The following is a 72,089-nucleotide window of genomic DNA, read 5'->3' as shown; positions in this document are numbered from 1 at the left end:
CACTACCATACTTCATGCTCAACATTGTATTAAACATATAACATGATCACATTCTTCATGCTCAATATCAACTAGATACGATTCACAATTCACCCTTTATATTTTTACCATGTTTCAACACTTAACATGCCAACATATTCCATGCTCAAAGTTTAACATCAACAAATCCTCGATACATCTTTCAACAACCATCACATTCCACTTCTTTCATAATTTCATCCAACCATGCACAAGATTCCAACTATAGGTATCAAACACACATGACTCAACATACAACAATTTCCCCCCATGTGACCGGCTTGAGATCGTAAGGGCCTTAATGCGACTTCGGGACGTCTCCCAAGTCTTTGCGGCAGCTCCAAACAACTCTCCCCGGGTTCATTTTATTTAGACTCCCTAAGTTCATTGGGTTCATTTGTTTTAGGTGCCGGAATCGTCGGCTCTGATACCACTTTGTAACACCCCCTCATACCAAGGTACCTTACCAAGGACTACCCTAGCATGAAAGGTCATACTTACCATCTCGGTTTCCCGAGGTTAGTATATCAAAGTTACAATTTCCAAACAACATTTATATAAAGTATAAAGAGTTAGCGAATACATTATCTCAAACCAACTCAAACTAAAAGGGTAAGAACTTCAATACAACTGAGATCATTGCAGGCTAAACTCGTAATGGCGGAAACTAGACTCGAAGTGATGTCTCCCCATGTCTGTCCCATAACTAAACATCTGCATTACCTGTCATATCTGCTCACCATCCCCGAATGGATCACCGCAGTTTTACAAAACAACAACACGGGGTCGATTACGCATAATTCAAATAAGACAAACAAATAGCGTAACCGGCCGATCATCCTCCATCCCCGGTCTCCCGATTTCACACATTAACCGACTACACACCGAAGTGTGTAGCCCCGCCAGATTACCCATCGCAACAGTAATCCTCGCCGCCATGGGTGACCGCACCCACCCCACCTAGTCCACTCATCATAGAGCGACTAACAATCCCCGTCCCTTAATGTGCACATCCCCTCCCGTGACGGGTTCCACGGAGGGCGAACTAGGGTGTGAAGCCACTCCCGCAAGTGACTCCACCACAATCACACATACCACAAAGAACACACAAATTGTCACAATACCACCATCGTCACAACACAACCACATCACCACCGTCACCACAACACCAACAATCCGATGATCAGCAGACAACAATCATACACAATACAACAAATATCTCAAATCAATTACACAAGAACTGAGTAGGGAAACCCTACCTTTTCGCAATCCGCTACGCTGTAATCAATCATACAAATGCACAACTAGTAACACATCATCACCTACAACAACGATAATCAACAATCAACAACATATGATGACCAGAACCCTAGACTCCCAAATTAACCAAATTAGGGTTTGTTAACTTATACGAATGACAATAGATGAACAAGGATAAGACACTTACTACGGCGATTGACACGGAATGAGATGCTAGAACCCACAATCGACGACCATTGACTTGGAATTGATGAAGATGATTAGAGGAGAATGAACGTAGTTTATGTTTTTGGGGAGAAATGACTTTTGTAAATCGATTTAACGATATAACCTCTAATCATTTAAATCAAACCCGCGGAAATAATGCCCGTCAGGCCGGATACTCGGTCGAGTATAGGGTATACTCGGCCGAGTATCCTCTACTCGGTCGAGTATTACCCATACTCGGCCGAGTATTCCTGGGCAGAAGCCAAACAGAATACCCAACACACTTTACTCGACCGAGTAGGCCATACTCGGTCGAGTACCAGCCTATAAAATAACTCTCTTTCATATCATACTCTACCCTCATTCCCAAACTGAAACTGGTAAGAAACATCAACAAACCAAAACAACAGTCTTTATGTTCAACCAAAACTCACAAGGAACAAAGAAAGAAACAAAACAACAATCTATGTTTAACTGGTATGCACTTTCGAAAACTCGTATCATAGTCATCTCACCTACTCCACCACAACCGGTGACGGCATCGCAACACCGCCACCAACAGCCGCACCGCAGTGCGAAAATACCCGCATCACAACAGTAAGTACCATGCCCGGATCACCACCCGAGGCACCACAACCACACCGATGGACATCACAACATACACAATCCCATAAACACTGACTCAATATAACATCTCGGACAAGAAAAACTTACTCAAGACTGCTTTACCAGATCACAACACCATATATCATACGGAATAAATAGACAAGAATCTCATGCATACCATCCATACTTTTTCATGGAATAAACATATATCATGAATACACATGCAAGTATAACCAGTCTTGTCAGACCACCCAAACTATCACTTTTGATCATCATTCCATTAAGTTAACGTATCCAACATATATTACAGAACATTCAGATAACAACATTATAACTATCACACCATACCGCTTCTCGTGAGGTCACAACCTCACACAAACATTTATATACATCTTAGACCCATAATCACATCCAACTAGTCAATCCTGATTACGTAAGTTACCACTTGACAATGAATATCTCTTATCCGGACTTAACTCAGGTGCCCTTCCTAACATATCTTCTCTTACACACAATTATCACCCCTCCGGCAAATGTAGCCATAACATCGCACCCAACTTCCAAATAACACCTCGTATATCCACATCTTATACTTCCTCACAACCAAACATACTAACCACCTCCACAAAATCAACCTCATTAGAACAACTAACTTCTCTAAAGTAACATCATTCTCAGCCACTAGTGACACTACTATGACACCAACATCCTTCATGTGACTACTCTCTTACTACCACTTCTTAATATAACAATTTGTTTCCTCTCTTTGGTTATCATCCCAAATACGAACATCCAATCCATCAACAAAACATACTTCAACATTATTCCCAATTCTATCCTTTATCATATCGCTACCTAACTTTCCACCAAAATCTCAGATCTTGCAACACTCCACAAGCTTCTTATTCCCTTAATACCTCGAAACTCACGGCTAACACGTCGTCCTGCTCTCCTATATAACCATTAACTCACACCCTCTAGTGGGGATATCGTACATTTCATAATTTCCTACCTTCATGCTCCTTAACTCCGGTCAACGTTCTCTCAACTTACTTCCATCCCTCTTTCCCTCCTTTTACTCAATAATGCCAATTAATAAGTCATCTCCTTTCTCTTTCTACCTAACTCTTTAGTCATTTGTTTATTTTCCATAGCTCCACAACTCTAATTCCATTAATTCATATCAATATCTTATCATTCTTCTTATCATTTATCATCTCTCATCTTGCTTCACACTCACCCTTGTCACCATCAAGTCCACGCACTAACAGTTACTCTTCAATTAGTCGTATCTCCCTTTCGCATCTCTAGAAACCAAAATTCACTTCATACCGTTTGTCCAAAGAATTACACACTAGGCTCACCCCTTGATATTCCAACTTCCCAAACTTAGCCACTATCTACAAATCCACATCGCGACATAACTTCCTTTAAGTTCACTATATACCTCTTCTTTCCTATCTTCTTACAACAACCTTCCATTACATATATCCTTAAGCAACTCTATCCTAGCTGTCTTCCTCCATAAATCCTTACACATCCAAATATGCCACTATTCGTATCCCTTATCTCAATCTTTCATTCTCATGCTTCTTTACACTTACATCACCCTTGCCCATATACACTTACTTTTATACTACTCAACACACGACTATATCACTCGTCATATCGCACAAAACATGCTCTTTACCTCGATTAGCTCATCATTCTTCCCTTTTCTTTTTCCACCATCCTTCACAACCACATTAACACATGTCTTTCATACCCAACACATGTCCCTCATAAGCAGTCATTCTCCATGTCATAACTTCCGGTAACTTACGTATCAAGACCGTCTCACATATAAAAGAATGCGTTAAGACTCAAAACATACATGATGTGTATATACCCTACGACTCAAAACAATGTAAAAACATAGCCACCGGCTCAAAGTGGCCGCCCAATGAGGTACTCGGTCGAGTACATAACATACTAGGTCGAGTACAAGGTACTCGGTCGAGTAACTATATTACTCGGTCGAGTTTTCGACTCCAGAAGCAAACTCAATTGTCGCAGAAGGATTACTCGGTCAAGTATTGGGAATACTCGGCCGAGTAGACCTTACTCGGTCGAGTATGAGACTACTCGGTCGAGTTCACGACTCCAGACGCTAAACAGTATTATCACAGAGAGATTACTCGGCCGAATATGGAATACTCGGCCGAATATGGAATACTCGGTCGAGTATAAAAGATACTCGGCCGAGTAGGGACTACTCGGTCGAGTATCGGCGCAGTTCTCAGCACCGTCCAGTTTTCGTAAAACAGTCATATCTTACTCGTTACTTGGTCATTTTGGGCGTGTGACCTATCGTTAGAATTGTAAGAGGACAAGCTATCACCTCAACTTGGAATTACAGCAATATCATTTCTAGAACTCGACTTATGTCAGTTTTAAGACAACCTTTCCGTAATCGTTCTTTATACAAATCAAGTTTTCTAAGCCAAAACAACTTGAACATACATAAGGCAACTATAACAATTCAATACCTCTAAAAACCAGTACATAGTTGAACATTTATCATACTCACATTAAAATTAAACACGACATTTACATATATAGACGCATGACCTTAATCACATGCTTCTACCAACAATTAAGCATTAAAATCATCATGTTCATATACACATGTACCACTACCATACTTCATGCTCAACATTGTATTAAACAGATAACATGATCGCATTCTTCATACTCAATATCAATCAGATACAAATTCACAATTCACCTTTCATATTTTACCATGTTCCAACACTTAACATGCCAACATATTCCTTCTCAAAGTTTAACATGAACAATCCTCGATGCATCTTTCAACAACTATCACATTCCACTTCTTTCATCATTTCATCCAACCATGCAAAAGGTTCAAACTATAGATATCAAACTCACAACCATACATATCAATCTGTGCATATGAACATGATGATAGTGTTTTATTTGTTGATATAAGCATGTGATTAAGGGCATGCGTCTATATACCTAAATGTCGTGTTTAATTTTAATGTGAGTATGATAAAAGTGCCTCTATATACTGGTTTCTTGAAGTATTAAGTTGTTATTGTTGCCTTATGCATGTTCAAGTTGTTTTGGCTTAGAAAACTTGATTTGTATGAAGATCGATTACGGAAGGGTTGTCTTAAAACTGTCATAAGTCGAGTTCTAGAAATTATATGGCTGTAATTCCAAGTTGAGGTGATGGCTTGTCCTCTTACGATTCTAACGATAGGTCACACGCCCAAAATGACCAAGTAACGAGGGAGATATGACTATTTTACGAAAACTGGTTGGTGCTGAGAACTGCGCCGATACTCGACCGAGTAGCCCCTACTCGGCCGAGTATCCTTTATACTCGACCGAGTACTCCATATTCGGCCGAGTAATCTCTCTGTGATAATACTGTTTAGCGTCTGGAGTCGTGAACTCGGCCGAGTAGTCTCATACTCGACCGAGTAAGGTCTACTCGACTGAGTATTCCCAATACTCGACCGAGTAATCCTTCTGTGACAGTTGAGTTTGCTTCTGGAGTCGCAAACTCGACCGAGTAATATAGTTACTCGACCGAGTACCCTATACTCGACCTAGTATGCCTTGTACTCGATCGAGTACTTCAATGGGCGGTCATTTTGAGTCGGTAGTTATGTTCTTACGGTTGTTTTGAGTCGTAAGGTATGTATACATGTATGTTTAGGGTCTTAAAGTATTCTTTTATATGCGACGGTCATGATACGTAAGTTACCAAATGTTATGATAGGGAGAATGCCGGCTTATGAGGGACATGTGTTGGGTAAGGAAGACATGTGTTAAAGTGGTTGTGAAGGATAGTGGAAAAAGAAAAGGGAAGAATGATGAGCTAATCGAGGTAAAGAGCATGTTTTGTGAGATATGATGAGTGATATAGTCGTGTGTTGAGTAGTATAAAAGTAAGTGTATATGGGCAAGGGTGATGTAAGTTTAAAGAAACGTGAGAATGAAAGATTGAGATGAGGGATACGAATAGTGATATTTCGGGATGTGTAAGGACTTATAGAGGGAGACGGTTAGCATTGTGTTGCTTAAGGATATATGTAATGAAAGGTTGCTTTAGAGGGATGGAGAAGAGGGGTATATAGTGAACTTAGATAGAGTTATGTCGCGACGTGGATTTGTAGATAGTGACCAAGTTTGGGAATTTGGAATATCAAGAGGTGAGCCTAGTGTGTAATTCTTTGGACAATTAACGGTATGAGGCGTATTTCGGTTTCTAGAGATACGAAAGGGAGATACGACTAATTGAAGAGTAACCGTTAGTGTGTGGACTTGTTGGTGACAAAGGTGAGTGAGAAGCAAGATGAGAGATCATAAATGATAAGAAGAATGATAAGATATTGATATGAATTAATGGAATTAGAGTTGTGGAGCTATGGAAAATAAACAAATGACTAAAGAGTTAGATAGAAAAAGAAAGGAGATGACTTATTATTTGGCATTATTGAGTAAAAGGAGGGAAAGAGGGATGGAAGTAAGTTGAGAGAACGTTGACCGGAGTTAAGGAGCATGAAGGTAGGAAATTATGAAATGTACGATATCCCCACTAGAGGGTGTAAGTTAATGGTTATATAGGAGAGCAGGACGACGTGTTAGCCGTGAGTTTCGAGGTATTAAGGGAATAAGAAGCTTGTGGAGTGTTGCAAGATCTGAGATTTTGGTGGAGAGTTAGGTAGCGATATGATAAAGGATAGACTTGGGAATAATGTTGAGGTATATTTTGTTGATGGGTTGGATGTTCGTTATTTGGGATGATAACCAAAGAGAGAAAACGGATTGTGATATTAAGAAGTGATAGTAAGAGAGTAGTCACATGAAGGATGTTGGTGTCATAGTATTGTCACTAGTGGTTGAGAATGATGTTACTTTAGGGAAGCTAGTTGTTCTAATGAGGTTGATTTTGTAGAGACCAGATTGATATGTATGGTTGTGAGAGAGTATAAGATGTGGTTATATGAGGCGGTTGTTAGTAGTTGAGTATTAATAGTATGGTTACATTTGGCAGGGGGTGATGGTTATGCGAATGGGAGAATATGTTATGAGGGGTGTACGACTTAAGCTCGGGCGAGAGGTAAATTTTATGCAGGTGGTAACTTACGTGATCAGGATTGACTAGTTGGATGTGATTATGGGTCTAAGATGTATATAAATGTTTGTGTGAGGTTGTGACCTCACGAGAAGCGGTATGGTGTGATAGTTATAATGTTGTTATCTGAATGTTCTATAATATATGTTGGATACGGTAACTTAATGGAATGATGATCAAAAGTGATAGTTTGGGTGGTTTGACATGACTGGTTATACTTGCATGTGTATTGATGATACATGTTTATTCCGTGAAATGGTAAGGATGATGTTCATGAGATTCTTGTCAGTTTATTCCGTATATTATGTTGTGTTATAATCTAGTAAAACGGTTTTGAATGAGTTTTCTTGTTCGAAATGTCATACTGAGTCAGTGTTTATGGGAATTATATATGATTGTGATGTTTATCGATGTGGTTGTTGTGCCTCGGGTGGTGATCCGGGCACGGTACTTCGTGTTGTGATGCGGGCATTTTTTTTTTGCGCTGCGGTGCGGCTGTTGGTGGCGGTGTTGCGATGCCGTCACCGGTTGTGGTGGAGTATACGGGGTAGTTACGATTTGAGTTTCGAAAGTACAGATCAGTTATGCACAGATTGTTGTTTTGTTGCTGTTGTTTCTTGTGAGTTTCGGTTAGACATGTAGACTGTTGTTTTGTGGGTTGATGTTTCTTACCAGTTTCAGTTTGGGAATGAGGGTGGAGTATGATATGAAAGAGAGTTGTATAGGTTTTCGTTGTTATCATGGTATAGTGATACTCTGTTGATGGGACACAGTTGTGATAGGTTGTTACAGTAATTTTGATCTTGTTCTAGATGAGGCTTTGGTAGACATGTTAATGGCAAGCGATTCGTGGAACATGTGTGGTAATGATCTGATATATGCAGGTGGTTCACAATCCTTTGTTGAGACAGTGAGTGTAGGGTGTTGGATAATTAGTGTCGTGTTAAGTTATGTATGAGTCTTGCAGTAATGAAAGAAAGAAACTTAAGGATCTAGCGTGAGTGTACGTAACAAGTGTGGATCGTGAGTTATGCTTTTGGCGATAAGAGTTTTATAGAGTTTATATAGAGAGGTATGTCGTGTTGCGGTAATGTGGAAGAGTTAGAGTGTTTGTCATGATCAGAATTGTGTGGTATTGGTTAGATGGAGTGCATAATGAGTTGAGGTATGAGAATTGTTTAAGTAAGAGAGCCTTGGATATAGGAATAGTAAGTGTTTAGATTATAGGCGGGTATCTTTCACATGTGGTGGTGATGAAGATAATGAGAGGTATAGATAAGGATCTAGTATTAGTGAGTTACGAGGACGTAACATGTGTCTTAAGAGGAGTAGGATGCGGCAAAGAGCGTTTGAGGGTTGTGCATATCGTAATATTATTATAAGTAGAGTGTTGGTGTAGCATAAAGGTCGGATATTTGTTTTGATTAAAGGTCATGACCGTGCTTGTAGTAGTTCGGTGTTTAGCAATGAGAGAATATTTCAACAGTGTTGACAGTTGTATGATAATGATTATGAGTCCGATAGTTTTGACAGTTGGAAGATGATGTTTATGTGTTTGAGTAAACTTCGAGGACGAAGTTCGTTTTAAGGGTGGTAGAATGTAACATTCCGTTTTGATGGTTGATCTTCTTTTGTGGATTGTCTTGGTATTGAGTTGCTAGTGAGGGTATAGACAGAGTTGGCAACATTATTTTATGGTTATTCGATAATATTATGGAGTCTATATCGAGAGGATAGGTTATCTAGTAAGCGCGGTTGGCGGAGTTAGTGTTAGGTGTTCATGTTTTATAGGTTGGGTTGGAACTTCGGGGACGAAGTTCTTTTTAAGGGGGGAAGATTGTAACACTACGGATTTTATAGGCTGGTACTCGACCGAGTATGGCCTACTCGGTCGAGTAAAGTGTGTTAGGTATTCTGTTTGGCTTCTGCCCAGGAATACTCGGCCGAGTATGGGTAATACTCGACCGAGTAGAGGATACTCGGCCGAGTATACCCTATACTCGACCGAGTATCCGGCCTGACGGGTATTATTTCCGCGGGTTTGATTTAAATGATTAGAGGTTATATCGTTCGTCAGTTACAAAAGTCATTTCTCCCCAAAAACATAAACTACGTTCATTCTCCTCTAATCATCTTCATCAATTCCAAGTCAATGGTCGTCGATTGTGGGTTCTAGCATCTCATTCCGTGTCAATCGCCGTAGTAAGTGTCTTATCCTTGTTCATCTATTGTCATTCGTATAAGTTAACAAACCCTAATTTGGTTAATTTGGGAGTCTAGGGTTCTGGTCATCATATGTTGTTGATTGTTGATTATCGTTGTTGTAGGTGATGATGTGTTACTAGTTGTGCATTTGTATGATTGATTACAGCGTAGCGGATTGCGAAAAGGTAGGGTTTCCCTACTCAGTTCTTGTGTAATTGATTTGAGATATTTGTTGTATTGTGTATGATTGTTGTCTGCTGATCATCGGATTGTTGGTGTTGTGGTGACGGTGGTGATGTGGTTGTGTTGTGACGGTGGTGGTATTGTGACAAACTGTTCTTTGTGGTATGTGTGATTGTGGTGGAGTCACTTGCGGGAGTGGCTTCACACCCTAGTTCGCCCTCCGTGGAACCCGTCACGTGAGGGGATGTGCACATTAAGGGACAGGGATTGTTAGTCGCTCTATGATGAGCTGGACTAGGTGGGGTGGGCTGCGGTCACCCACTGGCGGCGAGGATTACCTGTTGCGATGGGTAATCTGGCAGGGCTACACTTCGGTGTGTAGTCGGTTAATGTGTGAAATCGGGAGACCGGGGATGGAGGATGATCGGCCGGTTACGCTATTTGTTTGTCTTATTTGAATTATGCGTAAATCGACCCCGTGTTGTTGTTTTGTAAAACCTGCGGTGATCCATTCGGGGATGGTGAGCAGATATGACAGGTAATGCAGATGTTTAGTTATGGGACAGACATGGGGAGACATCACTTCGAGTCTAGTTTCCGCCATTACGAGTTTAGCCTGCAATGATCTCAGTTGTATTGAAGTTCTTACCCTTTTAGTTTGAGTTGGTTTGAGATAATGTATTCGCTAACTCTTTATACTTTATATAAATGTTGTTTGGAAATTGTAACTTTGATATACTAACCTCGGGAAACCGAGATGGTAACAGCCTTTCATGCTAGGGTAGTCCTTGGTAAGGTACCTTGGTATGAGGGGGTGTTACACCTAACATGAGTAATTTATCTAATTGAGTTCATTAAATTAGTTGATAAGGAGGGGTTTTTGGGTTTAAATAAAGGATTTGAATTGATGTGTCCATTTGGGTGTAATTGTCGGTTTTGATCCTTGTCCACCAATGGGAGTTGGTTAGGTTAGGATTGATTACTTCACCCTTTTTGGTCGTGTGCCAACTTGGGTTGAGCCCGGGAGGGAGAACCCAAGTGGGGTGCCTTTGTTTTTCGGTTTGAAGTTCGCCTTTGGGAGAAGGGTAGTGATGACCGGGAGTTTATCGCGGGCTTAAGCCCTTGATCTTGATGAGAGGTGAGCGGAGTGGGCTCACTTTTGTGAGCCTTGAGTCTTGAGTCGGGGGAAATCGAGTCATGAGCCCGGGAGGGAGTTGATTCGGTATCACTAGTGTCCCACCATGAGCCCGGGAGGGAGTTGGTGGGCGAATTAGAGGCGTCTCCACCCAATGCACCTACTCCTTAACAACTAGTTGAAAGAACTCTTGATTTATTACTAATGTCGGTGGTTTATCGCGCCCTAGGCCTTTAATTTATCGAGTAAAACCCCCACTTTACTTACCTTACTCTTTTAATTTAGTTATCGCATATTTAGTTTCATTTGCATGCCATTAGTGTAGTTCATTTAGTTAATTTACCAATTAATCCTTTTTCTTTAACTTAGCTAAACTAAAGAATATTAACAATTAGTAGTCTCCCAAACTCCTCGTGTTCGACCCTTACTAGTGCAACGCATCGTTCACTTGCGAGGTTTAACTTGAACCATCAGAGATGTTAGCTGGGGTTGGTTTAACACCCCCATTTATTTAGGAGCTTTTAGCTAGACATCCCAAGTAAATGAGAGTGTTACCATCTTGGTTTCCCGAGGTAGTGAATAACAAGGTACAATAAAGCAAAGTACTTTAAATAAAATTTAGCGATTACATGTTTATTTCAACTTAACCAAAACTTAATATAAAATTAAAGTACAACTTGCAGCGGAAATAAATAAAGTGATTAAATAATCTGTGTGGTCTAGATATCTAGGTAGACTGCCAAGTCCTCACGCATTCCCAAAAGCTCCCACATCAGTTTATCTTTAGTACCTGTCAAATCTGCTCCCCAATTATGGTTCATCACAGGTGTTCACGAATACACGGTCAACCACGAGGTTGAGTAGGAATAAACACTAACAACAAGAATAAACGATAGACAATCAAATTCTACACATATAGCACTACTCCCTTAACAACGTGCTCCTTTTCAGGACTTAGCACACCTCCCTTAACAACGTGCTCATATTACTTTGGTACCCCTCCCTTAACAACGTACCGCCAATATATATGATAATACCCCTCCCTCAGAGCGTAAATATTACTGTTCACCGCAGAGTACAAACTCCCTCAACCACGTACATCTGACTACAACACAGTTTATCATAATTTCCACATTCATAATCAACGATAACATTTAAACTCACCTTATCATAAATATTAATAACAACCAACACATTGTAATATAATTTCTCCCTTCCAACAAATACAACAATATCAATATACTATAAACAATTCACTTCAATATATATCATCCACCCTACCGAACATTAACAAACGAGAGTTGAGTAGGATTTATCCCTACATGGCAAACAATTCCAATTACGCAGCTCAAAGTGATCCAAATAATAAAGCAGGCGAACCCGATTATAAATTCTTCACAATCCGTTACCTAACACTCCGAATGTCTAAAGTTACACTCCCAATGGACTAAAGTTGCACTTTTAATATGGACTAAAGATTACACTCTCAATGGACTAAAATTACACTCTCAAAAGACTAAGTTATACTCTTATTGACTAAAATTACACTCTCAAAAACTAAAGTTACACTTCTAAAAGACTAAAGTTATACTTATAAGTCGAATAATTTACAATAAGTTGTGTTTAAATTACGAAAATTTAAAATAATATTCGTTAAAATCACTCGAAAAAAATTAAAGTTATACTCGTAAAATGCAAAGTTGTTGTAAACTTGCTTTTAAATTACAAATTTCAAAATAATACCCTAAAATCCTAAAATGTCGTAAAATTGTCTCAAAATTACGAAAATTACGTAAATTTTATGAGTGTTAATCTACAATAAGTTTTTTTATGGGTGTAACTTTAGTCTCTTACATGTGTAATTTTAGTCTATTAAAAGTGTAACTTTAGTCTATTAAAATGTAACTATAACACCCCAAAATTATGAAAATGTTAGCATAATATTTGCCAAATATTATGCAATTAGTTTTGGATATATGTGATATGTTATTTTGTTATGTACACATCTTTGTATTCCTTCTTTAGGGGATTCTGTTTAGGCTTTTAGTTATGTAATTCCTAAACTCTAGCTAAACCTAGGTGTATATATTATTTTGGCACATACGTTAAAAGCAATACACAGAAAACTTTCACACAAAACACATTTCTTCTGTTCAATAATTCTACCAACATGGTATCGAGAGCAGGTTAACAAATCCTGTCTTTCGTTTTATTTTTTTTCTTTTATTTTCATCTCCTTAATTTCCTTCTTTTGTTCTCATCGTCTTCTTCGTTCGATCAAAATGGTTGATGATAAGAAGGGCGATGGTTCTCAGATTGTTCAAACGCAAAATCCGACTTATGCTCTATCCCAACAGGACGATACGGGGGCGAAAATCACTCATGTTTCCCACGTTGGACCGAACTATGAGGAATGGGCGAAAGATTTTCGAGTTGCGTTGGGAGCTAAAAGGAAATTAGGTTTTATTAATGGTACTTTGAAGAAGCCATCCGATCCCACTGAATTGGAGGAATGGACGACAATGAATTATTTGATTGTTGCGTGGATTTTTAATACTATCGGGGAAAAGGTACGACCTTCTATTTCTTATCACGAAACTGCTCGTGAATTATGGGAAGATATTCGTTTACGTTTTACTGTTGATAATGAAATCAAAATTTATCAAATTCAATGTGATTTATCCGAGTGTAAACAAAAACCCGGAGAAACCATAATGGATTATTACGGTCGCATAAAGAAATTATGGGACGATATAAATGATTTTGATGCATTACCCTCGTGTCAATGTTCTGGTTGTCACTGTGATTTGCCTAGTACTTTGCGCAAGCGACGTGAAGCTGACCAAGTGCATGGTTTTCTTATGGGCCTCGAGTCTTGTTATGCGAGTGTTCGATCGCAGCTTTTGGGTACCACACCTTTCCCTCCAATTCAGTTGGTTTACTCGCGCCTTGTGCAAGAAGAGAGGTCTGTAACGTTGTTCAGTCCCGTGTGGAGGTTGCTACACCCATGGCATGTGCCGTGACTGGGAATGGGAAACAGCAGCAGGGTAAGAATGATGGCACTCGTCCTCGGTTTAAGTGCACTCACTACAATAAATATGGGCACACGGCTAGTCGCTGCTGGGAGAAGCACAGCTTCCCAGTGGGTCATCCTCGGCATTCTGCTCGGGCAGGGGAGACTTCTGCAGCAGCGTCAACATCAAATCCCAAAACAAATGTAGTTTTTGGTGAGACTCCCGCTGTTACAAATATGGTGCGCTTGAACGGTAAGCCTCTTTACAAATGGATCGTCGATACGGGTGCATCGACTCATGTTTGCTATGATGCAGATTTATTTGAATCATGGGTTAATAGAACTCTTATCAATATTGGTTTGCCTAATGGTGCAAGTTTGATTGCTAGCAAGGCTGTAACTGTCAAGATAAACAACAAATTGTCTCTCTATAATGTCTTATTCGTTCCGTCTTTCAAATGCAATCTTCTTTTAGTTTCGCAACTTTTATCCACACAACAATTAAGTGTACAATTTACTAATTCACATTGTGTGATATAGGACCATGCCTCGACGACGATTGGTGTGGGTGATCTTTTGGATGGGCTTTTCTACCTGACAATGGAGGAACCACTTCGTGTTAATGTTATGACTGGACAAGAAAGTGTTGAGTTGTGGCATCAACGAATGGGACATCCTTCCTCTCGGGTTATGAAGCACATTCCCGCTGTTTTTGGTTTTAATAATTCTCAATTTTCGTCTTGCGATATTTTTTTTCGAGCCAAACAAACCCGTACTCCTTTTCCTTTGAGCGATAATAAAGCCGAATATTTATTTGATTTAATACATTGCGACGTTTGGGGACCTTATTATCCTAATCGGGCTTGTGATTCCCGTTATTTTTTATCAATAGTTGATGATTTTTCTCGTTGCGTTTGGGTTTATTTGATGAAAACCAAGGACTAAGTCCCACGATTACTTCGTGATTTCTTTTCTTTAATAGCTAGACAATTTAATGGTAGTGTGAAAACTGTAAGGAGTGACAATGAGACGGAATTTCGGGGGATTATTCCTTATTTTCGTGAGCATGGAATTATTTTTCAAACCTCCATGGTTCATACACCCCAACAAAATGCTCGGGTTGAGAGAAAACACCGACATATTTTGAATGTTGCGCGTGCTCTTCGTTTTCAAGGTTCTTTAGCTATCGACTTTTGGGATGAATGTGTTTTGACAGCAGCTCACTTAATTAATCGTACTCCTTCACTAATTTTGCAAAATAAAACACCATTCGAATTGTTGTTTGGCCGAATCCCAGATATGAGTCTCATTCGGGTTTTCGGGTGTTTGTGCTATGCTAAAAATATGTATTCTCGTGATAAATTTGATACTCGAAGTCGTCGCTGCATTTTCCTTGGCTACTCATTCGGAAAGAAAGGATGGCATTTATATGATCTTGAGATGGGTACTTATTTTCAGTCACGAGATGTACACTTTATTGAGGATAAATTTCCTTTTGCCATGTCTAATCCCAATTCGGAATCACTCGACAATGTCGAGGACCACAATGATTTTCAATTCTCTGATGATGACTACCCTATGGATACTTCTACCCATGGTGTTGGGGGCAGCAGCAGCTCCACCCGCCTGATCAGTTGCCTTCGGAGAGCTCGGCTGAGACAAGCTCTCAATCTGATGTTTTGAGCCCGACTAATGTGACAGCCCCTGATCAGAATGTAGCCAGGGAAGATGGTGATGGTAATATTCCCCTTGATAATATTGATGTAACTGATGATGGCGCAAGTAACGAAATAGGTGATGAGGAAATGGGTCGAGGTAAACGGGTCAAGTTCGATAATGTTCGTAACAAAGATTTTGTTAAGTGGGATAAAATCAGTGAACACATTAACACGACTTTGGTTCCCTCTAGCTCATCACCCACAACAACGTCCGTCACAGGTACTCCTTATTCCATTGCTAATTATGTTAATTGTAATAATTTTTCGTCTGCACATCAGTCCTTTCTTGCAGCTATTACAAATGACACGGAGCCCACTTCTTTTAAAGAAGCTATGCGTGACCCCAAATGGAAGAAAGCAATGGAAGAGGAAATTGATGCATTATAGGCGAACAACACTTGGTCTGTGGTGGATTTGCCGTCTGATAAAACTGCTATCGGTTGTATGTGGGTCTATAAAATAAAGCGGAAATCAGATGGAACGGTTGAGCGTTACAAAGCACGCTTGGTTGTTTTTGGTAATCATCAACAGGAAGGGATTGATTTTGATGAGACGTTTGCTCCTACCGTTAAGATGGTTACCGTTCGTACTTTTCTCACTGTTGCGGCCATAAATAATTGGGAGTTACACCAAATGGATGTTCAAAATGCCTTTCTTCACGGAGATTTAGTAGAGGAGGTATACATGAGACTTCCACTTGGTTTTGGTCATCGGTTGCAAGGAAAGGTATGTCGTCTACATAAATCTTTATATGGTCTTCGTCAATCTCCGCGTTGTTGGTATGCTAAGCTTGCCACTGACTTGTGTGAGTACGGTTTCTCCTATAGTCCGTGTGATCATTCATTATTTGTTTATCGTAAGGGTGATATTGTGTTTAATGTTCTTGTGTACGTTGGCGATTTGGTGATAGTTGGGAATGATAATGTTGTTATTTGTGATTTCAAAAATTATCTAAGTCAATGTTTTCGGATGAAAGACTTGAGTAAATTGAAATATTTTTTGGGCCTCGAAGTGGCACGGAATTCCAATGGCATTTTTCTCTGTCAACGAAAATACATCCTTGATATATTGACGGAAACAGGGCTTCTAGGTTCGAAACCGGCACTTGTTCCCATGGAAGATAAGCACGAGCTCGCATTAAAGGTAGAGCCTTTATTTTCTGAGCCCACGAAATACCGCCGTTTGGTTGGGAAGCTTATTTATCTTACTCTTACCCGTCCTGAGATTAGCTATTCGGTCCATATCCTTTCACAGTTTATGCCCGCACCTTCCCAAGCTCATTGGGATGCTGTTATTCGTGTTGTTCGGTATTTGAAAGGTAATCCAGGTCAGGGTATTCTATTGTGGGCTAATGCTCCTATGGAGCTTGAGGCTTATTGTGATGCGGATTATGATAGTTGTCCTGTTAGCCGCCGTTCTCTATCTGCATATTTTATTTTTCTTGGTGGATCATCAATTTCTTGGAAGACTAAAAAATAAGCTACTGTGTCTCGGTCATCTGCTGAATCTGAATATCGTGCCATGGCTTCCGCTACATGTGAAATTCTTTGGTTAAAAGGTTTGCTTCGTAGTTTGGGTTTTGACCAGTCAGTAGCTGTTCTACTTCATTGTGATAGTCAGGCGGCTATCCATATTGCTAATAATCCCGTTTTTCATGAACGAACTAAACACATTGAGATTGACTGTCATTTTGTTCGTGATGAAATTATACGGAGGACTATTGTGTCGTCTTATGTTCATACTACCACTCAGCTTGCGGATATTCTCACCAAGGCGCTTGGGCGAACTCAGTTTCACCGACTGTTGGGCAAGTTGGGCATTGCTAACTCCCATGCTCCAACTTGAGAGGGGGGGGGGGGGTGTTAGCATAATATTTGCCAAATATTATGCAATTAGTTTTGGATATATGTGATATGATATTTTGTTATGTACACATCTTTGTATTCCTTCTTTAGGGGATTCTGTTTAGGCTTTTAGTTATGTAATTCCTAAACTCTAGCTAAACTTAGGTGTATATATTATTTTGGCACAACCAAAGACAAAAAACATATTCTCTCTCTAGTTTTCTCTCCCCCTTCTCTCTAAAAAACAAAACCCTAAATCCTCCTTCTTTGCCGCCGCCGTTCTCCTCCTTCCTCCCACCGCCACCCATCAACCCCCTACCATGTCGCCGGGGATGGGGTCTCTCAAGACCTTTCTCCGGCGACCCGTCTCCTCTCTTCCGATTAACCGTCCTCCTCTTTCTTACCCACACCCGGTTCTGGATCGTACGGGTCTGCCCGTTTCTCTCGGTCTGCGTGGTGTATGTGGGCTGTTCGGGTTTTATCAGACGAGTTTGTTGAGGTGGTGTGGTAGGGTGGTGCTTGGATCTGGCAGTGTTGTTGGTTCGTAGGGAGGTGGTGGCTTCCATTTTTTTTCCTGTGTTCTGCTTTGTTTCCTTTATGTTTTTGTTTAATTTCCGCTTTCGTTATGGTTTCGTCTCTCTTTCTGAGGGCTCTGTCCCCGTCTATCGGTGGTGTCCTTCTCTCAGTTTGAGAGCTTTTATTTTCTGGTTCGTTTGCAGTTTTCTAATAAGTCAGTAGAAGATCAGCGTTGTTATAGATCGTTATATGGTTTTACATATTTTGTGCGATTCATGGCTACAATCAATCACGTCAGAAGAAATGGATACTCGTCAAGGAAGATTCGGAGGACCCTCTTATGGATGAAAGCCTTTTGCGACGAATCGATGATAGAGACTCTGTTGCAGTGTTTCATTCTTTGAACAAGAATTTATTTCCTATGGTTGTAATCGATTTGTATCCGATTGAGCTTGGCATATGTTGTAGATGTCGTATGACTTTTTATTAATGATAATGATCTTTTCTAAAAAAAAAAAAAAATTTCACACAAAACACATTTTTTCTGTTCAATAATTCCGTCAACAGAAAATTACGTAAATTTAGTTTGGATTGTTTTAATGAGAAAAATAATTTGTCAAGATTAGTCGTAGCAAATGGTGTTTTGATAATTTTGCATATGAGGTTGGTTGTCTCTTTCATACATGTTTTGGTTTAGTTGTGTCCAGTGGCGGAGCCAGTATTTAAATCTAGTGGGGGCGAAAAATTTTAGCGGGGGCGAACGGGTTATGGTATAAGAGAAACTCGATTTTTTTTCGAAAATTTCAATTAAAACTTTTGTGATTTGCATCCGTGAACGCCCTCGCCAGTTCTCCTAGCTCCACCACTGGTTGTATCAATGGATTTACTCGACTGATTGAGCGACACCCGAGGTATTACTGTAATTTACCTATGCATTTTAGTTTCCCTCCATCTAAATTCAAATTTTAAAATAATTAGTGCTAAAGGGTGGTTTAGGAACTTAACATTAATGAACTAATTTAACAATATTGATAATAAATATTAAATTAAAAAAAATTGAAAGATTTGTATGAATGGCGAGTGTTTGCAAAGTTCTAATTTGTTCTTCCATATGAACGCCAAAGATAATTCTAAGTTCTAACAAGGACAACCCTGCTTACTTGAGGCGTCCGGTTTGTGAATTTTGTCTCCCACCGAAACCAATGTTACTGTGTTCTTCCTTTTGTTTATTAAACAAAACAAATTTAATGAAAAATTTATATTTTATCTTTCATTTGTGCAATTGGACATACTTTAACAATTACTTGAATCTAGTAAAAAATTTCCATAAGGTATTTGTCGTTTTACGTTTGGCAATATAATTCTTTTTTTTTTTTGTTAATTAGTAAATGTATGATTTGATGATGGAGATAAAGATGTGTTTGTTACGATATGTATCTTGTATATAAGATATAATTTAGTTTTAGTTAGTACGGAGTATCTTTTATATTATATTTTGTTAATATAATAGATTGTGAATTACAATTTTACCCTTGCGATATTGGCGCAAAAATGAATGATACAATTTACTTTTTAAGTTTTTTTTCTATTATTTTATTAGGGTGTTATCGAAACTCGGTAACACCCGGTGTCGCCCTAGCACTCCCCAATGGTATTGAGAGTATTGTACATTTGTACTTAGGCCCTGTTCTTTTGGACTGAAACTTATAGGATCTGAACTGAACTGAACTTATAAGATCTGAACTGAACTGAACTGAACTTATAGGATCTGAACTTAACTGAACTTATAGGATCTGAACTAAACTTATAGGATCTGAACTGAACTGAACTGAACTTATAGGATCTGAACTGAACTTAAATTAAGTGAGTATAGGATCTGAACTAAACTTATAGGATCTGAACTGAACTGAACTGAACTTATAGGATCTGAACTGAACTTATAGGATCTGAACTAAACTGAAATTATAGGATCTCGAATCGAATCAACTTATATGATCTCGAATCGAACTTATAGGATCTGAATCGAATCGAATCAACTTATAGGATCTGAAGTTAACTTAAATTAAGTGACTTTAAGTCCAAAAGAACAGGGCCTTAGTTGGTAGGGTGAGATTATGATTGTACTGAGAATCGTGACTTTGAATTACGGTATCAAAACTTGTGTCACTGTTTTCTCCGACCTTGACTTTGCGGGTACATTCAACTATTACTTAGACCATGCCCAAGCAAGGTCACCAACCGGGTCGTGACCTTGTTGGGTCATGCTAATTACATACTTAAGTACTTCCTCCGTTTTTATATGATCTACCCATTTGATGAATATATGAGTGTAGTATTTTAATAAAATGTGTAGATCATATGAAAACGGAGGAAGTAGTATTTAGGATATTAATTTGGTGACCTTGAATAACTCAGGGTCAATTGGTGACCTTGAATTGGGATATTGGTAACATTGGTGACCCAACACATGTCATCCTCTCACTTGTTCTTCAAAAATGAAAAGGACGGAGGAAAATTAACTTGTCAGCCCCTGCAAAACCATCCTGCCATATGAAAACATGACTATTTACTCAGCTTACATAGTGAGTCTTAATTAAAATGGTTCGGCATGATTCCATTGATCTTAAAACTAGAAAGCACAAGGACAATAATGCGGGGAGGGAGCAGGTGGTGGAATAGGAGCCTTGTGTACAGCAACCCTTAATACCAGCTGTGATGATTGTCGAAGAGGAATGCGTTGATAATGTTGGTATGAGGAATGACTTATCTGGACAGGGGATGAATGTCGTGGAGAGAGGCAGCGCGCAACATGGACTGGTTGTTGAGGGGTTGAAGGCTGTTATGGCTATGGTGGAGGGACAGGAGGAGGGGACTGTGGGTAGGGTCAATGATGCCGAGACTTTGGGCATGACGGGTGGTAGAGGGAGGAAGAGGGAGTGGAAGAAACAGGCGAGGGTAGGGGGCAGAGACACGGATGTGGAGATGGGGGTGTTGAGTGGTGGTAAAAGGAGTCGGGGAGAGGAGGGGGATTGTGGAGGTGAAAAACGTTCTAAAACTGCTTTTGACGGGGGCGTCATAATATCTGAGGCGGAGGTTGAGGGTGCTCAACCCCGCCAGGCGCAATAAATCTCCTAAGTCTTAACTGTCGGGGATTGGGCAACCCCGACACGGTGAGTGCCCTTCGTACTCTCGTACGAAGGGAAGCCCCGGCCATGATGTTTTTATGCGAGACGAAACTTTGTGGTCGTGATATGAGGCGGGTCAGGGAGAAGTTAGATGGCTATGATGGGATTGAGGTGGATAGCATAGGAATATCGGGGGGTCTCGCGTTTCTATGGAAGAAAGAAGTTGACTGTAATTTTGTTTCGGCCTCAGTTCACCATATGGATTTCCATGTGCGGGATGGGGAAAAGGAGTGGCGTGTAACTGGGTTTTATAGTTGGCCAGCTGTTTCAGACCGTCACCTTTCTTGGGATCTTCTAAGGCTTCTTCGTGGTCAGTCTTCGCTGCCATGGGTTTGTGTGGGAGATTTTAACGAGGTTTTGTTTTCTACGGAAATGAAAGGGGGTAGTCGGGCCCAGTGGCAAATGAATAATTTTCAGGCTGCGATTGATGATTGTGAGTTAAAGGATGTTCCTTGGGAGGGTTATGCTTTCACTTTTGATAATGGACAAGCTGGTTCCGCTAATCGTCAATGTAGACTGGATCGTGCTCTTTGCTCCGAGGCTTGGACAGATTTGTTCCCGTATGCTAAATTATTTAATCTTGACCGTGAATGGTCTGATCACGCCCCGGTCAAGCTAGCGTTTGATAGGAGGGAAATTGGAGGCAAGACTAGAAGTCGGTTTCGATTCGAACAGATTTGGGTAGGGGAAGAGGGATGTGAGGAAGCGGTGATAAAAGGGGTAGAACGTGGGAATGGCGATCTTGTGTCCTCTTTACGTGGATGTGCTAAGGAGCTTCAAGCTTGGAAAAAGATAAATATAGGGAAAATTAATAGGTCGTTGGAGGTCAAACGAAGAAACTTGGCGAGACTCAATGAAGGGGACCGAACTGAGGAAGCGGTGAATCGACGGCGCAAATTAATTGCGGAAATAGCTAGCCTTTACAAACAAGAAGAACAATACTGGCGACAGAGATCGCGAGCTTTATGGCTATGGGAAGGAGACCGAAATACCAAGTTTTTCCACTCAAGAACAGGGGAGAGGAGGAGGAAAAACAATATAGGGGGTTTGATCGATGATGATGGCCGCGGACATACGGGTGATGATGCAGTTGCACGGGTTGCCAATGATTATTTCCAAGAATTGTTTACCTCGTCTAACCCTTCTGATTTTGATGAGGTATTGACTGGACTCGAGGGGCGAGTCACGGACCGCATGAATCGATTCTTACGAATGGAGTACAGTTAAGCTGAGATCGTTGAAGCTCTTAATCAGATGCATCCTCTGAAAGCTCCGGGTCCGGATGGTATGAACGGTCTTTTCTATCAGTCTTATTAGCAGATTATTGGTCCAAATGTTGTGAGTACGGTTCTTGGAATTTTGCGGGGGGAAATTTCTCCTATTGAGCTGAATAAAACGAATATCGCTTTAATTCCCAAGAATAAGGCGCCGGATAAAATTCGAGATTTCAGACCGATTAGTTTATGCAACGTGGTTTATAAATTGGTCTCAAAAGTATTAGCTAATCGTCTGAAACTTTTCCTGGGGAAAATTATTTCGGAGAATCAAAGTGCCTTTACTCCTGGACGCTTAATATCTGATAATATTCTTATTGCGTTTGAATTGTTCCATCATATGAAGAATAGTAGACTGACTGAGGGAGATATGGCGATAAAGTTGGACATGGAAAAGGCATACGATAGGGTGGAGAGAAGTTTTTTACATCGGGTGTTAAGGATAATGGGCTTTGACCGTGATTGGACACTTCGAGTGATGGACTGCGTTTCGACTGTCACCTTTTCTGTACTCATCAATGGTACCCCATCTGATGATTTTCGGCCGTCTAGAGGGTTGCGCCAAGGTGACCCGTTGTCCCCATACTTATTCCTGTTATGTGCTGAGGCTTTGTCTAATTTAATAAGGCGAGCTGTGGAGCGTAATGCTCTACACGGGATACGCGTGGCCAATTCGGCACCGATGGTTTCACATCTCCTTTTTGCATATGATAGTATATTCTTCACTCGAGCTACTATCGAGGAGGCTGAGGTTGTGAATAATATTTTGAGGAAGTATGAGAGGGCTTCGGGGCAATTGGTGAGTCTCGATAAGACAACTGTCTCTTTTAGCAAAGTAGTTGATGGGCGTAGGCGAGATGAGGTGGCCGCTGTGTTGGATGTGGTTCAGGTGGAAGAGCAAGCTCGTTATTTAGGCTTGCCCACGGTAATTGGTCGGTCAAAGAAATTAATTACGGACATTATTCGTGACAAGCTCAGCAAAAGACTACAAGGATGGCGCGGAAAATTTTTGTCTAGGGCGGGTAAGGAGATTCTTATAAAGGCTGTAGCCAATTCGCTCCCTACCTATGTGATGAGTGTTTTTAAAATTCCTGCGAATTTTTGCGATGAGTTGAGATCGATAGTGGCCCGCTTTTGGTGGGGACATGAGGTGGACAAACGTGGTATCCATTGGGTAGCTTGGAGGAAACTGACTCGGCCTAAGGGAATGGGTGGGATGGGCTTTCGTGACTTTCGGCTCTTTAACCTCGCTTTACTTGGCAAGCAGGCTTGGAGATTAATCACTAACCCGGATAGCTTATGGACTCGAATTATGAAAGCGAAGTATTTCCCGGATGGTGAATATATGACAGCGGCTTTGGGTCACAATCCTAGTTATACTTGGCGTAGTATTCTTGAAGCACGGTCTGTTATGGAGCAGGGACTTAGGAGACGGATTGGGGACGGTATGGACACGAAGGTGTGGGGCCACGCGTGGGTCCCAAATTCACAGACGGGGTGTATTATCTCACCGTGTGGGCCGGGACATGAAGGAATGCGGGTTGGGGAGCTGCTGCAGCCGAATGGTTTTGATTGGGACGAGGACAAGCTCAACTTTTTCTTCCTTCCTTTCGAGCGAGAGCGAATCAGAAACATTCGGGTTAGTCCAAATAGGCCTCGAGATATATGGTTCTGGGGGTTGGAAAAGGATGGCATGTATTCTGTTAGGAGTGCATATAAGAGGCTAGCTGGGGATGATGGCGACATGGCTACTAGCTCGGATGGTGATCGTGGTAGGCAACTGTGGAATAGGCTCTGGAAATTTTCGGTTTGGCCTCGCGTAAAGCTCTTCTTTTGGCAACTGTGTAGTGAGGCACTAGCTACGAGGGCAAACATCGCAGCGCGAATAGGAGGTGAGTACTCTTTATGTCCTTTATGTCATTCTTTTCTTGAGTCGAGTCTTCATTTATTCCGGGATTGTGGGGTTGCAAAATGGGTTTGGGAGGGCCTTGGAATTGAGGGAGTGTTTGAACACCGAGGGAGTGATGTGAAGGAATGGGTGGAGGCATGTTGGACGGACTTGTGTGTGGCGGAATGTGTGAAAATGATGGTGGGATGTTGGGCGCTTTGGGAACATCGGAATAAAGTTATCTTTGACAACATTCCAGTGGAGCCCGAGCTCATCATCGGGCGGGCTAAGGATGTTATACATGAGGGGGTGGGGGAATGTGATGACGGGGTGACGGGTGGGGAAAAAGATCGGGGTTCGAGGGGAAGGGACGTGGCCAAGGAGGGATGGAAAGCACCATGGGCTGGGTACGTTAAGATAAATGTTGATGCCGGGGTTAAAGAAGGAGCGGGAGTCACCACGGGTGTTGTTTGCCGTGATGGGAGGGGTGAAGTACTTTGGGGGTTGGCGGTTGGTCGAGTGCAACAATGGGAGGTTCATGTTGCGGAAGCTTGTGCGGTGTTAGATGGATTGGAGGAGGCGACACGGCGCTGATTTCAATCGGTTGAGGTGGAGAGTGATTGTCTACAAGTCATTGAAGCTATTAAAGGTAAGAAGACGGGGAGGAGCATGTTCTCGTTGCTTATTGAAGACATTCTTGCTTGTAGTGCTCACTTTCAGTCGGTCATTTGGTTACATGTTTCTCGGTCTAATAATTGTGTTGCTCACGCCTTAGCTCATTGTAATCCAAGTGTGTTGGGTCGAGTTGTATGGGACGATGGTTTGCCATTGTCAACAAACGCTGCTGTATGTTTTGATCGTTTATCTATTGAGTAATGGCTTTGGGCATTTGCATTCAAAAAAAAAAAATGGTTCGGCATGAGGCTTATATAACAAGTCAAGATTACTTTCATTATCGTATGGTGTAGTGATCAGATACTTTCTATATTTGTAGCTTATGGTTTTGAAGTAAAGGAATTTTGGACTAAATGTAGCTTGGATTGACCGTCTCAGGAGATAAGGACTTTTACCCTTTTCAAGTTTAAGTAAAGAGCATGTTCGGTTTAAGGTTTAACGTTTAAACTGTTTTCTATAATACTTTGATATCGATGAATTTTACTTGTACGGTACGTGTAAGCTTTGAATATTTACTTTTGTGACTGTGGGTCACTTATTGGAATGGTTTCGGCTCAAGCCGTCTTGGAAAATTTTGGTATTGCTATACTATAAGTTATTGTCTTAGGTCTCTTAATAAGATCGCTCATGCTCTCGCAAAGGAAGCAAGATCATGAGCAATCTTTCGTAATTGTCAAAAAAAAAAAAAAAAATCTTTAAAAAAAAAACAAATATCTTACTGGCAAGGACTCTACGATTCCCGAATCGCCGACGCGTAATGTAGTGTACGGTTTAATGAATGTCCTTACCCGATTCGTCGACGCGTAACGTTAATAAGAGACCGTCTCTCCAAAGTTTTTGTGTATAAATATATAACGCTTCTCTTTTGAACGAAGGTATGTACTATTGGAATGTTCTCATAATTGAACAATAACTAACTAATGGACTTACAATGTCGCAAATCATCTTCGAACACATCTATGCACATGGCCACACCTGTCACCTGAGCAGGGACGAAGCTAGGTCCAAGTTCTACCCGGGCCGAAACATCAACCTTATCTATTGATAACACCATTTCAACCCCTATATTTTGATGTCCCGGGCCCATTTTGTCATGATAAATCAAGCATTATGAACTCATTTAGTTAGTATTAGCATAGTCCGAGTTCTTTTCCCTCATGCTTAGTGTAAGACCTCTTTTGAGCATTTTTCCCGTACTTATGAACCCTTTTGTAGGTACCATGCTCGAAAATGTAAGAGGGACGGAACTTGGAGCGGAATTTACTCGAAGAATGGAAGCAACTAGGAGGAATTACAACCGAGGGAGTTAACTTCACCCGTAGGGCACAACTTTACCCGACCGGGTATAACCTTACCCGGTCGGGTACCTCTTACCCGTTTGGCGTTTTTAGCTTTTTTCAGCCCATTTCGACATTTTACCCGAGAGGGTATAATTGTACCCGCCCGGGTATAATTGTACCCGCCCGGGTATAATTGTACCCTCCCGGTACAATTTACTCCCTACATTGGTCAGATTTTCGTCTTCTTCTTTTTGTACTCTCACCTAACTTTTTGGAGGCATATATATACTTGATTTCCCAGAAAATTAGGGATCAAATCCTAGTTTGGGGAAGAAATTTGTAAGGTTAAGAGAGGAAACTCAAATCCTTTGTAACTTGGCAATCATTCTTCATCAATCAAGGATTATTATTATTGTTCTTACCTTGTTCTTCCTTATTGTTCATCCTTTCAATAGTTGGTATTGTTTCTTTCCTTTTTCTCTTTTCTCCCTTGTTCTTCAATTGTTTTCCATTGTTGTTTGTTGTTGTTAGATTTCTTTTTGTTGGAAGTTGTTGAAACTTGTTGTTTGTTGATAGTTTAGTCAAAGTCTCTCTCTCTCTCTCTTGTTTGTTGTTCATGTTAAATTTGCATCTTTCTTGTTTAATTGTTGTTGTTTCCACCATTGTTGCTCTTTTCATTGTTTATCTTTTCATTATTTCTCTTTCCTTTGTTCATCCTTGGATAGTTGTCCTCAAAGACTTAATCTTTGAGTTGATTGAGTAAAAGATTGTGACTTTTAGTTTAATCAACCTTGTTATTAGATTAAATCACTTTTCCTCATAATTATTGTTGGATTGTTGAATGTTTGGTTGTAGAATTCATCTTCCACCCATGTTCATGTTTAAAGATTCCATCTTTATTGTTTATTTTGCAATTAGGACCATGATTAGTGAGTAGTCTTTCACTAGGGCTCGGTTTGACCCAACATGAGTAATCTCGCTAATTAAATCTCACATAGGCTAATTATTTGGGGAAATTGGTGAGGGTAGTTTAGAGGAATGACTTGGGTTATGGGTTGACTCTTGGGTAGTGTTGACTTACGACCCTTGACCACCAACGAGAGTTGGTTAGGTTGTGATTTGGATACCCGAGATTTGACCCTATTGTTAACCTCGGTTGAGACCGAAAGGGAGAACCGGGGTAGGACACCTCTAAACTAGCGTTTGAAATCGACCCTCGAGAGAGGGAGTGGGATGACCCGGGAATTGATGAGGCTTAATGACCTTAGCAAATATTAGGCTACCTTGGGAAAATGCATGTTTTTGGGGTAGTCGGGTATTGAGTTAGGGATTCCGACCTTCGAACCCGAGAGGGGGGTTGGTGGGTAGTGCTAGTGTCCTATTTCGAACCCGAGAGGGGGGTCTTAGGCGAATTAGAGCCGTCACCTCCTCACCTAGCTACCCCTTATGATTGGCCTAGAGATTTGATTGTGTGGAGTTACGAATATGTTTGGGAAGAACCGAGTCTTAGGTTTTTAATTATTTGATTTACAACTTAGTTCTATCTTGCTCACTTTTTATTATCTTGTTTAATTGCATTTCTTTCTATTTTGTCTAGTTCAGTTATTAGATTAACAAATTCATTCCTTATTGTTGACTTAGCTAAACGATAGGATTAGAACAATTAGTAATCTTCTCAACTCCTTGTGGGATCGACCCTTAATAGTGTACAACGATAAAATCGTGCACTTGCGAGGTATAGCTTGACTACCATCAAGTTTTTGGCGCCGTTGCCGGGGAGTTCGGCAAGATATTAATTGTTTTCGTTCTTGTTTAGACTAAGTCTTTTGTTACTAATCCCTCTCTTGAGTGTGTAGGACTTTTTGCATGGTTAGGAGAGCTCGAAGAGGTCAACCAATACGTCCGATTGACCACGAGATCGAAGCAACCGCGAGAAGACTAAATTCACTCCGTAGAAGAGGGCTTATAGAAACACCGATTCCTCAAGAAAATCCAGTAATTGAGGACCTTCAAGAAGAACCACGGGTATTTGAAACTTTCGAAAATCCTTTTGCAACACCGGAGACGGAAGTAACAATGGCCGCGGTTCCTATGAGAGATAACTTGGCTCCGAAAAAGGTGGTGAATCCGAGTATTGTCAAGCCACCTATTCAAGCTAATAATTTTGATGTGAAAGCCACCTTGCTACAACTTGTCCAAGGGAACCAATTCGGAGGGGGAGCCACCGAAAACCCCAACGAGCATCTCAACGAGTTCTTGGATAGTTGTGACATGTTCAAGGCCAATGGAGTGACGGAGGATGCCGTACGCCTTAGGCTTTTCCCTTACTCTTTGAGGGGAAGTGCCAAGGAATGGCTTAAAAGTTGTGAACCCGACTCTCTTCGGACTTGGGATGATGTCTCTAAGGCTTTTCTCAACAAGTATTTCCCACCCCAACGAACCGCAAGAATCAAGAGTGAGCTCCAAGGGTTCACCCAACAAGAAGATGAGACCCTTTATGAAGCATGGGAGAGGTACAAGGGCCTCCAAAGGCTATGTCCTCACCACGGTATTGGAGATGATGAGCTCATCAACAATTTCTATGAAGGGTTAAACAATGATATGAAGATGAACCTTGATTCCGGCTCGGGGAAGGGAGCTTTGGATAAGATAGACCACAAGACGGCGAAAGAGCTTATTGAAGAAATGGCTTCTCGTACCTTTCATTGGAACAATGATAGGCACAAGAGGAAGGGGAAGTCAACGGTCGAATCGGCCAACAATGTGGAAGTGAAAGAGATGATAGAAGAGCTTAAGCAACAAGTTGCCTTGATGAGCTCAAGCAAAACATCTAGCAATTCTTCTATGAGGAACCAAGTCTATAGTTGTGAGCTTTGTGGAGACCAAGGACACCCACCCAATGAGTGTCCTTTGGTGGTTGGAGATAGCAATTGTATGGAGCAAGTGAACGGGATATGGGAGTCTAGTCCGGCCAAGCAAGCATTTAACAACAACCAATATCACCCCGGATTGAGAGCCCACCCAAACTTCTCTTATGGCTCTCAAAATGTCCAAAACCCAACCTTCCAACAAAAGTCACAACAACCAAACTTCCAAACTCAAAAACAAAACACAACATTCAATCAAGGTCCACCGGGTTTCCAAGGGAGAACCTTCCAACCTAGACAACAATTTCAATCACTTAACCCACCAACCACCCAACCATTCCAACAAACAACCCAACCTTTCCAACAAAATTTCCAACCATTCCAACAACCCACCCAACCAAAGTCAAACATGGAACTCATGATGGAACAAATGATGACTCACCAAACACAATTCATCAACCATACCACCCAAAAACAAGAAGAGACAACCACATCCATCAACCAACTTAGAACCCAAATGCAAGCCTCTCAACGAATGACGGACAACCAAATCTCCCAATTGGCTACCCAAATGAGCCAACTACAAGCCTCCCAAGGTAAATTCCCGGGTAAAACCGAGGAAAATCCGAAAACCATGAATGCTATTCACTTGAGGAGTGGTAGAGATTTGGAAGACCGGGAATTTGTCAAGAAAAGGAAGAGTAGTAGACCGGGTAATGTCATTGAACCTCAAATTGTGGTTGAACCTCCTAAGGTAATTGAAGAAAAGGGGGGAGAAGATGAACTCGTGGAAATTGTTGTGGAAACTCCAAGAGTGATTGATGAACCAACAAGGGTGGTTGAAGAGCCTCAACAACAAGTTGTAAGAACTTATGTGCCACCAATTCCTTTTCCACAAAGGTTGGCAAGAGCCAAACTTGAACAAAAGTATGGGAAGTTCATGGACATGATGAAGGGTATCAACATTACCATGCCTTTCATTGATGCCGTAAAGGAGATTCCAAGCTATGGAAAGTTTTTGAAGGAGCTCATCTCAAACAAAAACTCTTTGAGCCCGAAAACTACGGTGAACTTATCCAAGGAGTGTAGTGCAATTCTCATGAATGAGGCTCCTCAAAAGCTTGAAGACCCGGGGAGCTTTTCCATACCTTGTAAGATTGGGACCGTGCACATTGAGAGGGCTTTGTGTGATTTGGGGGCAAGCATTAGTCTTATGCCCCTCAAAATTTTCAAGAAGTTGAAGGGTTATGAGCTTTCACCAACAAGGGTTTCTCTCCAACTTGCGGATAGGTCGGTAAGATACCCTATTGGTCTTGTGGAGGATGTCCCACTCAAGGTGGGGAAACTTGCATTTCCATGTGATTTCTATGTAATGGACATCCCCGAAGACTCAAATATTCCCATCATATTGGGGCGCCCTTGCCTTGCTACGGGGGGTGCCATGATTGATGTGAAGAATGGAAAGCTTTCTTTACAAGTGGGTGAAGATAAGGTTGAATTCTCCTTGAACAAGGCTATGAAAGAGCCTTCGGAAGAAAAGTCTTGTTATATGATTGATGTGGTAGAAGAATGGGTTGATATGAAGAAATTTGATGAAGACAAGGGTTTGCAAGGGTTCCTTGAGGGCAAGGTAAAGGATTGCAAGGAGCACCGGGAGTATGCTTTAGCTATGGAAGCAACAATTGAAGAAGACCCGGACAAAGAATTTGAAAGCTTGAGAGGAGATGGTAAAAAGGAGGAGAGATCTACGCCTCCTCAAGTGGAGTTGAAACCTCTTCCTTCTACTCTTAAACATGCTTTCCTTAGCCCTAATGATACTTACCCTATTATTGTCAATAGTGCACTCAATGACACCGAACTTCAAAAATTACTTGATGTTGTGAGAAAATTCAAAGATGTCATTGGGTACTCAATTGATGATATCAAGGGGATTAGCCCTTCTTTTTGCACCCATCGTATTCACTTGGAGGATGAGAGTGCATCTTCCATTGAGCCTCAACGCCGCCTTAACCCCGCTATGAAAGAAGTGGTTAGGAAGGAGGTGTTGAAGCTCTATGATGCAAGCATAATTTACCCTATCTCCGATAGTGCATGGGTGAGCCCGGTGCATGTTGTGCCAAAGAAGGGCGGGGTCACGGTAGTCACCAATGATAAGAATGAACTAATTCCAACAAGAGTCACAACCGGGTGGAGAATGTGTATAGACTATAGGCGCCTCAACAAGGCAACTAGGAAAGACCATTTCCCCCTCCCTTTCCTTGACCAAATGTTGGAAAGACTTGCCCAACATTCTCATTTTTGCTACCTTGATGGGTTTTCGGGGTTTTTCCAAATCCCGATTCACCCTAATGACCAAGAAAAGACCACATTCACGTGCCCATTCGGCACCTTTGCTTATAGGCGCATGCCCTTTGGGCTTTGCAATGCGCCGGCCACATTTCAAAGATGCATGCTAGCTATATTTTCCGAATATGTTGAGAATATCATGGAGGTGTTTATGGACGACTTCTCGGTCGTAGGCACCTCATTTGATGGATGTCTAGCTAACTTGGGTAAGGTCTTGAAAAGATGTCAAGAGAGTGGTCTAGTCTTGAATTGAGAGAAATGTCACTTCATGGTGACATCCGGGGTTGTTTTGGGTCATGTAGTGTCAAGTAAGGGCTTGGAAGTTGATCAAGCCAAGATTGAAGTGATCAAAACACTACCCCCTCCCACTAATGTAAAAGGAATTAGGAGTTTTCTTGGGCATGCCGGTTTTTACCGGAGATTCATTAAGGATTTTTCTTTGATTGCCCGGCCTTTAACTTTGTTGCTTGGAAAAGATGTGCCGTTTGAATTTACTAATGAGTGTTTGGATGCATTCAATAGGTTGAAGGAAGCTCTCATCACCGCTCCAATCATGCAACCTCCCACTTGGGGAGAACCTTTCGAGTTGATGTGCGATGCTAGTGATGTGGCGGTGGGAGCGGTGCTAGGACAAAAGAAGAATGGTAAACTCCATGCCATATATTATGCAAGCAAGACTTTGGATGAAGCTCAATCACATTACACTACCACCGAAAAGGAGCTTTTGGCGGTCATATATGCCATGAACAAGTTTCGTTCTTATTTGGTGGGCTCTAAGGTAATTGTGCACACCGATCACACGGCGTTGAGACACTTGCTAATCAAGAAGGAGTCAAAGCCCCGCTTGATTCGGTGGATACTATTGTTGCAAGAGTTCGATATCGAGATTAGAGACAAGAAAGGTGTAGAAAATGTGGTAGCCGATCATCTTTCTCGGCTACTCCATGTCAAGGATAAGGATGGATTGCCAATTGATGACACATTACCGGATGATCAACTATTCGCACTAGCTTTGATGGATACCCCGTGGTACGCGGACTATGTAAATTATTTGGTATCCGGGGTCATCCCACACGGTTATGATTCCCATAAGAGAAAGAAATTCTTCCATGACCTTAAGCAATATTTTTGGGAAGAACCGTGCCTCTACAAAGCTTGTGCCGACGGGATAATTAGAAGATGCATCCCCAATGAAGAGGTCCAACCCATAATCTCTCATTGCCATGACATGCCAAGTGGAGGGCATGGTAGTTCACGAAAAACCGCCGCGAGGGTGCTCCAATGTGGATTCTTTTGGCCTTCCCTATTTCACGATGTGGCCACCTACGTCAAGAAGTGTGACACGTGTCAAAGAAGTGGTAACATTTCAAAGAGGCATGAAATGCCAATGAACTACATACTTGAAGTGGAGGTATTCGACGTATGGGGCATTGACTATCAAGGCCCTTTTCCCTCATCAAATGGGAATGAGTATATTCTTGTTGCGGTGGACTACGTGAGCAAATGGGTTGAAGCAATTCCAACAAAGACTTGTGACGCAAAATCAGTAACCAAACTCATGGAGACAATCATATTCCCACGGTTTGGAGTTCCACGAATTGTGATAAGTGACCGTGGAACTCATTTCCGGGAGAGGACTCTTGATGCTTTACTCAAGAAGCATGGGGTGCAACATAGGCGGAGCCTTGCCTATCACCCACAAGCTAACGGCCAAGCCGAAATCTCTAACCGTGAAATCAAGATGATCCTTGAAAAGACCGTGAGCCGGTCAAGGAAAGATTGGTCTACCAAGCTCAATGATGCATTGTGGGCTTACCGGACCGCTTTTAAAACACCAATAGGAACTTCACCGTTCCGGTTGGTGTACGGTAAGCCTTGTCATTTACCGGTTGAGTTGGAGCACAAGGCACATTGGGCCATCCGTCTACTTAACTTTGACTTGAAGAGCGCCGGGGAGAAGCGGCTACTTGACCTCAATGAGCTTGAAGAATTCCGACTAGAGGCTTATGAGAGCTCTAGGTTGTACAAGGAAAAGACCAAGCGATTCCATGACAAAGCTATTATAAGGAGGGAATTCAAGGAGGGGGACTTGGTTCTCCTCTTTAACTCAAGGTTCAAGCTATTTTCGGGAAAACTAAAGTCAAAGTGGTCGGGGCCTTTCACCGTGGTCCGAGCTTTCCCCTATGGGTCGGTTGAAGTATCCGATGGAGACCAAACATTCAAAGTAAATGGACAACGGCTAAAGCACTACATTGCCGGAGTTCCCATCTTGAAGAATATAAGCTCCATTGATACTTGTCTTACTTATCCTTGAATCCCATTTTATTCTTAATGACTTGTCCGTCCTTTTTAAGCTATCTCGTGACTTAGTCGAGCCTACGACGTTAAACAAGGGCGCTTCTTGGGAGGCAACCCATGTAATAAAATTTGATGATTTGAAGAGGGATTTTTGATGATTGATCGAGATGTGTTGCTTGTGTTGTGTCGAGAGGGGAGTTGCCTTGAGAGGGCAAAGTGGAAGGAGGCATAATGGGTGCAAGTGATAGTGGGGATTGAAATTCTTGACTAAGGAAGCCGATTTGGCATTGGAAGGTGCTATCTTGCCTTTAAAGGGTGCTAAGTTAATTGATTTTAAGGCCGAGGGACCTAATTGTACCCCAGAGGGTACAATTGTACCCGGACGGGTGAAACTTATACCCGATCGGGTAAAGTTAACTCCCTCGGCTGCATGTTAAAAACTCGAAAAAACAGAGCAAAAAGGCATTTTACCCGACCGGGTGAAATTGTACCCGACCGGGCACAATTGTACCCGACCGGGCGTAATTGTACCCGACCGGGCACAATTATACCCGTCGGCTGCTGCTTGATTTTCCACCCGTTTTTAGTCCTTTACCCCTTATTTCCTTCATATTTTTTTATCATTTTACACCTACCTTCTTCAACCTCAACACTCCCTCTCTCCTAAAAACACAAAACACCTTTAAAATACCACCAAAACTCAACCTTCTCCTTCAATTTTAACCCACTTCCCTTCATCAAATCTCTCCCAAATTTCACTATTGTGATCCTCACCACCTCTAGTTTATGATCCCATAAAAATATTCGAGTTCCCTCCACTCGGATTTTTGGTTTCCGAAAATACCCTTGGTCCAAAACTCAGTTTTTTTCGTTTTTCTTTGCTTGGTGGCGGTCCTAAGGCCATTGTGGTGTACTTGAAGAAAAAAATTCGTGCTTTTGGTGATTTTTTCGGGTTATTAAGGCTTATCTTCACTTTCGAGGTCTAAGCTTTGAGGTTGGTGAATTTTTGAAGACATTCAAGCTAGTAAAGGGTAAAGCATGGCAACTTCTAGGCAAAGGGCCGCCTTGAAAAATGCATTATCATCTCGCTCTAAGGTAAATACTCCCCCTAGCTATGCTAATAGTTCTTTTGGCATTTCTTTTAAAGATAAAAAGAAATTAGCATTGTTTAATGAATTTGTGGGGAGGAAATGGGAGCCTACAAGGTGGGCTTGTGGTGAAACTATGAATAGAATGGGTATTAATGAGGAGGTAGAGGTCCTTTGTGAAAGAATTGGTATTAGCAAAATTTTCAATGCCGATGTCGAGACCTACGCCCCCCTTGCTTCGTAATTCTTAGCCACCTTTGAGGCGGTTTTTGCTTCTCCTTATAGCAACTCGACCGTCTCCTTTCAATTGGGAGGAATTCAAAGGAATATGTCCTTAGAAGAATTTGGGCGACATTTTGGTTTTAAGATTTGTTCTTGGGGTGGGTATAGGCCGGCTCAATCTAGTGAGGACATTGCTTCCCGTAGTGCCTTTTGGAGGCTAATTACCCGGAGGTCGGAATTCTCTAGCGGGAAAGAAAGTTCCGTTAAAATTAGGAATGCCGTACTTAGGTACCTTGCCCGAATTCTAGCCTCTTCCTTATTTTCCTCGGCCGAGACGCACCACAATTGTAGTGTCTTGGCCCTCCACCTTTTACAAGATGCCGTCTACGGACGAGAGATGACCATAGACCTTGCCACGGCGCTAGCCAAGCATTTCCTTGGCATTATAGCTAAGCCGAAACCGTTGATATCTTGTGGGGGTCTTATTACAATTTTGGCTAACTCTTTGGGAGTGGTGCACAACTTTGAAAAGGTGGAGGGAGGGATTTGGCTTGAGGAGGCTCACTTGCCTTGGCTACGGGAGGTTAAGGGTCGTCTAATGTATGCTATTACCGATTCTCGTTATCTCTTATTGCCCAACCCTATTGCCACAACCGTTTCCAACCCATTGAATTGGGGGATGCCTTACCAGGACGATGAATTTGAGCTCGTGAACCGAAAGTGGAAGAAGTTAACTCATGAAGGGGAAGTGGGGTTTATAGTGTATGGACCGGGGGATATGGAACCTATTGAGCAAGTTCCCAATATACCTCAACCCGAGGTGTTCCGGGATGACTTGGGGGGAGGGAGCAACCAAGGACAACCCAACGTCGCCCAACCCGAGGTCCATGAAGAGGCACCGAATGTAGAAGGGTCGGGAGGTGTTCATTACTCTACTTATGATGTTAGAGGGGGTTCTACTCACATGGAAACCGACCAACAACCTAGCACCTCCCAACCATCCCAAAACCCCGGGTCCACCTTTGACTACTTTTCCAATTATAACTTTGGCACCCCTTTGAACCAAGACACCGAATTCCACTACCAACCCCAACCACAACCTCATCAACCTAGCCGTGCCTCCTTCCATGTACCATCTTCTAGTCAATGGGAGGACATGTTCGGCATGGTGAGGGAGACTAGAGACTTTGCTAGGGAAGCTAGGGATATTGGGACTAGTAACCGAACTTATAGTGAGGAGACCCGGCGGATAATACTTGAGAACCAAAGAATTTTTGACGAAAGTCGTGACTATGCAAGGGACACGAGGAACATGGCCATGTCTTCCCTCCTTTATGGGAGACGGAACGCGGACCGTCTCCATGCCTTGTCCGGGACCCAAAATGAGATGATGAGACAATTGGAGGAGCTTAGAGCTAGGAGCTTTGCCGCCCGCCGAGACCCCTCTAACCAACCACCACCCGGATTGCAATAGGTGGTGGGTTTTGCGGGAAGCTTGCTAGTTGTCTCTCCGTGTCATTTTCTCCTCCTCTCTTTCTCCCGTGGTGATTGGTGTGTTGGTACGTTTAATTCTCTCTCTTGGTTATTTCTTGACTTGTTGCCCTTTATCTTGATTTTATTTGGAATTGGCCCGGTGCGTTTCACCTAGCACCTACACCCTTGATGAAGTCGGGTGTGTTCTATTGCTCCCAAATTTAAAATCCAAAGCCTTCGGTATGCTCCCCGTATTCAATCCAAATTTTATTTGAAACTCCCACGTATCCAAATGTCACATATTAATTATTGCATTTAGAATCTCTTGTAATATATCTAGTATTCATCATCATTTAGTTTGCATTCACGTAGGTTGCATTAGAATTTAAATTTTGTAATATATTGTCACATTTAGTTGCATTCATAAAAAAAAAATGAAAAACCCAAAAATTTGTCCTTTATTTTCACCTAAAATGCCTCTTAACCACGCTTCATCCGTCATTGGATGTTGTAAATAATAAGTGTGGGGAGGAGGCCCAAAAAAATATACAAAAACAAGTTCTCTACTTTTTCAAAAACTCAAAAACAACAAAAACATGTATTTACTTTTCGAATATCCTCCACACATTCATTTCCATCAAAATTTATGTCAATAAATAAGTGTGGGGAGGACATTCTCAAAATTTAAAAATACAAAAACATGTTACTTAATTTCAAATATTTAAAAATCCAAAAATATGTTGTTTAGTTTTGCTATTCACTCCCTATGCTTTTGTCCATTGAGGACAATGTACATTTCAAGTGTGGGGAGGGAAATATCCACTCTTGTGAATATTTGTTTATAATTGTAAATGTTTATAAATTAGATAAAATTCCTAAAAATTAAAAAAATTTCTGAAAAATTCAAAAAAATTGCATTGTATATATATGTTTTGTCTAACCTTTTGGCTTGGCGCATTGACCACTTGAGGCAAAAGGGAGCTAGAAGACCGCTTGGTATAATCCTTCCTATCTCTTGCTCCTTTTACTATTCTTTCTTTTTGGTATCTTGCACACTTTGAAGGAGAATGGGAATTTTGTTGCTTTGGGTGTCTCCTTGGGAGACCGTTTGGAATTTTGGTGTTGATGTGCTGCTAGGTTTAGCCAATTTGTTGCACGTTTCATTTCATGTTTGTTTAAATTTCCGCATGCATTTGTTCACATGTAAATACTTGTTGCATTTCTTTCTTTTTGCATTAAGTTTGTAAATAAGTTTTTAAGAAAGAGCATGGTCAAAGAAAGGGAACCAAGTACCCCCATGATGAACTAATGTGCCCAATTGTGCCTTTCCCCTCCTCGTGACTCGCACCCGTGGCCTCTTAGTTAGCCGAGGAAGGAGGGCTTGACCAATGAGTTTAGACCGATCTTGTGAGACCTAGGGCCGTAGACTAGACCTTTGGCTCGACGTAGCTACTCAAAGGTAAGGGGTAGAGCCTCCTAGGGCGGGTACATTCATACCCCGCCCTCATCTAGGTTCGAGAGTAGGTCTCCTCGCGAGACGTGTCACATCATTACGCACAAGTGTGTCGCATCGTCCTTAGATCATGAAATTGCATTACATTTTTGTGCATATGATATGAAGCAAAAATCAGTTTATATGAACCTCACATAGCCAAATAGCCTTGTTTTATTCCCTACATTGTTTTCCTTTTTGATTCACCCCCTTGAGCTTAGACCTTTTCATTTGGCAAACCCACCTAGATAGCTACATTCCCATAACCACCCTTCCTTAATCAAGAATTGGTCGGTTTTTGTAGTTGTGTTGTAGGAGGTGATTTGGGACATAGTGATGGATAGTATACATATCCATTTGGGTCGGAATTTGGTATGATTTGGCTTTATATACAAATAAGAGGTTTTGAAAAAAAAAAAAAAAAAAAAAAAAAAAAAAAAATGAAAAACAAAATAGAAAAATGAAAAAGTCATGAAAAATCAAAAAATGAGTTGTGTTGTTTATATTTGTTTGTTGTCAAGAAAAAGAAAAAGGCAAGCAACACCCCTACTCATCATTTAAAGGGGTAGAAAAAGCCGTTGCTAAATAAAAAGGGGCAAATTGATGTTTTTCCAAAGATGAGTCGGGTTTGCACATTTTTTGCATGGCTTGGGAAACCGAGTCGTTGTTACGGTGTAGACGTTACCATTTGTTGAAATAAAAGGAGTTTTATCGAATTTTTCCTACTTGAGTTGGGTTTATGCAATTTTTGCATAGTTTTGGTCATCATTGCTATGTTAGGGCATAGACGTGTCTCATGTGTTGCAATAAGAGATGGGATGTGATGTGTCGACGATTCTTGATTTGAGCCCCACATATCCAAACGGTGCTTGCACCAATCCCGTTTCGACCTTCTCCTTAGCCCCGTTGTAACCCTTGCTTCATGTTTTGTGCATTTTCCCTCGGTTTGCATTTCACTGGACATAGGACGATTTTACACATTAGATTGCGGGCACGTTTTCGCTAGTCGAGTTAGTTGAGTGATTTTGGTTACTTTTTGTCACAAAAATCACCTTGTTGTTTCATTGAGTGACGAGTGAAAATCGTGAGGATGTCGTTGCCTTGGTCCCCTTAGTCATGGGTCCTTTGGTTGAATCTTGTGTCGGTTTTGTAATTCTCGGCGGACTTGCCCTTTCTTCCCTTTCCCCGCTCTTGAATTTGTTTCTCGAGCATTGGTCACACAAGGGTTGCTTTTGTCACATTTAGGGGATTGGCACCTCAATTGGCACTTCTGAGACGGTACTCCCGACCGAGACCATGTTTTGTTGTTTGAAAAATCCGACCACTTAGATGAGGAAAGTGGATCATTTTGTTAGATGCATTCTATTTGTTGATTACGTGCTTTCATGATGAATGTGTTGAAAGTTTTGTAGCAAGACCCAACTTGCCTTGCAATAGGGCACTCTCCCCTCATGAGTGTCAAATTGTGAGTTGAAGGGGCGTTGAGTGCGCTAATACTCGATCGGCTATTAATTTAGAATAATTGAGTGATGCTTATATTGTGCACACGCTCTTGATAGATATTTTTGTAGTCTCTTGTGCTTTGATTTTGGACTTACTCGGGGACGAGTAAGGGTCAAGTGTGGGGAGATTTGATAACACCATTTCAACCCCTATATTTTGATGTCCCGGGCCCATTTTGTCATGATAAATCAAGCATTATGAACTCATTTAGTTAGTATTAGCATAGTCCGAGTTCTTTTCCCTCATGCTTAGTGTAAGACCTCTTTTGAGCATTTTTCCCGTACTTATGAACCCTTTTGTAGGTACCATGCTCGAAAATGTAAGAGGGACGGAACTTGGAGCGGAATTTACTCGAAGAATGGAAGCAACTAGGAGGAATTACAACCGAGGGAGTTAACTTCACCCGGCCGGGCACAACTTTACCCGACCGGGTATAACCTTACCCGGTCGGGTACCTCTTACCCGTTTGGCGTTTTTAGCTTTTTTCAGCCCATTTCGACATTTTACCCGAGAGGGTATAATTGTACCCGCCCGGGTATAATTGTACCCTCCCGGGTACAATTTACTCCCTCGGCTGCAGTTTTCGTCTTCTTCTTTTTGTACTCTCACCTAACTTTTTGGAGGCATATATATACTTGATTTCCCAGAAAATTAGGGATCCAATCCTAGTTTGGGGAAGAAATTTGTAAGGTTAAGAGAGGAAACTCAAATCCTTTGTAACTTGGCAATCATTCTTCATCAATCAAGGATTATTATTATTGTTCTTACCTTGTTCTTCCTTATTGTTCATCCTTTCAATAGTTGGTATTGTTTCTTTCCTTTTTCTCTTTTCTCCCTTGTTCTTCAATTGTTTTCCATTGTTGTTTGTTGTTGTTAGATTTCTTTTTGTTGGAAGTTGTTGAAACTTGTTGTTTGTTGATAGTTTAGTCAAAGTCTCTCTCTCTCTCTCTTGTTTGTTGTTCATGTTAAATTTGCATCTTTCTTGTTTAATTGTTGTTGTTTCCACCATTGTTGCTCTTTTCATTGTTTATCTTTTCATTATTTCTCTTTCCTTTGTTCATCCTTGGATAGTTGTCCTCAAAGACTTAATCTTTGAGTTGATTGAGTAAAAGATTGTGACTTTTAGTTTAATCAACCTTGTTATTAGATTAAATCACTTTTCCTCATAATTATTGTTGGATTGTTGAATGTTTGGTTGTAGAATTCATCTTCCACCCATGTTCATGTTTAAAGATTCCATCTTTATTGTTTATTTTGCAATTAGGACCATGATTAGTGAGTAGTCTTTCACTAGGGCTCGGTTTGACCCAACATGAGTAATCTCGCTAATTAAATCTCACATAGGCTAATTATTTGGGGAAATTGGTGAGGGTAGTTTAGAGGAATGACTTGGGTTATGGGTTGACTCTTGGGTAGTGTTGACTTACGACCCTTGACCACCAACGAGAGTTGGTTAGGTTGTGATTTGGATACCCGAGATTTGACCCTATTGTTAACCTCGGTTGAGACCGAAAGGGAGAACCGGGGTAGGACACCTCTAAACTAGCGTTTGAAATCGACCCTCGAGAGAGGGAGTGGGATGACCCGGGAATTGATGAGGCTTAATGACCTTAGCAAATATTAGGCTACCTTGGGAAAATGCATGTTTTTGGGGTAGTCGGGTATTGAGTTAGGGATTCCGACCTTCGAACCCGAGAGGGGGGTTGGTGGGTAGTGCTAGTGTCCTATTTCGAACCCGAGAGGGGGGTCTTAGGCGAATTAGAGCCGTCACCTCCTCACCTAGCTACCCCTTATGATTGGCCTAGAGATTTGATTGTGTGGAGTTACGAATATGTTTGGGAAGAACCGAGTCTTAGGTTTTTAATTATTTGATTTACAACTTAGTTCTATCTTGCTCACTTTTTATTATCTTGTTTAATTGCATTTCTTTCTATTTTGTCTAGTTCAGTTATTAGATTAACAAATTCATTCCTTATTGTTGACTTAGCTAAACGATAGGATTAATTAGAACAATTAGTAATCTTCTCAACTCCTTGTGGGATCGACCCTTAATAGTGTACAACGATAAAATCGTGCACTTGCGAGGTATAGCTTGACTACCATCATCTATATTTCTCGTCATAGTTATTATTGTTTTTTGTATTTTTTCGAAAGCTTGTCCTGGTCATAGCCTGGTCAACATGTATTTAGTTTCATCTTTGCACCTGAGTGGAATCATCAAAGGCAAAGTAATCAATCAATACTATATATTAATTACAGAAACCAAGGGACTTCAATGTAATTAAAGAAATTTATACAAATTAAATATACCATATAGTTTTAAATCGATAGCACCGTGTGATGGACTTGATAAAGGGATCTCAATGTAAATATTATATAGTTTTGGTTAAAAGTATAATATAAAGATGCCTTGATGAAGAATATTTATGGAAACTACATTAAATTAAAATAATTAAATTTAGAAAACACAATAATATAGTGATTTTCCTTAAAATTAACATGCCCCACTTATGGAATTAATTAGTACCATCATAGATTTATAAATTAAGCTAAATGTAGTAAAAGTAATAGTAACAGCAACGAGATTAATAAAATTAACGGTATTAATGTGGGAGTAGTGACAGTTATAATAATGACAGTGGGAGTAGTGAATGTAACAACGAATGTAGTGAAAGTAACAGTGATGAGAAAAAGTATGAACAATTAAATAACCAATCGACTCAAGGAAATATTTTATTTATTTAAATATAGGCCGGATAAAATTAACGAGAATAATGAATTTAACAAAAAAAAAATAGAGAACTTAGTAAAAGAAACAATAGTAACCACGGGAGTAGTGAACGTAATGATATTAACAAAGAATGTCGTGAAAGTAATAATATTAATAGCGGGGTAGTGAACATGTCTTATAATTTGAAAATAAGTTCTACATTTCATCATAATTATAAGATATGTCATAGAAAAATATTATATTAATAGACTAATAGTAAACATGTGAGTTAGACAACCCCAACATAGTTTATTTCATTGAAAATAAAATTTAACGGTAAATAGAGGTAGCCCGGGCGAAGCCGGGCACCAAACCTAGTGCCATAATAAAATTGGAGTCGGGAATCGCCCTATCATACTTGTAACAAAATTAAATGAAATCGGCTCAAATTTCAACAACATTCGATTAACTTTAATCAATACACCTAATTTTTTTATTTTTTTTTGTGTTGATCAGAAGTATCCTCTACCGACAGCTGAGTCAATCTCCTTCAGAATATTGAAGGCAATTTAATTAATTGACACCTCTCGAGTTTGTCTTTTTAGTGTCTTAACGTAAATTATATACCTTTAATATGCCATATTTGAAGATTTGTTGATGAATAAAGTCAACCATTCTATTGTCATTCACCAACAAATGCCTCCTAGACATGATAATAAGGTACTTATTCAATGACACTTTTTAGTTTCATTATCCCGCAACAGAAATCTTGTATAATCATCATAGCAAAATCACTTGAAAACTGGAAGAAAATCACTCGTAAATAATTAGGAAAAAGATTCAACAAACGACAAAGATCCAACTATGAATCCAACGAATTAGGATCTTCTCCGTTTCTTTTAACAACCAACATCAACACATTACTGTAGTAAATTTAGAGCAAACTGAAATCAAATTTCAAGGACGAAACTTGCAGGCGACTTTCTCAGCATTGTCATCAGCAAACCCTGCGTCGATCCACGCAGAGTAACCTCCTTCAATATTCGCAACATCCACAAATCCCTGTTCAATGAAATCACATAAGAATAATAGCAGTGCTATAAGATGTAATAATAAAAATATTCGACAAACAAAGGAGACTCACTTGCTGTTGAAGATCAGTCGTTGCTTTACGACCTCTACCTCCAGCGTTGCAAGCCTGATCACATACAAGGCGTAGATTTTAGAATCATTTCTTCATTTTTCAATTCTTATCAACTTTTGCTACTTCACTACAAGAGTTCCTGTTTCGGGCGACTGCTGAATATAGTCGCCAAATTGGCGACTAATGCCTGCGACTGGGTTTGGGCGACCATTTTCAGTCGCCAATTTTGATTTAAGACTATTCTACGGCGCAATGGTCTTATAACAGTTTATGCACCTCGCTTATTAATATCATTAACTAAGGTACATGAGCTACTATAAGATCATTGTCCGCCTGCACAGGCGTATAATGGTCTTACAGATGACCAATCGAGTTAGTCATTATTCATGTGTGTAATTACCACAATCATGCGATCATCCTTCTTGCATTTTTCCAACACTTGGGTAAGAAACTCAGGATTTTTCACTCTTCCTGTCATTCAGACAAAAAAAAAATATACCATTAAAACTCGACCGCATACGAAGGTAAAAGTGACAGAGTTGAGTAGATACATCATATATACATACCTTCTTCTGCTTTGAACATATAAGGAATATTCAAAGCTCCTTCAGCATGTCCTTTCTCGAATTCTTCTTCTGTTCTGAAGTGTGATTGATATATGTAAGAAAGCAATAATTGTATAAGATCCCAATCCCTCCATCTCAGACGTTTATTTACCCTTTTTAATATTCTTTGTGACTTGTGAGTTGTATTCTATAAAAAATATAATGAATTAAACTTAGGGTCGACTTTACCTTACATCCAGGTAGCGATATCCGATATCATACAAACCTTTAGCAGTGTAAACATCAACGTTCTTAATTTCTGCAGGTGTTCTAAGCATCGCAAATAAAACTTGTTACTTTAGATAAGCAAGAATAACATATACTGTACGATAATACGAGTAGTATTTGATTAGATATGTTATACGCATGTAACGATCATACATAAGATTGACAGGAACAAAACGATTAGACAAAAGAAGACTAATTAAACACTATGTTGTACGCATGTATAACGATCTTACACAATAATGACGAGTAAAAGAAGCACAAGACTTAGCTTACCCCTGAGATTCAGCCATGCTTAAGGCTTGATCTTTAAGCTTGTATGTAGACGATCAAGATTTCTTGCTGAGTTTATAATTTGTTGAATGTAGCCGATTATATATAGTAGTCAATGTTGATATGCACGATATAAGTCAACGTTTCTGTAGACAGTGTTTGAAAGTTGAAACGTATCTTCTCAGCTTAATACTGAAGAAATACGTTTCAGAGCCATATTTGTTAGAAATAACCGTCCTAACTCCTAACTAAGCGAATACGGTGTATTTTTTTTCTTAAAAATGTTAAAATAGAATAATGCAGAGAAAAAGTACAAGTCATTGTAAGAGCACAATCTATTCTCTAAGACGGTAATATCCGTTTTAAACTTAAAATGAATCAAATCAAATATGAATTACTCCGTATATGATAGATGAGACAAAATGAGGTGAAAGGGTAAACAAAAAGTTTATTCCATATATGCAAGTGAAAGTATAATTGACTCATTTTTATTGTCGTCCTAAGACATACTTACTGAAATACTCTCTCCCAGTCACTATAATGTTCCCTCTTTCCCAAAACGGATTATTCAAGTAATGTTCCCCTTTCTATTTTTAGAAACTTTTACTCTTATTTTATTCATTTCTCTCTCCTATCACCAAACCCCACACAACTCTTTTACTCTTATTTTATTACTTTCCTTTATGTTTTGGCCCCACAATTCTTTATTTAACTACTAATAATTCATCCATCTCTCCTACCACCAACCCCACACAACTCTTTTACTAATATTTTAATACTTTTTCTTAAGTATCGTGCCATATCAAAGGGGCACATTATAACGACTGGGAGGGGTATAAATAAGTGAATGATTTAATCATGTTAAAAATTAAACTATTACTCCGTAGTTGACTTCTTGGATTATTCACTTTTTCTTTTGCAATATGAAAATACAAATTCTCACTTTAGACGGATAATATTCGTCTAAAATTGTTGACGGATAGTGTCACTCATAAAATGAGTGGAAAATAGATACCCCACTTTCCCTCCTACTTGTATTTTGTATTTTTGTGACATAGTCACTATTCATCTATAATGAGATGGATTGCTATTTGCTAAGAAATACGGAGTACTTCGTATGTGAGTTTTTTTTTAACAAGTTCTCCAAAAATTAGTAGGATCTCTTATGATAAAACCTTTCTTAAAATTTGATAAGAGACATTATTTTTCATACAATAATTAATTCCGTTAGTCCAATGATAATTAGTATTCGTATTCATTAAACATTACCTTCTCGACATTGATTAATATAGCTAACACGTCATTAGGATTTATGCTACAATGAGAGTTAGTTCAAGTGGTGAGAACTCTTTTACTCCAACCATAAAATTGGGGTCGATTTTCATCCGCGATATAGTATGCTTATTTGAAAAAAAATCTTGTATACTGTATATCTTTAAAACAAACTAGTTTTAAACCCGTGCAAATTGCACGGGTTTGCTATTTTAGATTTTGTTATTATCCGGAGTTTTCTATGAGACGGTCTCTCAATAATGTTTATGTAAGATAATCTCACATAATAAGGGCACTTATCAATTTAATACTTTTTAAATTTTTTTGTTAGTTTCTAATATTGTTAATGACATATTTCGCACATATTTTACATGAGACGGTCTCAGACGACCTACCTTACATGTAGAGTCTTGTTTGCTTGTATTAGGTACATGTTTAGATTGATTCTTAACCTTTCCAAAATTAAAAGTTATTATACCATACCATACCATGATATATACTCGCATAATATAATTGTTAATTTTTAGGGGAGAACTAATTAATGTTGTGTATGTTGGTTTGTTTGTTTTACTGAACCTGTGTGATAAGTTGACACAATTTGAAAACGAAAAATTATATAATATGTATTCATAAACATAAAATAAGAAAATGATTATATCTATTTAAGCTCTAAGTTTTAAGGAAAACGTACTCAGGGACACGGTTTCCCCGTGACAATACCCGTTAAGCAAAAGTAATAAATGTTTTTAAAATGATTTTTGTCCAAACAGCGAAGTTGAAAATATGTTTACTACATATATGTTATATCCTAACTTTATCCAATATTTTATAAGTACAAAATTTCGTTTGGTCACAGAATAAGTTTTCTACTTTAATATGAGATGAGATTGAAAACTCAACATTTGACCCATGGTATTTAAGTTTGCGTTGGGTAAATTCCTCGAAAATTGGTATGTTCTCTTGTTAGATAAGTTTGAACTGCTATTTTAATTTTATAGTCGTGTATTCGAAAGAAAACAATTTACATAATAATGAAATGGAAATATTTTCATACAAATTAACACAAATTATATGACATTGTGTGAATACGTATAAATTGATAGGAATGATTAATGTACCATTACCAATGTCAATTTGTGAGGTTCTACGAAATTGAACCGCTTATTGTGATGGGGTTAAAATATATTTTTGGAATTTTTACTCATTTTTAATTTCAATTATTCAAGGTAATTTTAGTCTTGTCGAATTTATCGTCCTCTTTGTAATTATTTTCGTATAAGTTTGTAGTTGGTTAAGTTAATTTATTGAATAATAGATAGAGGGGTGGTGCTAAAGTTAAGGAAGAGTTGAAAAGTATCGTTGACGTATAATAATTTGTCGATAATCTTTAACGATTCAGTATCTAAAATGAACTAAAGCATTGCGCTCAAATATACCGCAATACCCTAGTGCAAAAATCCGGTACCCTTACTAAACAATCAGCCAAGCTAAATAAAAACAGGAAGTCTCTCTTGTGCGGCGGGTTAAGTATTACCATGTCGGTAGATAAGACAAAACAGATTCATACTTCCTAGGCATTATGCTTTTGTCTTATATATTTAGATAATACTTGACCCATCGGAAACTTGTGACGGATATGCCCGTCACAAATGAGAATTTGTGAAATAAAAACCCAATCGCTAGAAACCCAAAACTTGGCATTTCTAAATAATAACCCAATTGATATAAATAGTTAAATACTCTTCTAAACAACCCGTTTTGACCTTTCATGTATGAGTTTCACGCTAATATACAATTTCACCCTTATCCCTTTTACCTCCCTCAACAGCCTCAATGCCTTATGCTCCAATACTCCTCTTCTCCATTTACAATGGCCCCAACTCCATCGTCATCCTCGAAAGGTTCAAATCAACCCACTAAATCTCATATTTCCCATTTCACCCTATAAGATTTGACTCTAATGCAATCGGTTCAAATACGCATTTATTTCCGATGTTTAAACTCAAATTTGTCGATCTACTGGCTCGGAATTTTCGATTTGAGTATATTCTCACTCTTTAATTATTACTTGTATATCTTTTTCGTTTTGAGTATATTTTCACTCTTTTAAAATTATTTATGTCGATATAGTCTTTAATTTAGAAGATCTGATACTTTTATTAATATTGAAAGTTATCCCTAATTTTTTTTCCAAAGCAAATATTCTTGTTTTTAAATTAATTTCTCTTTTTTTTTCACTGTTTTTTTTGTTTTTTATATTCATATTTTTTTATATCAATTGATGTGTTAATTTTAATAAATTTTTCAGTTTAAATAATCTTTAACTATTTTTTTTATTATTTCTCATGATTAATTTTGTTGGCAGTTACATCATTAAATATGTAGATCTATAAAGTTAGACTTTCTAAATTTCATGTTATTTAAATTCCGTTTTTTCCCAAATATTGATTCATTATTTCGACTTTCGACCATTATAATTGACAACTTTTAAATTTTTACAAAGTATTTCGACAATTTAAATTATATTTTGACTTGTTGACAATTGAGAAACCAAGTACTTCAAATTTGCAATTAATTCCAATGTAGTTAGTGGGTCCTAAAAATAAGGAAATAAAAGGTGCACTTTGACATGTTGACTTTTAACCACAGAGCGACACATATGCTCTGTGGTTGTTCTTTTAATAAATAGGATTTACAATGAAAAAAACGCATAATTATATTAGCTCAAATGGAAAACAATAACTAAATTACTAACGAAAAAACGCGTAACTATATTAGCTCAAATGGAAAACAATAACTAAAAAAACGGTTCATTATTTTCAGGATAAAAAGTGACAATTTTAATTATACTCCCTTCGACCCGGTTAATTGTTGCCCTTTGGTTTTGGCACAAAGACCAGAAAAGAGGAGAGACCCAATTATTAAATGACAAGTGGACCAAATTGAGTGTGAAAGATCAAATTGTTTGCATTCCTAAAATAAAAAAGGACAACAATTGACTGATCGGGACGGAGAGAGTAACATTTTGTTATTGAATGGTTATATTTATTAAAAAAAATGATGACATTTGATCCGTCTTATTTTACACCGTCTGAAACAAGACTTATTACATATTCTAAGGGCACTCAGTGCTTGAGTACTCACCGCGCCTTACCCAAAACAACACTCGTTTATTCATAAACACTTAGATCAACTAGTAATAGGGTATTCTACCTTAATCCGATTTCTGAACCTTAAATTGAAACCCTAAAAATACAACCGTGTTAAAACTCAAGACACACAAAGAAAAGCTTCATTACCTAAAGATCCTTCCGACTCGAGTCCGAACTAAACCAGAACCCACGTCGTTTCATTCCGTTCCCCCCCATTGAGCTACCATTTTTCATCCTGATCTCCAAAAATCAACCTCACCATAATCAATCATCAAATCATTTACACATCATTTTTGTCATTACCAGCTCAATTTTGGTCAAACCCTCAAAAATCATCAAATACAATGTTCTCCACTTCTCAAATCTCACCTTTTTCATGAATTTCATCCCTCAAATCCTCTTCCATAACTACTTAATTCAATCAATTTAATCAATTTCTCCTCAATTTCTTACACGAATGGCTTCTTCTGAAGAACCCAACAATTTAATTGAATCTCCATCTTCCCCAACTCAACCTCTTTTAACAAAATCATACCCTTCTCCTTCAATTGATGAAACCCTTCTTCATTCACAACAATCTCATGTTGATGATCATACTCAATTCCTTCAAATTTCTTACAATTATGGTCCTAGACCTTTCAAAGATTTAACCTTTTTAATCTTATTTATTTTAATTTGTCTTTCTACTTTTGTTTTTGGTATTTTCTCAATTGCCCATAAAAATCCCAACTTTTCTTCACTTTCTTCTTTTTCCTATGACCCCAAATCATCCTCTTGTACCAAAGTCTCATCTTTTAATGATCAAAAAGTGCTACTTTTGATGAATTTTAATGGGGTTTTATCATCAAAAAATGAAAGTTTTGTACAAGGGGTAATTTGGGTACTTGTGATTACATTTATTTTGAGCTTACCTATGGTGTATGGTATCTTATTGTTGCTTAAACATTACACTAAGCAACTTGTTTATGTTTCATTGCCTTTTTTTATTGTTATTCCTATTGGTGTAAATGTGTATTGGTTTGTTGCTTGCACTATTAGTTCAACATGTAGTGATGCACTCCCTCTTGTTTATAGAATACTATTGTTGATCTTTGTTTTTTTAGTTATTGGTGTTATTGTGTGGATACTTGTGTTGAATTGGCATCGAATCGAGCTTACTATTAACATAATTGGGGTTGCCTCAGACGGGCTTTCGAGGAATTTGGGATTGTTTGGTGTTGTCCCTTGTTTGAAGCTTGGGTTAATAGTGTTTTATGTGCCCATTGTTGTGTTTTTGGTATTCGCGAGGTTTAATGGGAGTATTGTGGTGAGAGAGTCAAAAGGGTTGTTTAAGTGTGAGTGGAAGCAAGATAGTTGGGTTCCGGCTTATTATGCATTGGCTATTCTTACAATGCTATGGTCTGCCACGATAATGTTCGAAGCTAAGGCTTATGTGACTAGTGCTACTATTGCTCAGTGGTATTTCTCCAAGGATGATTCTACCCCTAAGCGGAAAATTAGGAGTTCGTTGAGGTAATGTCTTGTAAGGTTTTTATAATTCCAGGTGTTAATTGTTTATTAGCTTCATTATGCTTGCTTGTCATTGATCTTCTAGCCAGTTAGATAGTTGGATTTATTTGATATTTAGGATTTGTTCTGTTTTTCCGATTACTAGGTAAATGAAAAATCCTTCCAATATAGAAAGTATTTAGATGGAAGATGTTCCCCGCCCCTTTCCTTCTCCCTGCCTTTCCCCCTCTCCTTCCCTTCGCCACTATACTTGTATTATCTAAACAAGAGTAAATGTGTAGCCTGTATCAAGTCTATACCATGACTGTTGTATTTAATACTACAAGTTTTAATGCATTGTATGTTGTCCATTTTTTTGAATATTTTTGACTTGTATCTTAGAATGTTTGAGCACTGAAGGGTTTTGAACAGTGTCTATGCATTTAGGGTTTGTTTGGATACCTTGATACGGGGTGAAAGAGGGGAGGGGGTGGAGGGAGGGGAAAGGGTGGAAGGGGAAGGGGCTAATAGTCGTGAATTGACAGCTTAAGCTAAGATCAGCCGATAGTAAGGGTTTCCTTGGATTCTGTGCTCTTCTTGGTCGGCAGTTGTGGCTAATTTCCTATCATCCGCAATCCAGGATTTCCTTACTTTATTTGGGTTTAGGGCTGAATGAGGAACAATGTGTGTGGCCTTTATTTGTGTTCCTAGCGTTAGTTTATAGAAAGCTGAATAGAATTCAGATTCTTCAGGAGGGAGCTAAGATAATGAAAAAAATTGGTGGACTATTTTGAGTGTGTCATGAGGAAGCAAGGGTTATTTCCGCGCTTCAGTTTTGTGCAGTTGATGGTAGGTTAAAGTGTTAACTCGAAGTGTAAGGCAGGCATATTGGTCTAGTCTAGTAAATGTAGGTCAAAATACTAAAAGGCACTTAATTTAGTTGGTAACATTGGTTATAATGTGTTGCATCTGTGTTTTGGATGATTGGATTATATCGGAAGATATGATACATGATACTTCAACTTTATTAGTGACAGAATGTGGCGGAGGAGATTATTTATTATTAATGACAGAAATTGTTTTGAGTATTTCCATGTTTTCGTAAAAGTGGTCGGTCATATGTCCCTCCTGAGCTCTCCCCCGATACAGTACTGTATTAATTAAGTTACAACTTACAAGTCATACAACAGCCTTGCCAGGAACAGTTGTACTTTGTTGTTGCAAGTTTTTTGCACCATGAAATTGGGGAACAAAATTTTACCATATTTAACCTACAGTTTCATAATCCTCTCTCTTACCAAAAAAAATTATATCGGACGGTCTTACACCTAATAACCACAGGTGGATCCACGTTAGAGGCTTAGAGCTATCACAGTCCCATGATACCAAAACTACTATGGAGAATTTCTTGTGCATTTTTTTCCAATAGTTTTGTTAACAGTTATTTTTTTTAATATGTAGATTTTACAGCATTTTTCAAATGTTTAAAAGGACCCCGTAGAGGAATTTTTTGGACACGCCAGGCCCAATAACCTTATAATTAAACAAGAAATGCACAAGGATTTGTGTTGGTCTCACTAAAGACTTGTTACTCTCTTATAAAAATTGCTTCAAATTAGATGTTTGCATGTGTAGTGAACTGTGATAAATAAGGTTTTGGACATGTCTTGTCTCTGAGCAATCATTTAATATGTACAGAAACGCGTTTGGTCCCTCGGCCGGAACAATATGCTTCTCTGGATTACTAGTCTGTATTGTCCGCATGGTGCGTGCCGCTGTGGATAGTGCACGAGATGAAAATAACAGCGGGATAGTAAATGTTGTACTTCAATGCTGCGTCCGAGCATTCCTTGCAGCTGTAGATTTTTTGAACAAATTTACCATAAACTTTTCTGCTATCACGGGTGAAGCTTATTGTTCTTCTGCAAGAATGACGTATGAACTTCTAAGGCGCAACCTTATGTCACCTGTTTTTGTGGAGACGATATCGTCCCGTTTATTGGCCGGAATAATCTTTGTCCTTTCTGCCGTATATGCTGTTGTGGTAAGTAGTACTTCTGATCTCTTTACTAGTAGAATGATACAGATGAAACTTGGAAGTAGTTCATCTTCTTGCTCTTCTAAATTGTTGGAGCGCCCTAATGCATATGATATTGTCATTTTTTTTTTATTGTCATATTTGAGTGTCCCATGTTAACTAAATAGGATAAGTGACTGATGAAGTAGGATATACTTGGTCATTTTATAAACTAATGTACTCACTGTATGTGGCAAATGGGTTTTAGGGGTTGAGTATGGGTCGGTCAGTCCGGCTAATATTATAAACTCCAGATCGAGTCAGGTTCATGTTATCGTCACGAGACAGATCGATCAATCTGCTCTAAGTAGGGTTGTTTCGGGCCCTTATATTAAGTTTTTTTTTTATTACTTACATGTATGAAAAATCAAAGTGCGATTTCAAAATAGTCTTGTTGGGTCATTCCTAAGTCGGGTAGTTTTGGGTTTCTAGTCTAAGTCAGCTTGTTTTGTTTGGGTCTAGTTTCTTGTGGTAATGAGAAGCTCGGTTTGTGATTCTTGTAGGTATGTGCAATATTAAATGGTGTGACCGATCTTGGGGTGTCCTCCTATTGGATAGCCCTACTGGCTTGGTTGCTTCTAATGGTGGTACTCGGGTTTTTTGTGCACTTACTCGACAACGTGATCGACACGATATACGTGTGCTACGCCATTGACCGGGATCGAGCAGAGGTTTCCAAACCCGATGTCCATCATGTTTATGTTCAGCTTCCGATTAGCAGGAGCGCAAGAACTCCGCTCAATGTGTAAAATTTTACGACTCATTGCCGCCCTTACCTTTTTTTTCTGAGTGTGTATTTCGATCTTCTGTAATTTCGTTATTCCATTTGTTACTCTCACCAAGTAATGACTTGGTAGGGCTGTGTATATCTCCGTTCATTTGTAGAATTTGATGTTCTGTACTGTATCAATAATTGCAGAATTAATGTAGATTTTTTTACCATTTTTGGTGTCTTATCTTTTTCACAAAATGGAGAAAATCCCGGTGTATTCTTCAGCTTTTTTCATAGGAAAGGCGAACACTAGAGGTGAGTACAAGCTAGCCGTAGACTGGCTCAACTGATCTCGATTCTACCATTAGGAAGCTAATCAAGCCGGGAGTGAAAAGAACATAGGTGCTTAAAAAGTTTTGTTAATGTTTTGAAGCTTCACAACCGCATGGTGGTAACTCCTCTACCGGATAAAATTGAGGGAGACCGTCTCTTGGGCAATATGAAACGTTTTGTAATACACCTTGTGTTATTGTCGCTTCCTCCGCCTCGCTGTGAAACATCTGTTTATGGTCGTGTGGTCTTCTTTTTAAGCTGAAATTCGACAATCGACACCCCTGTTTATACCGAAAAAAGGGAGTGTTTTTTTTATAAGGTAAGAAAACTAGATTGATCCGATCGAGTACGACCAACTTACAAAAAAAAAGTGAGCGTTTTGACAAGGTTGAGAGACACTGAGAAAAATAGGAGAGTAATTCTATCTTCTTGTATTCCATTCAGAATAAGAAACTCGGAAAAATATTTAATGATAGCACGTAGTATATCGCGTAATAAAGGACAAAATAAATAAAATTGGCATCATATTCATAATTTTATTTCCAAAAAGAAGTAATGGGCTAGGATTAGGAATCATCTTCCACCTTAACCTTTCCTTTCATAAAATCCAAAAAAAAAAACTTATCTTAAAGACTTAGACCCACCACTTTTCCTTATGTTGGGACCAATTTTAATATGATCAAAACCATATGTTCTTGACTTTTAATAGCAAAAAAATTGAATTGAGTGACATACTTGGTTTGTTCAACAGCCAATTATATGTACTTAAATAAAATACTGAAAGTGAGACCTCAACATTCCCTTTTTCACTCTTTTTTAAACCCTTCATCTTCTTATCAATTTCATCATAAATTCATCCATTTTTCTACCCTTGGGTAAGTCATCATTGACTTACTTCATTACTTGACTTCATATTTAATTTGCAATTGTAATTGTTGTTTTATATGCCCATTTAATGTTTAGTATTATTCATGTACTTTTGTTATTTGCAGTAATTTATTTATGTTAATTTTTTTTGGTTGACTTGTGTTTTAGGAGTATATGAGTGTATGCCCATGATTGTTTTCATTTCATTTTGGGGATTGCATTTATGGGTTTTTATTGATTTGCTAGGTTGCATTGTTGGATGATGTTAGATTGGCTTTTATGATTCCTGTATTGGCAGCAATCAATCTAAGTTAGTATAAGTAATTTGGTACTTTCGTAATTTAATACTCTCTCCGTCCCAAGCATTTGTATATTATGATTGAAATACCTCTGCAAAGAATAGAAATGTAAACAAATGACTGTGACGGAGAGAGCAATATTAGTTTTGGCTGGAAAGTTCACATTTTTTCACTCTTTGGATTGTCCTTGAGCTGATGTTGAGTGCAGTTGCCTCTCAGTTATAACCATTTGCCGATGAAATTTACTAAGTTGTGTTGGGTGATGTTAAAAATAAGTGGCGGAGCCAGAATCGTTTCGATGTGGGGTCAATTCTAATGAAACTGTATTCATTTATTTTATTACGGGGTCTTAAAGACATAAAATTTTCAAGCCCAACAAAATTTTATGATGAAAAACGTCAATTGTCCGAAAGTTGTGGGGTCTCAAGACCCCACTACCTTCTATGTGGCTACGCCAGTGGTTAAAATTGGCTTTTATGATTTCTGTTGTGGCAGGAATTAATCAAAAGTAGTATCAGTAGTTGGGTACTTACGTAAATTTAATACTTCCTCCGTCTCAGTCATTTGTAGACTATGATTTAATACGTCCGCAAAGAATAGAAAAAGTGAACAAATGACTGAGGTGGAAGGAATAGTATTTGTTTTGGCAGGAAAGTTCACATCTTTTCACTCTTTGGATTGTCCTTGAGTTGATGTTGAATGCAATTGCCAATTTACTCATTTTACCTTCATATGATCAGTTTTAATTGATGTGGAAACAAGTTTCTGCCTTTATTAATGTGTTTTCCTGCACTCCCATCTGGGGTGGTGATTTTGTATGATAAATTATACGTGAGGGCGGATGATGATTGGACTTGATACCTAATGACGTTATTGAAATAAGGACTCAGTAGCATATTTTGTGACAAATACTCTGTTGCTGTAGAAAGTTTGGGTGATTGAGCTTGGTTGTAAACTTTCACATCCTTAATTGGTCAAGCGGGCAGGAATGGCTGTAATTGGTAGTCGTTTATGGTTAGAATGAATGAACTTTTTAAGAGTTTGAAGAATGGTGCTTACTCGATTAGTCTCGTTTTTTCTTATCGTTGTCTTGGGGTGCTTATTCGATTAGTCTAGGTTTTTCTAATGGTTGGCTTAGGCTGCTTCCGTGGACTTGACTTTGGTTTATACGTGGGTTGGGGTTGCCATGACCAAGGTTGCCTGGTACGGAGTACAAATTAAGATGTCTAACATCAAAGATTGTTTTTTTAGCATGTAAATAACAAATTTTAATTTACAAGTATAAGGAAGCGGCTCAGACAAAACTAAGGAGGAGTAACAATATGCTGTTACTTTACCATCTATGTAGCATGCATAAATACTTGTATAGAAGACTAGATTGATGCCCATCTTTTTTCTTCCGTTGATGTAGCAACAGATTGCGTTAAGAAGTTACGAATCTAGTCAGTACTTAGTCTATACTTCCACAGTTCTACACCCAAAGAAACCTATACTTATGTTTGCATGGTTTACCTTCATGGTCAAAATTTCGACTTTCTGTAGAAATGTGCTACTTTATGTACCACTTATGCCTCAAATCATCCTCAGTCAGCTTTCCCTCTCGTCGTGTAAACGTTATCTCTTGTTTATGTGCAGCAAAAGGTTGTCAATCGTCTCAAAAATGGATGTTTCTACAAATGCATCTTCAAAGAAGCTGCCAGTGGGTTTTGATCCAACAATGACAGAAGAATATACTTCTCTATCAAAAAGGCTTTTAGAATTCTATAGCATCTCTAGTACTGATAAAGCCTGGGTTTTCAAGTCAGGTTAGGTTAATTCCTTTTTATTTCTCTTTTTTTTAGATGTCAAGTTATTAGTAAGAACTGTGCGATTTGTAAATTTTGTCATCAAGCGCTTCATATGTTAACCCTTCTTCTTTGACTCTTAAAATTGGTGCAGGAAAAGAGACTAGGGCATTGTTTTCCGTTAACCAACCTAACTTGTTGGCAAACAAAACGAGAAAGTCCATTTTGTCTTCTTACGTGAGGAAAGATGGCAACAATCCTGTTAGTTTCGATTGGTCACCATTCCCTATTGAGCTTGCAGGGGTGTCTTTAATAGTCCCCTCACCATCAGGCTCAAAACTTCTTATGGTCCGAAATCCCGAGAACGATTCTCCTATCAAATTTGAAATTTGGGGTGCGTCAGCTGTCGAGAAGGAGTTCCACGTTCCCCAATCTGTCCATGGTTCAGTTTACTCTGATGGATGGTAAGTCTTGGTTTTCAGATAATTATTAAACAGCAAGTATTAACAAGTGTCCATTTCTAATGAGGCCGAGGACTCACTATTTTGTTAGCTTTGGAATAGGATAAAAAAAAAAAAGCAAAATGGCTCACTAAATTTTTCGAGGCCACGTACATCTAACTCCCTTACCCAACCATAAGCGTGTTTTGTTCTCGTTGATTATTAATAGCATGTACTCCCAATTTGCTAGTTTGTTTTGGTAGATTGAGGATATGTTGAATTACGGGTCTCATTAAGTAATCAATGCTGAGGATTTGCATTCCTTTCTGTGTTTTCTGTCTTCTACATCCAACAGGTTTGAAGGTGTATCTTGGAATTCGGATGAAACACTAATTGCATATGTTGCTGAGGAACCTTCGCCTCCCAAGCCGATATTCGGTATGTCTGGTTACAAGAGCGAGAGCTCTAGTGATAAGGATGCTAATAGCTGGAAAGGCCAAGGAGTGTGGGAGGAGGGCTGGGGAGAAACGTATGGGAATAAAAGGAGGTCAACACCCTTTGTCATCAATGTTGACAGGTTTGGTTTCACACTTTCACCTTTACCACACTGGACACAATTACACAACAAAAGCAATATTTTCTACTATATTATTGTCGCTTTATTAATCTTATTTTGAATGTCTGTTTTGTGCAGTGGTGAAGTACGTGAAGTTGAGGGAATCAATCGGTCATTGAGTGCTGGTCAAGTTGTGTGGGCTCCAGCTACTGAAGGCTCACACCAACATCTCGTTTTTGTTGGTTGGTCATGGGTCTCGAGAAAGCTTGGCATGAAGTATTGTTATAACAGGCCTTGTGCATTGTATGCTGTGCAAAGTCCGTTCAACGAGTAAGTTGACAATTTCTCAGTTACCAGTTGATGGCTTCTTTTTTTTATGCTTCACAATCTGGATCTCCTTGCAGCAATCTTTTGAGATTGGTATTAGATGAAGTTACGGTAATGTAAAAAATATTTATGTTTTGGCTTTGTTATTATTTTATAGGAGCAAGGAAAACTCTGAGATGCTGACTGTAACAGAGGGAATCAATAGTGCTTTCTCTCCAAAGTTCAGGTATGTTCTGCACGAGGTTTCAGCATGACTTGGGATTGTCTGCTCCAACTTTTGCATGTGTTGTTCAGCCTGTTCTTGGCTTCATGGGACAAAATTTGCTCATGCTCCATAATTATTTTTTATTACCAAATTTGCTTCTTATATGAAGCCCCTAACTCATTGATTTGCTACCTTTACTTGAACGGGCAGCATCGCAAACTCACTGAAAAGATTAGTAAACATTTTATGGGGAATGGACTTTGATAGAAGTCTTCCGATCGTCATAAATTTCTGATAGAGTCCCATTTGGAAACTGTTGGCCCTTCGATTACACCCTGTGGTAGTTAGGTCTGTATGTCCGGTGCATAAAAGAGTCTTTTTGAAGTACATTATATTGTACAGTGAGTCAGTACAGTTTAACAAGAGGCACCGTGTTAATAACTTGACCTCTGAAGCATTTTTGTACATTTCCATGTACCTAAAATCTCTAGAATATATTTTTAAACTAGTGATTTTAATAATATTTTATAAGGCTAATGATACGGAATACTACTCACCAAGTTTTAATCTTAAAACAAATCCTCCCTCCGTTCGAAAAAAGAATTTGACTGTTTTATTTTAGTTTTCTCAAAATAATTGATTACTTTCTATACCAGGTAACTTTAAATTATTATTTTTCTACTATATCGCCGTCTATTAAAAGGGGCAAATTGAAATGGGTCATATGGAAGTACAACTTTCTTCGAGTGAAGATGAATATGAAGGTGTTTCCACTCATCTTGTTAAAATCAAATCCAAATGGGACCTGATCATCCTTTCATGATGGAGAATAACTTTAATATCACAGTAATTTTAAATCTCCATCCTCTTTGAGAGTGAGAAAAAATCTACGTGTATAAAGGTAGAAATTTTACGTCAAATCTTCATCCTCTTTAGTGAGGGCTAGACTGTGGTGTACATTTATATGTACTAATGTACTAGGGGTACTTGTGGAATGTACAAACTCATGCTGCCAAGAGAATTGTACAGTGTCATGTACTAACATTGTCTCTTTTTTATTGTTTCAGCCCAGATGGCAAATTTCTCATCTTCTTGTCTGCGAAAGCTTGTATAGATTCAGGAGCGCATTGTGCCACAAATTCATTGCATAGAATTGATTGGCCAAGTGATGGAAAGTTGAACCTGTCCTCTAAAATCGTTGATGTGGTGAGTCTACAATCCCTTACATGTAAATTTACAGTTTTTCTCAATCAGTTTTTGAATCATTACAATGATCCCGTTCAAACAAAATTGTATGGAATGAACAAGTCCATTACAGAACTGCTTTATAAATGCTTCTAACTTGCAAAACACGTTATGGGGATCCTCATTACAGAGCCTTGTGGTCACTATTGCAGGTTCCTGTAGTGATGTGTCCTGAGGATGGTGGTTTTCCTGGGCTATATTGTTCCAACTTCCTGCAGAATCCATGGCTTTCTGATGGACGTACGGTTATACTTTCTTCCGTATGGGGAAGTACCCAAGTAATACTTTCCGTGGACGTAATGAGGTAGCAAAATTCTTACTTGTATGATTATATCAAGTTATTTTTCAATCTTGTTTTCTTTGTGATCATTCACATATTTTCTTGTTACAGTGGCAATGTATCACGCCTTACGCCAAATGATTCTACTTCTTCATGGAATCTTCTCGCCCTCGATGAAGATAACATAATTGCAGGTATGTAATATGTATGTCTTTCTCTGTCACCTTTTACTATTAGCATTGTGTGAGTTTGAGATTGAATCTTTCTCCTTTGCTGCTTGAAGTTTGTGGTAGCTTGGTAGAGCTCCCGAAAATTCAGTATGGGTTGCTCCTCAGAGAGCCATCTGCAAGTGCATCATGGAGTTGGCAAGATGTGTCTAGCCCCATTTTCAAATGTTCTAAAGAGGTAAATTGCAATTCTCTCCTGTTTATCTGTAATTCTGTATGCTATGTTTTTTTGACTCTTCATATCACCCTGTGCCATTTCCAACAATTGACACTCGGACATTGGTACACCCATGGATACTTCATTTTCATTCTAAGCCAAAAACATATTTTTTTTTCATTTAATTACCGAGCCCGACATTTTTTTTTTCATTAACTCAGTTGTTTTGTGCTTTATATGACTGAACCTTTTGTTCGCGGCATTACAGGTTGCATCATCATTGTCTTACCACAGGTTTTGCATCATGAAGATTCCAGTTAGGGGAATATCAGAGAACTCTTCTGAAGGTAGCATGCAATTTTTTTTATTTTTTTTTCTGAAATACAACATGATTGACTTTAAAGAGCACTAATATGTGTGGAGAACAAGGCCCGTCTTAAGATAGAGCTTCGTATCCCTTGCTTAAGCAATCACATGATGTATAAATCGTATGTAATTCAAATGCTGACTTTGTGAGTAGATGGGTAGCATTATCTGATCAACAGTTTTATTAGTACTATTTTGTGTCTGAAAAAAATCGTGGAACTGTAAAACAATGTCTTATTCATTTGTCAGAAATCCTGTGTTGATAGAAAATGGGGAAGGTAAAGGAGAAAGAGTTAAGAGAAGACTTGTAGGAGATGAAGAGAAATAGAGAGAGAAACTAGAGAGGAAATAATAGAGTTAAGGGACAGGCATCACGTTACTATTTACGCTATGTATTTTTGTTACTGCAGGTGCCTCCAAGCCATTTGAAGCCATGTTTGTTTCTGCTAAAACTGAGAAGAATGGGTCCTGTAATCCAACGATTGTAGTCCTTCACGGCGGTCCTCATTCTGTTATGACATCAGGCTTCTCTAAGTCATTAGCATTTCTCACTTCTATTGGCTATAACTTACTGATTGTTAACTATAGGTAAGATAATGAGTGTGATCATTACCGGTTTCTTATCTGGTGAAAGTTTTTAGGTATATCTAATACAAGTACGTAAGTTTTGACCATCCGCCGAATATAGTTATAGCATAGGTCTTTGATTAAGCTAAATAACTACGTATATACTCACTCGCGGTGATTAATGGCAGAGGTTCTTTGGGATATGGAGAAGAGGCATTGCAATCTCTTCCCGGGAAAGTTGGACTTCAGGTGATGTGAACCTTATGTTTATTTGCTTTCGAGGAATTAACTTATATCACTGATATGTAAATGAAGTTTTAGGTTTTGCATTATACAGGATGTGGGTGATGTACTTACAGCAATCGACAGCATTATTGAGATGAAATTGGCAGACCCCTCCAAAATTGCTGTTGTCGGTGGTTCTCATGGCGGCTTTTTGACAACCCATCTCATTGGCCAGGTGCTTTGGACGGTCTTCTCTTTATATTATATAGATAACCAGAAATATAAATTTCTATCTGTTTATGCTTTCCTGTCTGATGATGGAAAAACGTATTATCTTAAGGCATTAATGTATCATGCTTGCTTCAGGCTCCTGACAAATTTGCAGCAGCAGCAGCTAGGAATCCGGTATGTAACCTGGCATTGATGTCTGGGACAACTGATATTCCTGAATGGTGTTTTGTTGAGACATATGGAACCGAAGGGAAAGTCAACTTCACTGATGCGCCCTCTAAGGAACAGCTGAATGACCTTTACGACAAGTCTCCCATTTCACATGCTAACAAGGTGTACTAACTGATCTTATGTCATAGCTATTCGAGAAATTGTTTTATTTGGATCTAGACGTAACAAATGAGTCAGTCGGTTTGGATACGGTTGTATCGTTTTAGGTATTGCATGCACTTCGAGTTGGGTGAAATTATGTTGGGCCATGTCAGGTTTTGGGTCTGTTCTGGACAGGTAATTTCCACTCAGGTTACAGGATGAGTCATTTAGGTTTAAATTGGGTGGTTGTTTTGGGTTTCGGATTGTTGGTCAAATTGGGAGTTATATTTAATTCGGGTCTCAGTGGTTAGTTTTCGCCATGTCTGTTTAAAATTATAAATTTGCATTTACCTATAGAAAATTAAAATTAACACATTGATGATCTAAATAAGGGAAAGTTCAACATGTCAATTTTGAATTTTTATTAGAACTTTATTGTTAGCTTGTCAATCGGTAGTATAAACCGTTAATTATATTGGCCAACATCAGTGTCTATCGAATTTCAGGTGAAGACACCGACTCTATTTCTGATAGGCAATCAGGATCTTCGAGTACCACCCTCCAACGGTATCCAGGTGATGTGCTCTCTTGCACAATTGCATTTGCATTTGATTTTAAACTTCATCTTCGCGCTTGATTGAAATTTTTGACTTTCAATGTGATTAGTTTGCGCGTGCATTAATGGAGCGAGGAGTCGAAACCAAGATATTCAGGTTTCCTGAAGATAATCACGCACTCGACAAGTAAGCAACTCTCTCTTACACCTACACCTTACAAAATCCACAGTTTCTCTTATCAGACGGTCCAAATTATCGCTAAACACAGTTTTTATTTGAATTGGGTTGGTCTAGCATTATACGATGTGATGAGACCGTCCCTCACCTCTCATGAGACAAATTGATTTAGTTGTCAATTTGATTTAATGTTTGAGAACTCATGGCCTTTGATTTGCACTTACAGGCCCCAAACCGACTTTGAAAGCTACCTGAATATCGGTGTATGGTTCAACAAGTACTGTAAATAGACACGGGTCGACATTTGCATTATGAAGCAGGCTATTGTTAAATTAGACAACCCTTTATTTAAAGGAGTCCCTACCCAATTATTCATATGAGACACAACAAATAGGTGAGTTCTTCCAAAAACTTGCTTTCATACATATATCATGAATAAAGAGTTGTGATCATTATTCTTTCTCTCTTTTCGAGTTTGGTGCTCCTTTGTTCACGTTGATGCCGTTTTCTCCCCTTTTCTGTGAAAAAAAGGGTGTTTTTGAGTTGTTGGGGTCGCGTTTTTGGCCTAAATAAAACTAGATATTGAAGAAGAAAAAGAATTATGGTTCCGATCACATTTTATGAATGTTTGATGACAAACGACAATGGAGTATGGATTCTCGTTCTCATTTTTGTGTTCCTCCTTGTATAAATTATGGTGATTGAATGATGTGTCGGAAAATAAAGGAAATTGCAACAGATTTAAAGTAGAAACCAGGGCAACGAACGAGTATCGTGCTTCTTCACCAAGCGATAATAACTGATGATCTGTTTCAGACGGTATATTCTGTTTGACGGGTTTATGTGACTATTTTTATGGTCAAAACTCAGATGTGACCATTTTCAAATGGCAACATTTTTACATCTGACCCTAAAAATAGTCACATAAGTCCGTCATGATCCAAAAAATAGTCACATAATCCCGTCTAAAACTTTTAGACGGAATATGAAATGAGACCTACGCTTTTAATATTATTATATCGACTTTTACACCCAACACAAAAAAAAAAAAAAAAAGCTTGTAAAAACTAAAGTGAAAGTAAATGTTAGGTGACAGTAATGTCAGATAGTCCGAGGACAGGTATCAATTTCGATCAGATTTAATAGTTATGACAAGTATAGCTCATACATTCATCATCATAAAGTAAGCTCAGGACATTAATATGACTGATTCAAGTACGGAAATCGACATTCATTGAACACAAATATCAACTTCCATTATTACATACCGTCTTGCTTGTGACCTTTCACAACTTCCCTCAAACTTGCTCCTTATGAGAGGTCACAAGCTTATAACGGAATAGTGCCGTCACAAATAAGAATGTGTGCCGTTAATACTCGTATCTTCTTATTCTTATTTTTATTTGCACAAATTACCATTTTATTGTAAAACGATGAAATTTTATCCATCTTACCTTAAAAATACATATACCACACATCTTAAATAAGACTTGCTGATTTGTTTGAGAAATACTTTCGCCATTCAACTCCACTCTACCACTTTCCTTTTTCACGTTTGTCAACGCTTATTTTACGCGCTAAATATCGTTAGCTACGTATTTGCAAAAATTATAAAAGTTAGATATTTTTAATGTACTCGTAAAGACGAATCAAACAAGATCCCACATAAATATATTTCCACTTACTTATCGAGAGAAAATCGAAATTGAATACACAATTGTAAATAGTGTACAAAAGTGAAATAGGTAGAGTAGAGTTGAATGGAGGAAGTATATATTTTGTGTTGACTTGGCAAACGGTTCAACCGGGTCGAATTCGGGGAGATCAATTTCAGGTTTAAAGAGTTTGCGTGTTCAGATCAATTATTGTCAAGTTATTTATGGGTAATAATAAACATTCGGGTTGGATTATATGGGACAGTTAAAAATGTTAAAAAGGATTCCTATATAATGCGGTGAATTCACAAGCAAAGGATGTTGAAATCAACAACATGCAAAAAGGAACAAAATTGATAACAGAAAGTGGTAAAATTAAAATAATCACATGTCCGCCATTATTCATAACATGTTCATGCCTCCCTAATTAAACAACCGCAATTGCATCTACTCTTTGATTTGCTACTCGGATTTTGGATACCCAATTTGCATGATTGATGCCGTTGATTTGGTTTAGACCATCTACGTCTTATGAGTTATGCCTTACCTAACTCGTTAAAAAGATTTTCAAATACATAATACATTCTATTTATAATATACGGACGTAATCATTTTAATATACTTCATACTCTGTAAATAAAAAGCAATCCAATGAACAACCTTTTTAAAATTAATTTATTTGGAGATTGCGATTATTTACGGAAAATGGATTTTTGTAAGGTTGGACAAATACTTTTTTTTTTTTTTTTTTGACAGCCATAAAGAAAAGTTGCTACAGTCTCATGGCCTGACGGGCCAGACCATGTGCTACAGTATTACAATGTCTTGGAATAAAATTAATACACAAACAATGAAATAAGCCGAAGTTGCCTCTCATATCTGCCAAGATATCTGCCAGCAAGTGATCTTCGTTTTCCACTTCCGCCAATTCATTGATAAGTTGAAGACAATCCGACGAAATCTCCAGATGTATAAACCCCTCAGAGGCTGCCCATAGAAGTATGTCTCGCATCCCCAAAGCCTCTGCTTGAAGAGCAGTTTTCGCTCTAATTTTCACACTTCGTCGCATAAGTTCTTGTCCCCCCGAGTCAACTGCCACCCACCCAAAAGCCGCCCTATATGTTTGAGCTCAACTTGCATCCACCTTAACTCTTATCACTGTGCATTGGTCCTGTCTACCAACCAGAGGAAAAGGATACCCTTCCTTAATTCTCCATCTTACCGTATCCATTCTCTCCTCAGGAGACCCCCTCCTATCGGCCCTAGGCTGTCTTCTATCAATCTGCTCATTGAGTACCCGAGTCTTCTCCCCAATATGCTCATAGAAACAATCAATAATGCCTCGCCAATTTAGCTCTAGACCATCAAATTTGAGTCTATTCCGAAAATTCCATAAGCCCCACAACCGCAGTAAACATAATCACCCTCCTTTCACCCCCCTCTTTGCCAGAGAGCAGTTTAATCCAATCAATGATCCAGTCCGTGATACTTAATGATCCAACATTATCCACTTGGATCCCTAATTCTGATCCTGCCCATATCCTTTGGGCACATTCACAATCCCGAAACAAATGTTCAACTGTTTCCAAGTTTTGATTAGAAGCCCCACACATGCCACAGAAAGTATCCATATCCAAATTTCTTTTAAGGAATTCCATTCCAACCGGCAGAGTACTGGTCATGATCCTCCACACTAGAATCTTCCATGTGTTTGGGATAGGCAAATGCCATAATCGCTTCCGACAGAAGTCCTTTCCCCGGCCGCCAACCCTCGAATTATCTTTAGTTGAGCCCCTCTTCTGGATATATTCATCAAAAAGCAACCCATACCCACTCTTTACTGTATAAGTCCCGTCCTTAGTGAGCGGCCAATAAACCTTATCAGATTGCCATGATTCCCTTAACTGCATTGCCAATATTCATCCTGAATATTCTTCCTTAAAGAGGGCCCGGACATACTGCTCATTCCACGCACCATTTGGCAGAAGGAGATGCCTCACCTGCAGATTCGCGATGTGTGTCTCATTCGGGCCCAGCCAACAATCCTTTGGTTCCGGCCTAGAGCCCCCAACCCATCGAGCCAACCAAACATTTAGTGATGAATTCCCACCAGGTTTCCACCCGACATTTTCCTGAATCATGTGAAGCCCGTGAATAATACTACCCACGACATACCTGAGTCCTTCTTTAGTCGATTGCTGAGGGAATATGTATTTGTTGGACAAATACTTTGTTGGCCTGTTTGGCTGGTATACGAGTAATTCGCTCTACAAAAATAGCAGTAGTGCGAGTATAGTTGGCAAAGTCGCGAGAATTATACTCATGACTTGGGTTTAAATTTCGTCAGCGGATTGCGGACATGTCTGGTCTTTTCTCACCGAGTGATCCCGCGAAGATATTTTAGACCTAAAGGAGGCCAATTTAGTCCTACTCCACGTATGTTTAGTGAGTCACCATTAAGCAGGTCCTTTTATAACGGCACATCGCTACATTGGACCCCTTGTATTTGTAAAATAAATATTAAAAATTGGTTAGTGAGAAAAAATTGAAGCAAGTCCATACAAAATCAACGGACTGGGTTGATATTCATGTCATGTGTGCCTAAAACATCACACCATACTACCACAGTCGACAATGGGAAAAAAGTGACATTATTCTATGCTTTGTCTACACCAACTTTAATTATTTTATTCTCAGTGCAATTTACTAGTTATTCGTAGTATAAAGTTCCATTCATCCATATCTTCTTCTCATTGTAAATCGTACTCCTCAAGTCTCAATGCCCAAGGAAATAACAACGTTGTTATAAAAAATGTAATCTCAATCATACATTCATAGTCGCGTATTTTAGGGTATAAAGTGAATATATAAATGTTAAGAAATCATCTCAATTAAAGATTTAAGCTTATAATTAGAGTTTTAAGATCGATTTTATACTCTAAAGAGTCTGTGTTTTATGAAAGTTGGGAGTATTTTGTGCTAAGCTATGAAATGGTCAATGTCTAGTGAAAAAAGTATGTTTGAATGGTGGAATTTTAGAATCTTTTTTTTTTTTTTTTGGCAGCAATAAAGATAAGAGGTTTACATACTAGTAGCACACCTCTCAGAGGTGTACATAGAAATTACACCATTATTAAAAGCAAAAGTACAAATTATTATTAATAACCTACTGACGATGAGATGTCGGGTAATCACATCATGTTGGTGGAGTAAGGTAGCTTGGACACGAGCTTCATAATGCGCGGCATCTACATGGCACGAGACTTCCAAAGACCATCGAGACATTTGCTCTGACAAGTGACGGGAACAAGATGCACTTACGCCATAAGGACGTAGAAAGGGAACAAGATGTAGGGAATTTTAGAATCGACGATGTATAGTGATGAAATTAGAAAATAGGTCGATATAAGAAGAAAATTTGGAGAGGCTAATATCCAATGACAAAGTTATCATATACTGCGCACTTTTTCAGTCCCGATGAATTATTATCTATTTTTATTCTGAGTTGTATTATTTATTTGTTATCTATTTTCATTTGGGGGTAAGTATTGAATAAGCAGTGAGGATCCTCACTGTTGAAGTGAGGATCCTCCTGTTGAATAAGTGGCTACTGTATGCAAGTAAGCAATCTTATCTTTATTAAATCAGAAGACAATACTGAATGCAGGATGCGCCACGTCATTTGAACAATTTTTTTTCTTTTTTTGGAAATTCAAGTTATGGTGGGACCCGTTGGTGTGCAAAGAATTAATTTATTTCAAATCGTCCGCCAATACAAACATGCGACAATTTCCGTCATAGCAAAAATACTATGAAATAATTTTACATTCGGAATAAATGAAATTAATTTAGACTAACTAGATAATTACAATAGAAATGCAAAAAAAAAAGCATCCAAAAACATTATTACCGGCCCAAATACATACCCGTGCAATTTAATCGTTGATTTAAACCAACTAGATAATTACAATAGAAATACAAAAAAAAAATACATCCAAAAATAATAATACAGGCCCAAATACATACCCGTGCAATTTTGCACGGGTTTAAAACTAGTAGTTTCTTTATTTTAATGGTTTGTTTCACATGCATGGGTCTTTGTGTAAAAAAGAATAGATAACAATTTACTGGAACGGATAGAGTATATTTTAATGTTGGTCGTTACACTTAATTAGAGCAGGCCAACAGCACGGGCCGACCCGGATTGACCCGCCTTGCAGGCTCTTTCTGCTCATAGCTCAGGACGACCCGCCCAGCTCGCCTCTTCTCTCTAGTCCGGCCCGGGTCATGAATCCCAAACCCGACCCGCCTATTTATATAAAAAAATTACACAGGTCCGTCCTCAGCCCGCCCTCCACCCACCAGGGGCCTGGCCCGGGTCAAAAATACTCCCAGCCCGGCCAAGCCCTCCCCCGTCCGGATCAGGGCCTAGCCAAATGAACCCGGCCGGTAGAAAGCTCTACACTTAATTCAAGCGGATTTTATTATGCGTAAGCAACCATGACTCCATGAGGCAATATATTGAATATGAGTGTTTGTGCATTGTTGATATATTCACTTGGAATCTACCTAGTATAAAAGCTATGTTTTTTCTTGGCTTCTCATTGGCTGATGAAATTGAACACCTTTTTTTTAGGTAAGGCCCCCCATGATCATTGTAACTATTTAATTACTCTCTCTCCTATATTTCATTTTATTTTGCATTTCTGTTTTTCTCCTTTTCAAGAGTGCACAACTGAGTTCATCGTACTTTGAGGAAAAAAATCGAAAAATCGGAAAAATATAAGTCTCTTAAATACAAATATATTAAAGAACACAAAATAGTAAGAAATGTTTTTAAAAAAAAATAATAATTCAGACTTGATCTTATTAAGATAAACTCATTAATTAACTGGATTAATAAATACAGTACAATTCAGAAACAACCTAATTTTTCTTTCTAATCAAATTAGTAAGACATAATAAGATAACATTAAATACGATATGTATTCAAACCTTAGTGAAATAATGTGAATGAAATGATATAGAAATGAGGAAATAAAGGTTTAGAAAATTATATTTTTTCGTTAAAATTACTGAAACTGAAAAAAAAACTTGAAAATAAAGTAAGTTTTCAGAAATTTTCGAGATTTCAAATTAATGGTTAGAAAGAACAAAATTAATTGTTAAAATTCGTTAAATAAGAAAAAATCAGAATTATTTTGATAAAAAAATAAAAAAATTATTGAACCTGAAAAATATGGCCAAAAAAATTTACGAAGGAGAGAGAGAGAGAGAGAGAGAGTAGAACTGCGAGATTTAAAGTTCAACTGGCGCACCAATAATCTTGAAGAGGCGATAGTGTTTAGGTGAGACGGAAGTGTAATGAGAAGCAGGTGAAATATAAGGCGGCAGGATTTTGGCAGTGGTAGGGTTATATGTTTTACACTTTTAGACAGCAAAATTTACGAAGAATGCAGGCGGATACATGGAGATTGGAGGGTTATGAGTTACATGACTTATGAATATGGGAGGTTATGGGTCAAATAATTGGGTTTATAATTTTTTCGGATAAATAAAATGCAAGTTTAACCCATATTAGGAATGTTGACTAAGCCATGTATTAATTAACATTACTTCTAATCTATTCTAAGTAATATACAATTACTATTTGAACCATATTCATGCAATTTGTATTTTATGTATGGTGTTAGGTTTGTCTCCAATTAGACTCCCTTAAAATAAAAGTATCCGGCTTTAACATTAAAACGGGCAAGTATCCATCTCATTTTAGCATATACGGAGTAAGATAAATCTAAATCTTTTACTTTGACTGATTCTTATTACTTGACCCAGTGACCTTAAAACGGCGATACTCGGGCTAGATCGAACAATTTGGATTCCACGTTTATTATTATATGGTTACTTCTGATATTATTTTTTTTTTTATATTGATTCATATCAAGTCGCCTGTAAACGAGCTTAATCAATTCATTATGGTTGCATTTTGATTATGCAAGTCGGGTTAATTTAGATTACGTTAAACAGATTAACCATGTTAGGATAAATACGGGTAAAAGTGAATAGAGGTCAAATAATAGTTAGGATACGGGTTAAAAATAGTCTGCGACACATTTCGTTTACCAATTTTTACATTCTCTTAAATTAAAAAAATGAGATAATCAAAAATTTTAAATGTCATAATATAATACCTAATCGTGGATTTTCTGACAATAAAATATATATTCAACAAATTTTATCAATGTAGACCGTGCAATTTCTGCACGGGCATAAAACTAGTTTTTTCATAAAGTATAGACTACACGTCTACACCTGTAAAAAAATATTAAAAATAAAATTAATCTGTTATTCCCCATTTTATAACTACTGTATCTAGCAACTTAATAAAATCAGTTATGTATGAATATAAAAAATATAATCAATCGAAAATGTCCAAGTTATCGTTGGAGACAAGTTTAATGTAACAACAATGAGTCAAAATATAACTTACCTACTTTTGAGCATCCAAGAAAAACACGATTTCCCACTTCCCAGTTCCCACCTTCATATTTCCTTTCCATCAAGCTCACTTAAGTTCGTTTTTAATTTACTTTAGTTTTATTCCGTTTAACTTTACTTGACCCTAATAAAAACATTTGATATGATGTAAAATGAAATCGAATATAATTAATAATTTATTTTTTCATTGAATATCATATTATATTAAAAATTTGATTCTAGGTTCTTTCTATAACCTACTTCACTTGCTTATATAATGAAATTTAATACTCTAATTAAAACTCATGAACATTTAAGGGCTTAGCCCGTGTTTTTTTTTGGTTGAAAAGAGCCGAACTGGATTTAATGGAGCTGAACTGAAATAAGAGTTAGGTACATACAGGCTTGCTATTTTCGGCTGAAAAGTGTTGAGTTGAACTTAGTGGAACTGAACTGAACTACTGAAGTTAAGAGTTAGGCATATAACCATGTTCTTTGTGGTTGAAAAGAGCTGAACTGGACTTTAAAGGAACTCAGCTGAACTTAAGAGTTAGACATATGTCAATGTTCTTTTCGGTTGAAATGAGCTGAACTGAAATAAGACTTAATTTATAAATATATTAGCTGGTGTTAACTGAACTGAACTGGAATGAGCTGAAATCAATTCCAAAAGAACAGGAATTGTATCTAAGTTGGCTGATGTGAGTGGTAAAATCTTAACTCTTAACAGGTGAGCAGAGTTCGAATACCGACGCTTACTAATGAAAAAGCCAAATGCTGTACACCCAAATAAAATAATTAGAATTCCATGAACAAAGCATTTATCCTCTCTGAACCTTACTGTAAGATAATAGAAGGGAGATATTGTAACTGAATGAGGTAATTATTATTAATGAATCGGTTACATTATATAGTAAACCGTCTTGGAGGATAATCCAAGAATATTCCTAATATTCTGTAGGATATTATTATGATACATAATAATATCTTTTCTAATATGATAATATATTCTCTAATACACCCCCTCAGTCGAAACGGTAGTTCACGGACGCTTTGACTGGACTAAAAAGAGATAGGTGATGACGTCGTTGTCGATGAGCCGAGTTGATATTTGTCTACGCTTTCACCGGATGTGTACCTTGCGCTTGTCGTAATCTTGCCTTTGGAAAAGCCACACATAATGACACGAACTAACTATGCACGAGGGCCGAAGCAACTCGTGAGACACAACACTAATACGTAAGGTGCACGAGGGCCGTAGCAGCTCGTGAAACACCGACAATATATAAAAAAAACATAAAATAAATCATGGTGCACGAGGGCCGAAGCAACTCGTGAAACACCAAAACGGTGAGGGCCGAAGCAAACTCAACCGTACAAATAAAATAAAAACAATACTACTAAACCGAAGACAAAGCACACGTCGAGGCACTTCGATCCCAAGACAGTCATGGTTGGCGTGAGGGCCGTAGCCGTCTAAGTCATACCACCCGCCCATGAGGCGGGGTTGGTTCTTGGGCGAACCCGAGGCGACAGGAGAAAGGCAAGGTAAGACGCGGCGAGGTTTAGGACGGTGGCGGTTGCCGAAGCAACATGGCAAAGAGGGTTGTTTTAGCAACGATGGACAAAGCAAGTGTGATGACGGTGGTTGCGTGAACAAAAAACTCAGTGGCATCGGGAGAGGCGCACCAAATTG

The 72,089-nt window shown here is 38.8% G+C and overlaps 3 protein-coding genes and 1 non-coding gene across 6 annotated transcripts; 2 read left to right on the top strand and 2 right to left on the bottom strand.

Annotated features, from left to right (window-relative positions):
• Positions 1-28,604: 28,604 nt before the first annotated feature.
• On the bottom strand, positions 28,605-28,711 carry LOC141650764 (small nucleolar RNA R71). The gene has a single exon (XR_012546780.1). It is a non-coding gene; the product is annotated as a small nucleolar RNA R71 (small nucleolar RNA).
• Positions 28,712-43,015: 14,304 nt separating this feature from the next.
• On the bottom strand, positions 43,016-44,489 carry LOC141646418 (protein HIGH ARSENIC CONTENT 1, mitochondrial). The gene is made up of 6 exons (XM_074454314.1): positions 44,409-44,489; positions 44,097-44,177; positions 43,869-43,942; positions 43,703-43,773; positions 43,303-43,356; positions 43,016-43,220 (listed from the first exon to the last, which is right to left on the bottom strand). The coding sequence occupies exons 1-6, from the start codon at positions 44,423-44,425 to the stop codon at positions 43,116-43,118; spliced, it is 402 nt and encodes a 133-aa protein (XP_074310415.1). The 5' UTR covers positions 44,426-44,489; the 3' UTR covers positions 43,016-43,115.
• Positions 44,490-48,944: 4,455 nt separating this feature from the next.
• Positions 48,945-53,336, top strand: LOC141648305 (uncharacterized). Its single transcript, XM_074456849.1, has 3 exons — positions 48,945-50,341; positions 52,016-52,361; positions 52,898-53,336. The coding sequence occupies exons 1-3, from the start codon at positions 49,287-49,289 to the stop codon at positions 53,141-53,143; spliced, it is 1,647 nt and encodes a 548-aa protein (XP_074312950.1). The 5' UTR covers positions 48,945-49,286; the 3' UTR covers positions 53,144-53,336.
• Positions 53,337-54,127: 791 nt separating this feature from the next.
• On the top strand, positions 54,128-62,725 carry LOC141648304 (acylamino-acid-releasing enzyme). 3 transcript variants are annotated; one of them, XM_074456846.1, is made up of 18 exons: positions 54,128-54,314; positions 56,241-56,410; positions 56,544-56,853; positions 57,185-57,406; positions 57,524-57,715; positions 57,870-57,938; positions 58,985-59,123; positions 59,315-59,466; positions 59,554-59,636; positions 59,726-59,847; positions 60,095-60,173; positions 60,603-60,780; positions 60,948-61,008; positions 61,097-61,219; positions 61,351-61,548; positions 62,034-62,102; positions 62,194-62,270; positions 62,488-62,725. In XM_074456846.1, the coding sequence occupies exons 1-18, from the start codon at positions 54,199-54,201 to the stop codon at positions 62,549-62,551; spliced, it is 2,424 nt and encodes an 807-aa protein (XP_074312947.1). In that variant the 5' UTR covers positions 54,128-54,198; the 3' UTR covers positions 62,552-62,725. The 3 variants fall into 3 exon arrangements, with proteins under 3 accessions (XP_074312947.1, XP_074312948.1, XP_074312949.1); XM_074456847.1 differs by having other exon boundaries at positions 54,284-54,869; positions 55,064-56,410; XM_074456848.1 differs by lacking the exon at positions 54,128-54,314 and adding an exon at positions 54,558-54,616.
• The last annotated feature ends 9,364 nt before the right edge of the window (positions 62,726-72,089 follow it).

This window comes from Silene latifolia, chromosome 3 (assembly GCF_048544455.1).
Source record: "Silene latifolia isolate original U9 population chromosome 3, ASM4854445v1, whole genome shotgun sequence".
In the NCBI taxonomy this organism is placed as follows: Eukaryota; Viridiplantae; Streptophyta; class Magnoliopsida; order Caryophyllales; family Caryophyllaceae; genus Silene; species Silene latifolia.
Note: the sequence above shows the minus strand (reverse complement) of the source record. Positions and strands in the feature narration are given on the sequence as shown.

Excerpts from the sequence above, each read along its gene's own strand:
- LOC141646418 (XM_074454314.1), bottom strand. Across the intron at positions 43,774-43,868 it reads TATGTTCAAAGCAGAAGAAG|GAAGAGTGAAAAATCCTGAG; the intron begins GTATGTATATAT and ends TCTGAATGACAG. Across the intron at positions 43,357-43,702 it reads AGGATGATCGCATGATTGTG|GCTTGCAACGCTGGAGGTAG; the intron begins GTAATTACACAC and ends GTATGTGATCAG.
- LOC141648305 (XM_074456849.1), top strand. The coding sequence starts at position 49,287 with ATGGCTTCTTCTGAAGAACCCAACAATTTAATTGAATCTCCATCTTCC. Across the intron at positions 50,342-52,015 it reads AAAATTAGGAGTTCGTTGAG|AAACGCGTTTGGTCCCTCGG; the intron begins GTAATGTCTTGT and ends TAATATGTACAG. Across the intron at positions 52,362-52,897 it reads CTGCCGTATATGCTGTTGTG|GTATGTGCAATATTAAATGG; the intron begins GTAAGTAGTACT and ends TGATTCTTGTAG.
- LOC141648304 (XM_074456847.1), top strand. The coding sequence starts at position 56,101 with ATGTTTGCATGGTTTACCTTCATGGTCAAAATTTCGACTTTCTGTAGA. Across the intron at positions 59,124-59,314 it reads CCTCTAAAATCGTTGATGTG|GTTCCTGTAGTGATGTGTCC; the intron begins GTGAGTCTACAA and ends TCACTATTGCAG. Across the intron at positions 62,103-62,193 it reads CACCCTCCAACGGTATCCAG|TTTGCGCGTGCATTAATGGA; the intron begins GTGATGTGCTCT and ends CAATGTGATTAG.